The following is a 72,089-nucleotide window of genomic DNA, read 5'->3' as shown; positions in this document are numbered from 1 at the left end:
TTCTTCATCCGGGAAGTAAGTGTTCAAAGGTTGGTATTCATCATCAACCTGGTTTTCTGCCAAATGATCTGCCAACGCCTGGGCTTTCATTACCGTGCGGGTGACATATACTATGTCAAATTCCGTGAGTAGGATCTGCCACTTTGCTAATCTTCCCGTGGGCATTGGTTTCTGGAATATGTATTTCAAAGGATCCAACCTGGTTATAAGGTAAGTGGTGTAGGCTTGCAGATAATGTCTCAGCTTCTGAGCGACCCAAGTTAAGGCACAACAGGTTCTTTCCAACAGAGTATACTTAGCTTCATAGCTGGTGAACTTCTTGCTCAGATAGTATATCGCCTGTTGTTTCTTCCCGGTTACATCATGTTGCCCGAGGACGCAGCCGAAAGAATTTTCCAAGACTGTCAGGTACAAGAACAGAGGCCTCCCTGGCTCTGGTGGGACCAAGACTGGCGAATTTGATAGATATTCCTTGATCTTGTCAAAAGCTTCTTGACATTCATCCGCCCACTTGATTGCTGCATCTTTCTTCAGCAATTTGAATATGGGCTCACATGTGGATGTTAACTAAGCAATGAACCGGCTGATATAGTTTAATCTGCCCAACAAGCTCATCACATCTTTCTTGGTTCTCGGAGGAGGCAAATCCCGGATAGATTTTATCTTTGTTGGATCTAACTCAATACCTCTCCGGCTGACTATAAAGCCCAAAAGTTTGCCCGGTGGGACTCCAAACACACATTTAGCTGGGTTCAGCTTCAAATCATATTTGCGCAACCGCTCAAAGAATTTTCTCAGATCTCGAACATGGTCATCCTAGGTTTTGGACTTGAGAATTACGTCGTCCACATACACCTCTATCTCTTGATGCATCATATCATGGAAAATGGCGGTCATGGCCCTCATGTAGGTTGCCCCAGCATTCTTCAGACCAAAAGGCATGACTTTGTAATAGTATGTACCCCAAGGTATGGTAAAGGCTGTTTTCTCGGCGTCTTCTTCATCCATCAACACCTGGTGATATCCTGCGTAACAATCCACGAAGGACTGTATCTCATGCTTGGCGCAGTTATCAACAAGGATGTGGATGTTTGGCAAAGGGAAGTTGTCTTTGGGACTTGCCTTGTTTAAATCTCTGTAATCCACACACACCCGGGTCTTTCCATCTTTCTTTGGAACTGGGACTACATTAGCCAGCCATGTGGTGTACCTAACCACTCGGATCACCCATGCTTTCAACTGTTTCGTGACCTCTTCTTTGATCTTGTCACTGATATCAGTTTTGAACTTTCTTTGCTTTTGCTGGACCGGGGGGCAATCGGGGTAAGTTGGCAACTTATGAACCACCAGATCAACACTGAGCCCTGGCATGTCGTCATACGACCAAGCAAACACATCTTTAAACTCAAATAGGAGTTGGATTATTGCATCCCGGGTTTTCTCATCCGTGTGAATGCTTATCTTGGTTTCCTTGATTTCTTCAGAACTTTCCAAGTTAACCGGCTCGGTATTATTTAAGTTTGGCTTAGGTTTATTCTCAAGTTGTTCCAATTCTCGATTTATTTCCCTAAAAGCCTCTTCTTCATAGTATTCCGGTTCTTTGTTCATTATTTCACAATTAGACAGCGTGTTTGGATCTGGGCATGAAGTCCGCAAGCATGTCATATTATTTAAAGCCGCATTATTAGAACTGAAAGAAGAGAAAAATAGCAAAAATCAGAAAGAATAAAGAAAGATGAACGATGAAATATTGATTTCATTTCTTGGAATTTGAAGATAACAGGATTTACATTTGGATATTAAAAGACAAGATACTAAAGAAAACATCCGAGTTACACCCTGGAATAACTCGCGATGCAGAAAAAGTGGCAGGACAGGTCTACCGGGACACCCGCCTGATTGGGAATGGCGTAGCCTTCCAATTCTGCAGCTTGGCGTTTGGTCCCATATACAGCACCTCAATTGTGCTTGAGCCCTCTCCTGGCTGAACCATGTGGGTTTCGTATAGTATCTTTCTCATTGCCCTACATATCTCTTCAATCTCTTCGACCGTAAAGGCCTCATCCTCCTCCTCTTCATTGTATTTTGGCTTGACAAAGGTCTCGTACAGATGTGTCAGTGGCTGAGGTAGAACCCATCCATCATTCTTTCTCTCGTCTGCCCACTTTATATCATCTGGGGTAGGGTGGAAACCTATCCCGAAGAACTTCTCAGTGGTAGGCAGGGTAACCGGTTCAGCTATTCCTTGCAGGGATTTTCCAAGTCCCTTCCCTGGTTTGAAGCCATGTCGGATCATTTCTTTGGCCACCATAATCGAGGCATTGGAAAGGAAGGGTTGGGGGCAAGGGTTTCCTTCTTCATACTGGTCTGACACCACAACTTCAAAGGCCTGATAAACTATGTGCTCACTGCCTTCTCTCGCTTCAAGGCAGGGGACTGATGGGTCCCGATAAATTGATTGTTCATCCTCCCCATGGACCACGATCTCTTGGTCCTCATGCTCGAACTTTACCATCTGATGAAGAGTAGATGGCACGGCCCCCGCTGCATGGATCCATGGCTTCCCCAAAAGAAGGTTATAGGAGGTGTCCATGTCTAGAACCTGGAAGGTTACTTCAAAGTCTACTGGGCCGATGGTCAGAATTAGATCGATCTCTCCAATCATGTCCCTTTTTATACCATAGAAGGATCGTACACAGACATTGTTGGGTTAGATTCTTTCAGTCCCAATTTCCATGCGCTATAAAGTTGAGAGTGGGCAGATGTCTACCCCAGAACCTCCATCCACCATAACCCTCTTCACGTAGTACCCTTCGCATTTGATTGTTAGGTGCAGGGCTTTGTTATGTGCGGCCCCTTCTGGGGGTAAGTCATTTTTGCTGAAGGAAATCTGGTTAATTGCAAAAAATCTTTCTACCATTCTCTCCAACTGCTCTACAGAAGTCTCGACAGGAAAATATGCCTCATTAAGGGTTTTGATCAATACCTTCTGATGTTCGGTGGAGCTCATCAACAGAGATTATAAGGAGACTTGTTCAGGAGATTTTCGGAGTTGGTCGATCACCTCATAATCCGCCATTTTCATCTTTTGAAAGAAGGCTTTCGCTTCTTCAGCACTCACGGGCTTTTTAGAGGGGAAGCACTTTCTAGTGGCGTTGTTCACCTCTTCCAAATTGGAGTACTTCTCAACAGGGTAATTTTCTTGAACTTCTCCTGAGATTTCCTTGCCCTTATACGTCACCACTATTTTATGGTAGTTCCAAGGCACCGCGGTAGGATCAGTCATGGGCCTCTGTGGCGCGCGGCCAATAACCACGGGCTCACTCAGTCTTGGTGGATTAGTTGGCCCCCGCACCACATAAGCTCCCTTGGGCACGTACATTTGGGTCGCCTTGTTCAGTTCATATCTCCTGGGAGGACTCAAAGCCATCTGCTTTTCCTTGTGGCCTCGAGAGACATAGAGAACAACATCTTTGGGAGGCATTGCGCCAGTTTCAACTTCAATCTTCTTCTCTGACTTTGGAGGGGTGGTTTTGTTGTTTTTCTCCCCTTTGTCTTGTTTCGGGGCAGCTTTTGGTTTCCTCTCTACATCAGCAATGGCGATTATGGCCTTCAATGCTGGGTCAAATTCCTTATCCTCACAAATTATTCCGATTACCGATCCGTTGTTGTGGGCTGGCAGTGGGTTATTAGTCACATTGGGGACATCCTCATCCCATAGCACTATCTTCCCCCGTTCTATCAAGTTCTCCACTGCTCTCTTCAAGGTCCATCAATCGTCCGTGTCGTGCCCTTCCGCCCCTGAGTGATAGGCACATCTGGCACCAGCTCTGTAAGCGGGTGATGCCGGGTTTTGCCTTGTTTGAGGAACCGGCTGTAGCAGACCCATTTGGACAAGCTTTGGAAATAGGCTGGAGTAGGATTCGCCGATTGGTGTACAATTTGGCCTCCTGGGTGGTTCACAAGGGGGAAAGTTGTTTTGTGGAGGACGGGGATTGTAGTGGTTTTGGTGAGGAGGCTAGTTTCTTGGAAATGGAGCTTGGTTTCTGTTGGATTGTTGCTGAGGCCGGACAAAAGGTTGAGCATTCATGACCGCGTACGGCGGAGGAGCATAGGCCATGTCCTGGTGGGGGTAATAATGCTGAGGGGTTCTTTCCGGAAACATGGATCTAGGAGCACGGTGTCTTCTTGTACCCGATGCTGCCATGGATGTTTCTTCTTTCTTCTTACCCTTTGCCACTCCTCCATACCCGCCTTGAATGGCTTGGGAGGTTTCTCTAACAGCGGATTGGCTCAGAATTCTGCCTGTTTTCAATCCATTTTCCACCATTTCACCGATTCTGATAGCTTCCGCGAACGGTTTACCCATAGCTGACATCATATTTTGGAAATAATCAGCTTCCTGAGCTTGAAGGAACACTGTGACCATTTCGACCTCGTCCATTGGAGGCTTTACTCTAGATGCTTGCTCACGCCATTTGATTGCGTACTCCCTAAAGCTCTCCGAAGACTTCTTTTTCAAGTTTGCCAATGAGTTTCTGTCTGGAGCGATGCCTATATTTTACTGGAATTATCTGACGAAGTCTCTAGCGAGGTCGTCCCAGATGTGCCAGCGAGAGATATCCTGATCCATGTACCACTCGGAGGCGATACCCACCAGACTTTCTCCAAAATAGGCCATGAGTAACTCTTCTCTCCCTCCAGCTCCTCGTAACTGATTGCAATATTTCTTGAGATGAGCAATAGGATCACCATGCCCATCGTATTTTTCGAACTTTGGAGTTTTGAACCCCAGAGACAAGTGCACATGAGGGAACACGCATAGATCAGTATATGACATACTTTTCTACCCACTTAGACCCTGCATGTTCTTGAGGTTCTGCTCCAGGCTCCTCATCCTCTTTGCAATTTCTTCCTGTTCGGGAGTTTTGGGAGTCTTTTCCTGTCCCGTTGTGAACTCGAGTGGAGGTGGCTGAGGATAAGTATAAGTGGGGAACTGAGAAGGCTTCATTTGGACAGTAGGTGTTTGAAGTGTAAAGGCTGAAGGATCAAAAGTGGGCCTAGGCAGTGCAGGCTGTGTTGTGGTTGAGCATGGGGGAGCGGTAAAGATATTTGGAGGCCGCACCGGACATGAACACCTGGGGGAGAACCTCAGAAGGTGTTCCCACGAAATGAGCTGATATGGTGGGCTGTCCCAGTGGAGTGTTTGGATGATTGATTGGAACATTAGAAGTACCCCCTGATCTAGGAAACAGTTCGGGGAATCCCGGGATAGCTCTCGGAGGCTCTCTTCCATTCGCCCAAGCATCCCACATTTCCATGACTCGAAGACGTAAGACCCTGTTCTCTTCAGCCGTTGCAGATTCAGAGGTCGGGATGCCCGAGATTGGGCTATCATCTGCGATGGGAACTGTTGGCAAGGTCATTTCTGAAGACATACCGATACTCCCCTTTGATCTAGTAAAGTATGGGTGTGAAGCCAGGTTACCACGAAAAACCAACCACCGTTTCTATAAAACCTGGACTGGAGGTTACAGCAGCAAACGATTAGTTTGAGACAAATAACAGATAGGTAATTGCACGTTGGGGTGTGATGCACCTATACAGTTAAATGGGATTCTACATGTTTTGCAACGGTTGCATGCTTCATCCCGGCTTTACTTATTTTATCCATTTTTCTTCCTTCCACTTTCACTCTTCCCTTTTCATCTCTCTTTTTGTTTTTCCTTTCTTTTCTTCTCTTGCCCTTTCTCTCATTTTTCACTGCCTCTCTTTTTTTTTTTACTTTTTTTTTCTTTGCTTTCTTTGGTTATGGTCGAATCCTATGGAGATCGCCTATGTATCATGACCGCGTATGAATCAGACCTTGCGTAGTTCGGGAAGAATAAATGCGAAAAGTAAGGAAACATTTTTGGGAATTTTCAATTTTTTCATTAATAAAACTTCTATTACAAAAGATGTTGAACTACTCATTTTCTTGGAAAGAAAAACTACAAACAGACTCAAAGCAAACCAAAATACAGACTCGATGCTTGAAAAATCAGGAATACATTAAAGCTTCAACTACTGGGGCCCGCGGGGCATCATTCGGCCTCGCCGCGGGCCTATGTGCGAGACCCCCTTGTAGTCGCTCCGAATCACTCATAACTTGGCAGACGAAAGTCATCACTGCAGCAAAAAAGGTGGTATGAGTCATGTCCTCGCACGCTTGGCACTTCATGGTAATGTAGTCAGCGATGGTTCTGATCCTTTCTCTAATTCTGCCTTTTTCCTGAAGCAACCGCCCTATCTGCTGGTTCCGGGCTTCTAACACTTGAGAGTCATGAAGGTGCTGATTTTGCAATTTCTGTATTTCTTCCTCCATTTGAGCCATCAGAGCATAACAGTGCTCTCTATCAGCTTTGAAATCTTTAGCTTGCTTGGCTGCCTCATCCTCAAGAGTAGTTACCTTTCTTCTTAGACTAGTGATGGTCCCTTCATAGTTCCTCTTCATTTACTGCACAAATCGTGCCCGTTCTTCTGCTTTCTTTGTCCATTGTGCCCGGATTTTTTGCTAGACTGTCTTCAGACTTTTCCAGGTCTTCTTGGCACTCGAGGACTTTCTTTTTTAGACCACTTATAAGTCTTTCATCAGCCCGACTTCTTTCCAGGTTATTGGCAGCTATTTTTATCTTTCTGATCTGAGCTTGAAGGGCCTCATTTTCCTGGGTCAGTTTCTTCTTTTCTCCCTCGTCTGCGGCGGCTTGAACACCATTTTCAAATTGAAGCTCCATGACTTGCCTCTCCAATTGGCTTATTTTGGCTCTATACTCATTCTCCTTAGTTAACCAATCCCATTGTACCGGGGCCCCATCGGTAAACTGTTGGACATGTGGTCTTTTTGCAGGTCTTTCAAGAATCTGGAATCTTTTGCCGAACCAAACCATGTACTTAGGGTCTACTTCCCCTCTAGCTCGGTCTCGCACTATGGTCTTAGGTTCAAGAAACCTACACTCATTCCATACTTGGCGAATTTGCCCTAACGGAAATGCGGCTTTTGGGCCCAGTTCAATGACATGTTTACTCAGATCTTCATCATTGGGGACGGTTTGAAATCATTCTAATTGGCGCAAAACCTTGTAGGGAGCGTAAGGCTGGATGCTCCGGATGCCCATCAAGAGGATATAAGACACTTCAGCTGACATGTAAACTGCTTCGGTGGCAGGAAGCCATCCAAATGCCCACTCAATCTTATCGTCAGTCAAGGATCTCAGATGTGCAAGCCAAGCTTCAGCACCCTCAAGGAATTCAATACTTGCTACCCCGCTTTCAAATTCTTCAATGAAGCTCAACCCGGTCAAACCATAATTCATGTACCCAACCCGGTGACAGAGGTGTTCTTGCATCCATAACTGTAGTAACAAATTGCAACCCTGGAAGAACTTTTCCCCTTCCCGACAAATAGTCAAGGCTCTATAGATTTCAGATACGATCAGAGGAACCACAGTGCTGTTGGCTTTCTTGATAGCAACATCGCATTCCCACAAGACCTATCTCTATATTCCCATCTTTTCGTGGACATACCACAACTCCCAAGAAGGCTACCATGAAAGCTAAACCCCGCCTTGCCTCCTATTTGTCTTTGTTTCCGGCATGAGTTAGACCAGTGTTTGGCTCTTCAAAACCTCGGGGGTTGCCATTTCGATGATACAAGAAATTGAGTGTGCAATACGCTTCTGATAAATTTCCGTCCTGAACATCCCGACTAATACTCAGCAAATCCAGAAATCTGTGGGGAGATACCGGTCTTGGTGACAATGGATATCGACTTCTAAGGTTTCTATTAAGACCTGCATAACCCGCCACTTCCTCCAATGTAGGTGTGAGCTCAAAATCTGAGAAACGGAACACATTGCGAGTCGGGTCCCAAAAAGGTATTAAAGCTTCAATTATGTCCAACCTTGGCTTGACGTTCAATAATCTGACGAGGCCTCCCAGAACTTTTACCAGTGTTTCTCTACTACCATTTCCTAGATCATCCCACCACATGTGGAGCTTCAAGGGGATCTCATTAAGGACTGTGAAGGGTTCAATTTCATTCGTGCTCATCCTGCACATTTATTAAGGTGATTTAATAACTCATTTTGTCCTAAAAGAAAAGTAAAACCATTTTTTTTTCAAAATTTTCATTTCAAGAACAAAACCCGGCTTTGCAGATACGACCTTTTAGCTCTTCGTGGAAGAAGATTTTAAGGTTGTGCCCGCTAACCGTTAAAAATGATCCAAGGTGGCTGTTCTTGCAAAAACAGCCTTCCGACGCCCTTTTGGGGACATTCGGCTTATTTTAGACAAGGATGGCATCACTCGACTTATTTGTGACAAAAATTAAAAATTTTGTTTTTTTTGGGCTATTTTTGCCAAAAAAGGGAAGTTGAACACGATGGGAGTTGCCAACGTATCCCACATTCGGTGAGAATCAAACTGGCGTAGTTCGGGCATATTTGACAAAACCAATATTTTTGAAAACAAAACCCTTCTTTTCTTTTATTTTCTAAAAAATCCGGTAGAGTTTCAGTACTATTTGGGTATTGGTTTTTCAAAACAGGTGATTACCCTCACTTAACCCTAACATTGCTATTCTCTTTTTAACTGTCTCCCATTATTTAGAAGCCGGTCAACATGCAAAGCCGAGCAAATAAATGCACAAGTAGCAAGTAAGATGCATCAAGATGGTCTTTTCATTTCAGGTCACCTGTCCTAGACGGACCCAACCCCTGTGTTGAGTCCCTTAAGTCAAATGCATGTGATGCATACAAACGTTCCTACTAGGGATCCGACACGGGGCTTTGTTATACTAGGTTTAAAACCTGGGTTTATTGTTCTAGACCTGGCTTACCCGAGCGGATAATTAGGGGGGGGGGAGTGGCGCGTACCAGGGATACAGAAGCTCCGCCGGCTTAGCAACTTGTCCGAACCTCGTTCTAAATGGGATAAGACTCTAAACAGAAGAGAAGTCAGAGGAAGTGCACCCTTCTCCATGATGTAGAAGACTCAAAAAGAGGAAGGGTTTCGTAGCAGTTTATATATACAATTCAACAAATATCAAAGCGGTAAAGCATTTAGAACCTTGAGCATGAAACATGTAGGAAAATCAGATAATTGATAACCAATCATAACAGCAATTCTAAGCACGAATTCTTAAACCCTGAACCGAAGTTCTGGGTTTGGGTCCCCAGCAGAGTCGCCAGAGCTGTCACACCTCCTTTTTTTACACACCACCCCGAAGGATAGAGTATAAGGGAGTTTTTCCACTTTAAGTGACATTATTCGAAATGGGATTATTTATTTAATCAGAGTCGCCACTTGGGATAGTTTATTTGGTGTCCCAAGTCACCGGTTTATTTTAAATCCCAAGTCGAGGAAGATTTCAACTTTCCTTTTGAAGTTTGCGAATCAGAAATTCTGAATAAGGAATTCAGTTAACCCGAGAGAAGGTGTTAGGCACCCCCGGATTCCGTGGTTCTAGCACGGTCGCTTAACTGCTATAATTGGCCTATTATCTGATTTAAATGCATGCTTTAGCCTATGATACCATTTTAAACTTATTAACCGCTTTTAATTAATTTTAAGGAAGATTGAACGTCGTCCAAAACATGTCTTTGGATTGCGTCACATGAAATGCACCCACAATCCGAAACATATTTTATTCAACGTTTTAGGATTTGGATTTGGGTCACATGAAATGCACACCCGAGTTTAGGAAGGTAATATTATTAAAATAACGCGCCTAAAGCAACTACGCATTTTTAACTTTGCGAGGGCCATGGAAATTTGCTAAATGGCACGCCTCGAATTCTATAGATTTTAAAAGAAAATCATTAAATGAGGGCCACGCATTTGAGATTTTATTTGACGCGGCGCACCTCAATTCCATTTAAAGGGTATTCAAACTAAAAGCTTGGAGGGCCCTACGCTATGTCTTATCTAGTATAGCTCTCCTCCCAATTGTTTAGGGGAATCTAGTTAATTAACTAAAGGCCTAAAGTGATTGAAATTCCATCTATGTAAACTAAATACCTTAACCTCTAAGAATCAGTAAAAGGTGAGATAACATTTTGGTTAACATGAAGTCCAATTGAAAAGCAGGCCCAAATTACACTCGAAGGAGACTGCCAAGCTTGGGCCCGGGAATGAGCGCAACTTCAGATCCTCACCGTGTCTGAGTGAGAGACTCAGTATCGAATCCCTAAGGCCAATGACCAGCGAAATATCAATAAGGAAGGAAAAAAAATCATTCAATGGGACCAAATATGTGCAAACAACTTCTGGACCCATTTTACTTAGCAAGAGGCAATTACATGGCATTTTGACAAACAAAAGCACTGCAGATTAAAAAAAAGCATTGAGAGTTTTACAATTAGCTATAAGCCAAGCTCCAATTTCCAAATCTCAGAAACTAGCTTGAAATACAGACTTGATGACTTAAATCTCAAATGGATTTCATACGAACAGAATCTCATACAACAAACTGACATCTTATCGATTTTCCACAGCCAACTTAAATACAAATTCTGCATTAGAGACATCAATTGATTCCAGCAAAACCAAACGAAATGCAGGACTCGTAACTTATCAATATGAGACTTGCAACTACAATTATATAATCTTCCTAAGAGAAACCTATTAATTGAGAGTCTACAGTTCACTAGTATTACAAACCAGCCTTGGCACATACATATCAAATAGCAACTGCAATGGAATGGAAGTAAACTAGTTTACAAAATCTGAAGCCTTCCAGGAATAGCAGTGATGACATATTAGCAAAAACAAAGAAGAAGAAAAGAGGATAAAACTAAATTAAAGATCAAAAGAAACTGATGCCAAGCTTCAGAATTCCCATCTCTACTTTTATTTCCCAATCAAACTACATGAGTTTCAGGAATAGGTACCTGGAGAGCAAAGTAAGAGAAAGGAAGAGGATCAGCACAGCAAGAAATAGTATCAGCAAGCCACAGCAACACCAGTTTGACTCGTTTGAGTTTAAAACCCATAAAAAAGGCAACTTCGCTCGAGCAAATACCAAATCAAACCTCAAAATCAAAACCTCAAGCAACCAGTTTCAATCCATCTAAGTTATATTAACCAGAAAACCTTTCAAGTAGTGAGGAACTTAAGAAATCACTAGGATATTTCAATGAAACAGTGGTTTGATTCGATTTTCAGCCGTCTATGCTCTTTTTGGATTTTTTAGCTCTTTCTTCCATCTGAATTCAGCCCCAAGTAACTATGCCTTTATAGAAAAGTTACTAGGGCAGCCTTAGGGGTTTCTTTTTTTCCCTCTAGGCCTTTTTCAATTTTCAAATTTGCTACTTAGCCCCAGATTTTCTGACTTGTTGATCAAGTTAACCTATTTTTAGCTTCCAAGAAGCTTCCTAAAGCTGTTAGCACAAGATTCTCCTAAGTGATTACCCAAAAATGCCCTTGACAGCCCTGTTATTTACCATAGCCTACAAACCCAGCATGGGTCGAGTTGGACCCAATGGCTCAAAACCAAACAAGACTTGGGCTGAACCCTTTCCTTAGGCCTAGGTCATATTGACCCGCAGATACAAACCCAGTTAAACGGGCTACACTTGCAAGGGAATCAACAACAATTAAAAGCCCAAATTAACATTAAAAACCCCTAAATTCTATAAGCCTCCGAAAAACCAATTACTGAAATAATTTTCATAAATAAAAACATAAACTAAATCACTGTTTTAATTAACACAAATAAAAGAAATCAATTAACTAATGAACTAATTAGCCGATGAAAAACAGATTCCTAAATGAACATGCATGAATAAATAAACTCTGGATCAAAAATAAGAAAGAAACAAGAAGAAAAGAAGGCATAGAGAAAAGAAAACTGAGAACAAAACACACATAGAACATAAAAAAATATACCAAAAAAATGGTCAGAAGAAAATTCAACAGACCTCGAAGGACTTCTTCAATTTTTTGACCGGAATAGCCCTTAATCGTGTGTTTTCATGTGAAAACACACGAGTAAAGGCCATTACAGCCTAAAATCTTCAACAGGCCCATTGAATTTGAGTTTGTGGAATTAGGGCTCGATTCTCTGATTCGATATTTGAAGAGTTCCAGGGGGATTTGAAGGAATATAATTAGAGATTGGGGAAGAGGGTACGAAGGAGGTCAAGGGGTGTTATTTTGGGTGTGTTTGGAGGTGGCGCCGCCATGAGGAAGGCTGAGGGATTTGGGGGCGGCGCCCTAGGGTTTGGATATTTGGGGGTTTTCAGTGAGATTCAAGGGCGGCGGGTGGTGGCATGGGTATGAGGGGGAGGAGACGAATCAGTGGTGAAGATTTGGGGTGATTTGGAGACTCGCCGCCGCCGTGAGGCAATTTCCGGCGGCGGCAGGGGGCGGATGTGGTGGAGGAAAATAGGGCGGCTAGGGTTGTCTCTAGGTTTTGAGAGTGTGAGAGAGATGAGAGACTAGGGGGTAGGGGGTGTTAGGACACTAATATATTAACGGATCCTAGCTTCTGAGCCGTTAGATTAACTAACCTCGATGGCTAGGATCAATTCAAGGTTAAACGGGGTCATTTTGGTGTCACGGGGGAGCCTGGACCGGGTCAAGACGCGGGTCTGGGCTGGGATTTGAAGGGTTTTGGACGGGTATTTGGTGGGTCTTGGTTTGGGCTTTTGGGAAATTTGAAGACCTGGCCCAAATTTAAACTTCTTTCAATTCTTTCCCTTTTTTTTAAATCTTTTTTTTTCAAATTAAAACAAAACTAAACTTAAACCTTAAAACTAAATTAGTTAACAATATAAACTAATTAAACCTCATAATATTTACAAATATTAGTTAAGTCCCATATTGAAAGCAAAAAATGTAATGAATTCGAAAAATTAAAATTAAAAATGCAAAGAGAGCTATTTTTGTTATTTTCTTTCATTTTCTGTAATATTAAATAACTAATTATCCTAAAAAGTAGAAAATTAGGTCCTAAATGCAAATGCACTATTTTTTTGTATTTTTTAGGAATTATATAAATTGAATATGCACACAAAAATGCAAACAAACACGAAAATTATGCAATTAATCCTAAAAATCAAATAATTAAAAAACAGATCTTAAATCTAAGAATTCTGTAGGAGTAATTCACGCGAGGCAAAAATCACGTGCTCACAACCCTGCTCGAAGGTTTTTTTTTGCGAGGACGTATCCATTCATATGAGGTCCACACACTCCTGCGTGTACTTCATTCATGATTCTTTCGGCCTCTTGGGCATCCACACATCTCAAAAGGTTCAGATCTGGAGTCCTTTTGTACAAGACTTCTCCGCTCAAGAGGAAGACACTGACAAGCCTTTTAATGGTTCTCTTTTGGTCTCCACTGGCTTGCTGGGGATATTCCCTTGTTTTTAAAAACCTTTTGATATCATGGTACCAAGGCTGAACATTTGGCTCCACATCAACCGTATTGCAATAACCATGCCTTTCTCAGATTTAGATTCCAATGGATCAATGTGGACATTGCCTGGATACGGCAACATCGAGGCCAAGGTGGCCAGTGCATCGGCTAACTCATTGTGAAACCGAGGAACGTACTTGAATTCGACGGATTTGAACTGTTTGCTAAGATCTTCCATATGCTGCCTGTATAGAATAATCTTGACATCCCGAGTTTCCCATTCTCCCTCAGCTTGTCGGATAATCAAATCTGAATCTCCCATGATTAACAATTCTTCCACATCTTGGTCTAGATCCGTATTCATACCCATAATGCAGGCTTCATACTCGGCAGTGTTGTTTGTGCAGAAAACCGAAGCCGGGTTGTGGCCGGATAATGCTGACCACTGGGTGAAATCAAGATTTCCCCAATCCCGACACCTTTCGCGTTCACCGCTCCATCGAAGAACATTTTCCAAGCATTGGTGTCTTCTGAAATTACCTCAGCTGAATTCCCTTCCTCGTCCAGAAAGTAAGTACTCAAAGGCTGATATTCATTATCGACAGGGTTTTCAGCTAGGTGATCCGCTAGAGCTTGAGCTTTCATTGTCGTGCGGGTGACATAGACTATATCGAACTCGGTGAGCAGGATTCGCCATTTTGCCAACCTTCATATGGGCATCGGCTTCTGGAATATGTACTTTAAAGGATCCAACCTGGTGATGAGATAGGTGGTGTAGGCCAACAGGTAATGCCCAAGCTTTTGAGCGACCCAAGTTAGGGCGCAGCAAGTCCTTTTCAACAGGGTATATTTGGCTTCATAACTAGTGAACTTTTTGCTCAAATAGTATATTGCCTGTTGTTTCTTCCCGGTCACATCATGTTTCCCGAGGACACATCCGAAGGAATTCTCCAAGATTGTTAAATACAAAAACAAAGGCCTCCCAGGTTCAGGTGGGACCAAGACTGGCGGATTCGACAGATATTCTTTGATTTTGTCGAAGGCTTCTTGACACTCATCTGTCCATTTAATTGCTGCGTTTTTGTTCAACAGCTTGAATATAGGCTCACATGTGGAAGTGAACTGAGCAATGAACTGGCTGATGTAATTCAACTTTCCCAATAAACTCATAACCTCTTTCTTGGTTCTTGGAGGAGGCAAATCCCGAATAGACTTTATCTTCGTTGGATCTAGCTCGATGCCCCTCCGACTGACTATAAATCCCATGAGTTTCCCAGACGGAACTCCAAATGCACATTTAGCTAGATTTAGTTTCAAGTTGTACTTACGCAGACGCTTAAAGAACTTTCTCAAATCCCGAACATGGTCATCCTGCGTTCTGGACTTGATGATCACATCGTCCACATACAACTCGATTTCTTGGTGCATCATGTCATGAAAGATGGCAGTCATAGCTCTCATGTACGTTTCCCCGGTGTTCTTCAAACCAAAAGGCATGACCCTGCAACAATAAGTGCCCCAGGGTGTGGTGAAGGCTGTCTTTTCCGCATCTTCTTCATCCATCAAGACCTGATGATATCCAGCATAACAATCCACGAAAGACTGTATCTCATGTTTGGCACAGTTGTCGACGAGGATGTGGATGTTTGGCAAAGGAAAGTTGTCTTTGGGACTTGCTTTGTTCAGATCCTAATAGTAAACACACACACAGGTTTTCCCGTTTTTCTTTGGCACTGGGACCACATTAGACAACCATGTGGTGTATCGGACCACTCGGATCACACCCGCTTTGAATTGTTTGGTGACCTCTTCTTTGATCTTGTCACTGATGTCAGTTTTGAACTTTCTCTATTTTTGCTGGATAGGGGGACAATCGGGGTAAGATGGAAATTTGTGCACTACTAGATCAACACTTAATCCAAGCATATCATTGTTGGACCAAGCAAACACATCTTTGAATTCAAACAAAAGTTGGATCAGTGCATCCCTAGTTTTTTCATCTGCGTGAATGCTTATCATGGTTTCTTGGACCTCTTCCGAACTACCCAAGTTAACTGGCTCAGTTTCATTTAGATTTGGCTTAGGCTTATTCTCAAATTGTTCCAATTCTCAGTTTATTTCCCTAAAAGCCTCATCTTCATCGTATTCAGGTTCTTGATTTATTATTTCGCAATTAGACAACGTGTTTGGATCTGGGCATGAAGTCCGCAAGCATGTCATGTTATTTAAAGCCGCATTATTAGAAATGAAAGAAGAAATAAGAAAAAGTAACAAAAATCAGAAATAATAAAGATAGAGATTCATGGACGATGAAATATTGATTTCATTTCATTGAATTTGAAGATAGCAGGGTTTACATTGGAATTTTAAATACAATAAACTAAAAGAAACATCCGAGTTACACCCTGGAATAACTCGAGATGTAGAAAAGGTGGCAAGACTGGACTACCGGGATTCCCGCCTGACTGGGAATGGAGTACCCTTCCAGTTTTGCAGCTTGGCATTGGGCCCCATATATTGCACCTCAGTGGTGCTCGAGCCTTCTCCTGGCTGAACCATGTGAGTTTCATACAACGTCTGCCTTATGTCTCCACATATGTCTTCAATTTCCTCGGCCGTGAAGGCCTCATCTTCCTCCTCTATGTATTTGGGCTTGACGAATGTTTTGAAAAGATGCGGGATTGGCTGAGGAAAGACCCAACCATTGCTCCTTCTCTCATTTGCCCATGTCACATAAGCTGGTGTGGCATGAAAATCCACACCGAAGAACTTCTCGCTAGCATCTAGAATGATAGGTTCTATGATACCTTGTAATGATGTCCCAAGCCCCTTCCCGGGCTTATAACCATGCCTGATCATTTCATTAGCGACCATAATTGACGCATTTGAGAGAAACGGTTGAGGAAACGAGCTTCCTTTTTCACATTTATCTGCAACTACAACCTCGAAAGCTTGATAGACTATATGCTCACTACCTTCCCTAACTTCAAGACATGGGACTGATGGGTCCCTATAAATTGATTGCTCGTCCTTTCTATGGACCACGATCTCCTGATCTTCGTATTCAAATTTCACCATTTGGTGGAGAGTAGAAGGTACGACCCCTGCCGCATGAATCCAAGGCCTTCCCAAAAGGAAATTATAAGAGGTGTCCATGTCTAGGACCTGAAATGTCACCTCGAAATCCACAGGACCGATAGTCAAAATCAAATTGATCACGCTTATTGCGTCTCTCTTGATGCCATCAAAGGCACGCACACAAACATTGTTAGTCCTGATTCTCTCAATCCCAATCTCCATTCTTTGCAAAGTTGAGAGAGGGCAGATATCAACTCCAGATCCGCCATCCAGCATGACTCTTTTCACATAGTACCCCTCACACTTAACAGTCAAATGAAGGGCTTTGTTGTGGGCGGCCCCTTCCGTGGGCAAATCATTCTTGCTAAACAAAATTTGATTGACTTCGAAGAATCTTTCCACGCTGTGGTTTCAATCGGAACATAAGCTTCATTGAGGGTCTTTATCAACACTTTCTGATGCTCAGTCGAGCTTACCAGTAGAGACAAGAGCGAGACTTGAGAGGGAGACTTCCGGAGTTGGACAATAACCTCGTAGTCTGCAGTTTTCATTTTCCGGAAGAATTCCTCGGCCTCTTCAGCACTGACAAGCTTCATGAGTGGGAAACGCTTCTTTTTGGCTTTGTTCAAGTCCTACAAGTTGAGGTATTTCTCATCTGGATTGGTTTCATTTGCTTCCCCTATGACCTCTTTTCCCTTGTATGTCACTACCGCTTTGTTGTAATTCCATGGGATGACAATGGGGTCTGTTATGGGCTTCTATGGTGCGCGACCGATAACCACGGGCTCATTCAGCCTTGGTGAGATTACTGGCCCCCGTGCCACATAAGTCCCTTTGGGCCCATACACTTAGGTCCCTTGTTCAGCTCGAACCTTTTTGGAGGACCCGACGTCATTTGTTCTTTCCTGTTACCCTGGGAACATAAAGAATTGCATTTTTTGGGGGGTAGTGCCCCTATTTTGGTTTCCATTGTCTTTTCTACACTTTGAGGGGTGGATTTACTCTTCTTCTCCCCCTTGTCTTACTTTGCAGCAGCCTTTGGCTTCTTTTCAACATCAGCGATGGCAATGATGTCTTTCAGCGCGGGGTCAAACTCCTTATCTTCGCAAATCATCCCAATAACTGGACCATTGTTGTTAGCCGACAATAGGTTATTGGTCACATTAGGGAATTCTTCATCTTTCAGCACTATCCATTTTTGCTCTATTAGACTTTCAACCGCCCTTTTGAGAGTCCAATAGTCTTCAGTGTCATGCCCTTCCGCTCCTGAATGGTAAGCATATCGAGCCCCTTGGCGGTAGAAGGGTGACTCCGGGTTTTTCTTGGTTTGGGGTACGGGTCGTAATAAACCCATTTGAACCAGTTTAGGGAAAAGGCTAGAGTATGACTCACCAATAGGCATGAAATTGTTTCTTCTGGGTGGCTCCTGGGCCCGGGCATTGTATGGGAAATTATTTCGTGGGGGTCGGGGATTATATGGAGCTTGGTGAGGAGGGTTTTTTCTAGGAAGTGGAGCTTAGTTTTGGTTAAACTGTTGTTGTGGCCGAGCGTATGGCTGGGCGTTCATCACTGGGTAAGGCTGATGAGCCATAGCATATGCCACATCCTAGTGAGGAAAATAATGTTGTGGGGTGCTTGGAGGGAAATAATTTCTGGGTGGACGGGGATTTCTCATACTTGAAGCCGCAATCGCCACCTCTACTTTCTTCTTTCTATTTGCTACGCCTCCTGACCGCTTTGGATTGCTTGGGACACAGCTCTTATGGTAGATTGGCTCAATATGCGACCTGTTTTCAGATCGTTCTTGATCATCTCTAAAATCTTGATAGCCTCAGCAAACGGCTTTTCCATTGCAGACATCATATTCTGAAAGTAGTCAGCCTCTTGGGCTTGTAGAAAAACACTGACCATTTCGGTCTCATCCATCGGGGGCTTGACCCTGGCCGCTTGTTCACGCCATTTAACAGCATATTCTCGGAAACTTTCCGATGACTTCTTTTTGAGATTCGACAGGAATTCCTGTCGGGAGCTATGTCTATGTTGTACTAAAACTTCCTGACAAAATCTCGAGCCAAATCATCCCATATGTGCCAACGAGATATGTCTTGATCCATGTACTACTCGGATGCAATTCCCACTAGACTCTCTCTGAAATAATCCATTAGAAGATCTTCTTTTCTGCCTGCCCCTCTCAGTTGATTGCAGTACCTCTTGAGGTGGACTATGGGGTCCCCGTGCCCGTCATACTTTTCGAACTTGGGGGTCTGAAAACTAAGGGCAGGTGAACATGTGGGAACATACACAAATCAGCGTAGGATACGCTCTTCTAGCCACATAAGTCTTGTATATTCTTGAGGCTTTGCTCCATGCTCCTCATTTCCTGAGTGATTTCCTCCTGCTCGGGGTTCTTTGTAGTTTTCTCTTGTCTCGCGACAAATTCATACCGGGGTTGTTGAGGGTAAGAATTGGTAATGAAATGGGCCGTGTCTGGTGGAAAGGATGGTACTTGGAAGGTAAAGGATGATGGATCAAAGCTTGGCCAGGGCAAAGTGGGTTGTGTCATGGACGAGGATGGTGGTGCAGTGAATATGTTGGAGGCCACACCCGAAATTTATTCCTGGGGGCGAACCTCAGAAGGTGATCGCTGCCGACTCAACACTACTCTAAAGTAGGAAGAGCGGGCGCAACAACTTTTACCCGAATAGTGGTTCGGGATCGAATTTCCACAGGGAGCTAGTAGTGGAGTTGTAATGTCTGTTTAGTCTAGAATTGCGGTTGTGCTTCTAATATCACTTCAAACATCTTTGGTTTTGATTTCTATATCTACCTTTATAAAGCTAATGATTGAAACTAAATTATGCTACTGGAATATTGCTAAGTTGTAATTAATATAGAGAAAGGCACTAGGGTCGTGGCATTGCCTAGGTGGCTAATTAACGGGTAGATACTACTAAGGATAGATTGACATATTTGGGGCTTATGCTATAACCGTTGCACAATTGTACCCACTCTCACACCTCTCGGTAGAGAGAGTGATTTTGCCCAATTGACTCTCTCGAGACCAATTGGGTAGGCCAATTAGACCAAGCAACTAGGGTTCAAGTAGGGTGATTACTCTCTCGAGATTTAACCCGTTAATTGGGAATACCATTTCTCATGGGTCCATCCCAATTCCTTGTTGGGTCAATTTTGGGGTCATGGACTCTCTTTCTCAAGAAGAGTTAAACCCACAAAGCTAGAATCAGTGTTTGCAACCACCAATCCTTAATTAAAACCTAAAATTAACCCAAATAGCAAACACCCAATATCACCCTAACCTTAGATGGAAACACCCATCAATTACCCACACTAGGGTTGAGCCACAACCCTAGCTAGTGAGTTTAGCTACTCATGCTGGATGCAAAAATTAAAGAAATAGATGAAAAAGTAAGCATATTAATTAATTGCTAGGAAGAAAATACAATATTAAAGAGCAAAAGTGCCAAAAATGGCTAAACTATTCGGTCTCACGAGCTCAGCTGCGTTCAGAAAATAAAACTTAACCTAAAAATGGAAAAAGGTCCTATTTATACCGGGCTGGAAAAATTGGACAAAAATACCCCTGCGGGGTAGCGCGGACCGCGCAAACATGACCGCGGCCGCACTGGCTGTTGAACTCCTGGTTTCTGCTTCTCTGAAGTTGAGGACCGCGGACCGCGTGAAAATGTAGCGTGGCCGCGGTGGAAGTTGGCGCGGCCGCACAGAAATGAACGCGGGCCGCTTTGCTTGGAATTGGCCAAATTTTGGCTCTCTGAATCTCTGCTCCGCGGACCGCGTAAAAGTGTTTAGCGCGGCCTGCGGAGCCTGACCACGGACCCGTGGTAATGACCCGCGGCCACTAGCCCTTCCCTTTGAATAAGCCATTCTCTGAACCTCCTAGTGCGGCCGCGATCACAGGTTGCGCGGTCCGCACTAGGCCTCTTTACCTCAACTTCCTTGATCTTTGACACTTGAGCACGGTTTCACTCCTTTCTGAGCCGATATTTGACTTTCGTCGCTTTGTCGATCAAACTTGCAATCAAGTAAAACTTGTGAGCATTTTGGGACTATTTTGTAGCAATTTATAACCAAAGCGTTAGGCAAGTAGGGGTATAAAACAATTAAAATCTAACGTATCAACTCCCCCCAAACTTAAAGCTTGCTTGTCCTCAAGCAAACAAAATTAAGACCCACCCCTTAAAGGAAAATCCTATGTAATTCTAGCTGCCCTAATGCAACCTCAACAAGCATCAATTGGGCCTAAACAATTGCCCTCAATACGAATGCGATCATTAACACCCTTTATCTTTTGAAAAACCATGGATCAAGTGTGACACAAGAAAGCATTAAAGAGTTGACACATTTTCACAAAGAGATATATCAATTACTTGTCGGTCATTGTGGAACCCAAACTCACACATCCTCAATTCTCCCCTAAGCGAACCTCACCTTTTAGAGTATTAACACCCAAATCGAGGTTTGATGGAGTTTCACTCATCTCTTTCTCAAGAAAAAGGTCACAAAGTCCGGCTTTAGGTACCGTATGCTTGCCCTTATGTAAATATCCACTAATGTAGGTTTCCTTCAACTCAAGATCCTATAGGATTTTGCTGGAGTCATTATGAAGGCTTTTTGGGTAAGGGTAGGACATGTTTTTTGTTCTAGTGGGCTCAATCTTTCCCTTAAACACTTCTTTGATTCATTAATGGCACAACTCTCTTGACTCTTTGAGTATTTCACTTCTGTACAAGGGTTAGAGAGACCACATTGTCACTCTTTCTCATGCAATTCAATACATTTTCTCCTTTTCTACTTTTCAACACCTTTTTCACTTTTGTTTCCTTTGAATCCCTTTTTATTCTTGTTCACTTTGGACATTCTTTTTGTCTTTTTCTTTTCTTGCTTTTTTCATTGCCTTCCTTTTTCTTTTGCTTTCGTACCTTACTACCACTTTGATTCCTTTCTTTGTCTCTCCCCCAAACTTAGACATTTACCATTACCCAGGGAAGATTTGGGTGCAAGAGAGGTAATCATTTAGAACGGGTATTAGGCATTGTAGCATTGGTTCTTCAAAAGAAAAGGCTTAAGGCTCAAAAGGGTTAACTAGGGATCATCATCTTTTTGGTAGGCTACAGAATTGTTCAACTGAACATTCGGATCAAGGAGAGCCTATAATCACTTCTCAAGTCAAATTTCACCTAGGATTTCGCCTCAACAAACATTCAGGGCAAGTTCTAGACCATTGGCTCGGGACTTGGACTCACAATTCAATTCCTCACCACACACGCTAGGGGATTGCTAAAGACATCGAGTCGAGGGCCCACAACAACCTTAGTTACGATTTAAGCACACAATGGTCCAAAAAGACCACATGATGATTGATTGGTCAACGCAAGAGTCTCAAGGCCACGACTTTCACCATCCTAAACACAACATTATGTCTTTGACCATGGGATCAAAGGCAAATGTGCTAGGCCCAAGTGAAGCTTTGCTTAAGGTGCCCTTAACTACAACTATCAAAAAAAAAAAGAAAAATCAAAGAAACGGACTCAAACCCTTAAGAAGGTTGTCACTCCATCCATCATCGGGAAGAGCCACCAGGTTCACACAATATTCCACCCTTGGAAAGAACCGTGGCCTTAAGAAAACCAAGGGCTTATTGGAAGCATCAAAAACAAAACAAAAGACTATGAGCCTAACTATAAAGCTATTTTTTTTTTTGCAAAAATAGAAAATAGAATGAATATTTACAATAGGGAATTAGAATATACAAACGGGGACGAATATATACAAAATGTAACTTAACTTTATATACAGACAAAAATAGAAGATAAAAAGTACTGAATGTAAAGTTATATACATACCAAATAGAAAATCAACCAAAAGGAATAAAAACTGAGTCAAATATGTATAGTCATCCAAATAGTGAAAAAAAAAAGTAGGGCGCACCCCCACGAATAAGAGCTGGCATTGTCCCCAATGCCAACTACCAAAATAAGCATAAAAAAAAGTCATAGCAAAGGATATAGGGGCTCCCTAAGCCTGGTCCGTCTGCATGGGGTCATCCGTGGTCCCCAAGTCCTCCGTATGTGCGGGAGCCTCAGACTGGCTCCCGGCCTCCTGCTGCTCAACTGCTGGGACTGGAACCTGTTCCTGGACCGGCTGTATGACAGGTGCATCCTGAGGCAAAGTGGAGGAGGCCTCCTGTGGGACTGCCACCTCAATAACTGCATCCGTTGTGCTGGGGAGCTTCCTCTTCTTCCTAGGTTGCCTGGGTACCTGCTCCTGCTCTGGCTGTGGCACTGGTGCTACTGCTGGAGGGGCTGGATCCCCAAATAACAAGTCTAAAGGCATCTGATCTGCCAATAGCTTGTCCACATCTTTCCGCAGCTCCTTCACAGACTCTTTGGAAGCCCGTGACCTCCGCATCTTCCTGTGCTCCTTGGCAAGCTCCTTCAGAGCCTTGCCATGTGACTCCACTGCTGCAGATAAGGTAGCCTGAGTCTTCAGAATCTTTTCCTGGTTCTCCAGGAGCTTCTTCAAAGTGTCCTCAATAGACTGAGGAATCTGAGCTGGCTGAGGTGCTGCCTGGGTCTGAATAGTGGAAGACAAGGTGGACAACTTGGATGTCGCAGCTGACATCCAGTTGTTCAGGCTAGCCAAAGTCTGACTCAGCTGATGGGCAGTGAATGGATGAGTCCTGGAGGATGGCACTCTCGGGCCAGCTGAAGTACTGGGACCAGCAGAAGAAGAAGGTCCTGGAGGCAAGTCCTCAACTGTAGTGGCAGCAGGTATGGCAGAAGGCTCGGTAGAAGGCTCTACCGCAACTGGCTCCTCAGACTGGCCAGTTGGGGCAGAGGAAGGTGGCTTGTAGTTCTTGGATTTAGGGTTGTCCGGACCCTGCATACTGTACCAAGAATAAGGGGCCACAGGCTTGGTCTTGACATCATATCTCCTCTTCTCCACCTCCAGATCCCGGAAATACATTGATAGGGTGTTGGGAAAAGGATAATTCTTGTCATGCTCTTGCCCTACCGCAGAAATCACACGGGACATCACATTGCCCACGTTGATCGGGTACCCAGCCATAATAGATGCAACCAGAACTACTCGGGTAAGTGGATTCTTCTGGTCATGAGTAGAAGGGTCAAGCCAATTGCATACAAAGGTCAACCACCCTCGAGCCTCAAAACTGAATGTCTTCCTGAATATCTTCTTTCCTGCTTGTAACCACTCTGGCACAGTACCTGGGATTGCCAAGTACTGGGCCAACCACGGGCGGACTTCCTCTCCCATTGCCAACTTTGCCAAATAAAGGGACTCGTCTTCATCACGGAACCCCAAATACTCATTTAACGATGTCCCATCAAACAACACTGTTTTGTCACGAACTTTGGTCACCTTGGTATCCTTGACTATGTGAGCCACATTGGAGTAGAACTCCCAGACCATGTGCTCATTCGCATCAATGCACTTCTCCATGAAGAACTCCCAGCCCCATCTAGTTCTGAATTCCCTCTGCACGTTCGGGTTGTGGGGTAAAAGATCAGTGTCAATAAAACATCTCTCCGGTATCAACTTCCTCAACGGCCACCATTCCCTAAACTTATGAAAGGCCACTTGACTGACAAACTGATCCTCCCAGACTTCAGGCTTCCTAGTTCTCTCAATCCCCCCAACCTGAGGTTCACCTCCCTCATCTTGACCTGCACTCTCCCCAGATAATGAAGATGTGGGGGAGGTGGAGTATTGCTCACTAGCAGCTGCGGACTCGTCAGAAGAATCTGAGACTACAGTCACTGGTCTTTTGGAGGTGGGCGATGATGGAGGGGTATCAACTAGGTGGAGGGGGTCGGTTACATGAGTTGGGACTGTATCTAAGGAGATGTCCTTGGAAGGCACATACTCACTCCCCGACGAATGCGAAGCATCCCTATCAGCAGCTTTGATCAATTTTCGAGTTCTTTTTATGTTTTCCCTAGCCTGGGGAGTGAGCTTTGCTATTTTTTTCCTTTACCCCCTCGGGAGGAACCACCTCTCCCGGGTTATTGCGACTGTTTGGCTCCCCTTTGTTTAACCATTGTCTGCAAAGATAAGCATCTAAAATTGTTAGTTTAAGCTCATGCAGTGAAACAAGTGAATCAGGATAGATTGCAGAGACAATATCAGTACATAGCAGCAGAAAAGTTTGCAGAACACAGCACCGCGGACCGCACAAACATGGCCGTGGTCTGCGTTGGGCAAAGGCCCAAAATTCATCCTCTCTGAATCTCCCACTGCGGTCAGCATAAAAATGTAGCGCGGCCGCGGTGGGCCAGCGCGGACTGCACAAACATGAATGCGGCCGCGCTGGAGACTATTACCTTTCAATCACAAAAGCACCGCGGTCCGCACAAAATTGTAACGCGAACCGCGCCAGGGCAGCGCGGTCGCGCAAAAATGACCGCGGACCGCACTGAGCTAGGGTTTCGGGTACTAAGTTAGGGGTGCATATTTTGTCATTCTTGTTCAAGTTATTACACCTACTTTGTCCCTCCTCGGTTCACCCATTAATCAAGCATATTTGGTGCATTACCCTAGTTTTAAACTAACCAAAACTAACAGTTAAATAAAAAGAAGAAGCTAAACTACTGAACAAGCTATATATAATAAAAAAGGAAAATAAGAAATTAAATTAATCACAAGTGCATGAAATGTTACCGAGTTTATGAGGATTGAGTGCAAATAGTCCAAGAAGTCAGAAAAGTAGTGTTAGAAGGGGATGAACAGTGTCCTATAGCTCTGAGTGTTCAAAGTGCGAAAAGGGAAAAATGAAGCCCTAGGGCCCTATTTATAGAAAAACTGGGGGCCCCACACTCGCCCACCAGCGCGGCCGCGCACAAGTGACCACAGACCGCACTGGGTTTCAAAATCCGAAGTTTAAGAAGGCAACCTTGCGCGGCCGCATTGGAGTGCACCGCGGACGCGAAGGTCCACCGCGGACCGCACAAATTTGACCGCGGCCGCGGTGGAAAACTTCAGAGAGCATGCATTTTTAATCATGCCAGCGTGGACCGCACAAACGTGCACCGCGGTCCGTACTGGCAACTTCAGAGACTACCAGTGTTTCTCCTTTGTTTTGCACGGCTTTAACACAATCCCTGCAACATCTCACAAACAATTAGCTCAAAAATCCTAAGCTACAAAGAAAATCAACGATAAATAAAAAGACATGGGTTGCCTCCCAAGAAGCGCCTGATTTAACGTCGCGGCACGACGCATGTTACCATCACATCACTTCAAATCTGTCATCAAACCTCCCCAAATAGTGCTTGATACGATGCCCAATGACCCAAAAAACTTCACCATTCTTGTTCTTGAGATCAAGAGCACCAAACGGAGTCACATATACAACTTCAAATGTCCCACTCCACTTTGACTTGAGCTTTCCCGAAAATAACCTCAACCGGGAGTTGAAAAGAAGAACCATATCACCAACCTTGAATTCCTTCCCCCGAGCATATTTGTCATGAAGATACTTCATCTTATCCTTATACAAGGACGAGCTGGAATACGCATGAAATCTAAACTCATCAAGCTCATTAAGATGCTCAACACGGAGATTCGCTGCAACATCCCATTCCAAGTTCAACTTTCTCAAGGCCCACACAGCTTTATGCTCCAATTCCACCAGAAGATGGCAAGCTTTCCCAAACACCAACCGGTACGGGGACATACCAATTGGGGTCTTGTAAGCCGTCCGGTAAGCCCATAAAGCTTCATCCAACTTTTTCGACCAATCGGTCCTATTAGCATTTACCGTCTTGGATAAGATACTCTTTATTTCTCGGTTGGACACTTCCACTTGACCACTAGCTTGAGGATGATAGGGGGTGGTCACTTTGTGATTTACTCCATATTTAGCAAGCAATGAGTCGAAAGCCTTGTTGCAAAAGTGAGACCCCCCATCACTAATGATAGCACGAGGGGTACCAAACCTTGTGAAGATACTCTTTTTCAAGAATGCCACAACACTACGGGCTTCATTGTTGGGTAAAGCCACGGCTCCCACCCACTTTGAGACATAGTCCACCGCCACGAGAATATAAGTGTTCCCACAAGAGCTCACGAACGGACCCATGAAATCGATGCCCCAAACATCAAAAATATCCACCTCGAGAATAGTATTAAGAGGCATCTCATCTTTTTTTGAAATTCTGCCGGCCCTTTGGCATGCATCACATCTTACCAAGTCACTAGCATCTTTAAACAAAGTCGGCCAATAGAAACCGCAACTCAAAATCTTTGAAGCCGTCCTCACCCCTCCATGATGGCCACCATAGAGGGAGGAGTGACAAGCCTCCAATATGCTCAATTGTTCACCTTCCGGGACACATCTTCTAATCACACCATCCGTGCAAATTTTAAACAAGTACGGATCATCCCAATAATAATCCAAACTATCCCGTTTGAGTTTCTTCTTTTGGTTGGAAGAGAGATCACACGGGACATTTCTAGTCACAATGAAGTTGGCGATGTCCGCGAACCATGGCATGTCACACATTGACACAGAAAGAAGTTGCTCGTCGGGGAATGCATCATTTATCTCAAGACCGTCACCTAGCCTCCCTTCTTCCTCTAGCCGGGACAAATGGTCCACAACCTGGTTCTCACTTCCCTTCCGGTCCACTATTTCTAAGTCAAATTCTTGAAGAAGTAACACCCATCTCATCAGTCTTGCTTTGGAATCCTTTTTTGTTATTAAATATCTAAGGGCGGCATGGTCCGTGTGCACAATCACCTTGGCCCCCATAAGATAGGGCCGAAATTTCTCCATGGCAAATACAAGGGCCAATAACTCCTTCTCCGTCACCGTGTAATTCCGTTGAGCTTCATTCATAGTCTTACTTGCATAATACACGGGGTGGAACATTTTGTTAACCCGTTGACCCAACACCGCCCCCACAGCAACATCACTAGCATCACACATTAGTTCAAAGGGCAAACTCCAATTAGGTGCGGTTATGATAGAGGTAGTGGTCAACTTGTGTTTTAAGAGTTCAAAGGCCTCCATGCATTTTTCATCAAAAACGAACTTGGCATCTTTCTCTAGTAGCTTGCACAGTGGATTCACAACCTTCGAGAAGTCTTTGATAAACCGCCGGTAGAACCTGGCATGCCCAAGAAAACTCGTCACCCCTTTGACAGAAGTAGGGGGAGGGAGCCTTGAAATCACCTCAATTTTTGCCTTATCTACCTCAATCCCATGTTTTGAAATCTTGTTTTTTCGCCCAACACTATACCTTCTTCAACCATAAAATGGCATTTTTCCCAATTGAGAACGAGGTTAGTTTCTTCACAACATGCCAAGACTCTATCCAAATTCACCAAGCATTCATCAAAAGAGTCACCAACCACACTAAGTCGTCCATAAAGACCTCCAATATGTCCTCCACCATATTGGTGAAAATAGCCATCATGCAACGTTGGAAGGTCGCCGGAGCATTGCACAATCCGAATGGCATCCGGGAGAAAGCAAAGGTACCATAGGGGCATGTAATAGTAGTCTTCTCTTGGTACTCCGGGGTAATTAAAATTTGATTGTAGCCCGAGTACCCATCCAAGAAACAATACAATGCTCTCCCCGCAAGACGATCAAGCATTTGGTCGAGGAATGGCAAGGGAAAATGATCCTTTCGGGTCACCTTGTTGAGTTTCCGGTAGTCCATGCAAACTCTCCACCCGGTAATGGTTCGAGTGGGAATAAGCTCATTGCTGTCATTGGGCACCACCGTCATCCCTCCTTTCTTTGGCACACATTGGACTGGAGAAGTCCACGAACTGTCAGAGATTGGATAAACCACACCGGCGTCATGCCACTTGATAACCTCTTTCTTTACCACTTCTTGCGTCGCCTCATTGAGTCTTCTTTGATGTTCAAGGGAAGGCCTTGCATCCTCCTCCAAAATGATCTTATGCATGCAAAATGCGGGGCTTATTCCCCTAATGTTCGCCAGAGTCCATCCTATTGCCCTTTTTCGCCTTTGAAGCACCTCCAAAGTGGCCTCCACCTGCAAGTTAGTAAGGCAAGAAGAAGAATAACTGGAAGAGTTGAATTAGAGCCTAAAAATTCATACCTGAGGCGTGGAGGATGTGGCTTCAACTCCAACACCGGTGGCTCCTCAATGGATGGCTTAGTTGGTGGAGTTTTGCGATTTTCAAGATCCAAAGATAACTTCCTAGGCTTATATGAATATGAACCCATACCATGCAATGCATTCACGCACTCCACTCTGCTAGCATCATCATCGACATCCATGCCAAGAAGTACGGCCTCAAGAGGATCTTCAACATTTATCATGGAACTTGTGTCATCCACTATCACAGATGTGACAATGTCCACAAGTGAACACACTTCTGTGCTATTGGGTTGTCTCATTTTTGCAAACATGGAATACCACCTTCTCATCTCCCACTCGAAATGTCAACTCACCTGCCTCAACATCAACCAAAGCCTTCCCCGTAGCTAGGAATGGTCTCCCAAGAATAATCGGCACTTCAAAATCCACTTCACAATCCAATATGACAAAGTCGGCCGGCAATATGAATTTGTCCACCCGGACAAGAACGTCGTCAATTATACCCAAAGGCCACTTCATCGACCGGTCCGCCATTTGAAGTCTCATCGAGGTTGGCCTAGGTTGCCCAATTCCCAAAGTCTTGAAGACTGAATACGGCATCAAATTAATGCTAGCCCCCAAGTCACAAAGGGCCTTAGCAAACTCCGCACTCCCGATAGTGCAAGAAATAGTAAAAGCTCCAGGGCCTTCAAGTTTCGGGGCCATAGAATGCACTATCGCACTAACTTGGTGCGTCATCTTTATTGATTCACAATCCATGGAACACTTCTTTGTGATCAAATCCTTCATGAACTTCGCATAGCCCGGCATTTGTTCAAGTGCCTCCACCAAAGGCACATTGATTGTAAGGCTTTACATCATATCTATGAATTTTTTGAACTGATTCTCACTCTTTTGCTTTGCTAACCGCTGAGGATAAAGTGGAGGTGGTCTAGGCAAAGGTGCCTTGGCTTTTGGCACCACCGGCTCCGGTATGTCGATTATGTGTTCCCTAGACGGGTTCACAGCTTCTTGAGTTTCCACCTCGGCCTCATCAATATCTATCCTCACCTCATTGTTCACATTTGTCTCAACCACATCTTCAACAATCAAAGGACCCATATCTTCTTGGACGCAACATCATCATCTAAAACCCGATCTTCATTCGAGGCATGTACATCACCGCCTCTTTCGCTTCTCATTGTGACTGCCATCACATGATTGTTACCTCCCTTCGGGTTCACTACCGTATCACTTGGTAGCGCACCCTTAGGTCGGGTATTCAAAGCTTGAGAAATTTGGCATATTTGTACTTCTAGGTTCCGGATAGATGTGTTATGCGAAGCAAATTGTGCATCAGAGTCTTGGTTCTTTTTCATCATCTGCTCGAACATCATCTCTATCCGCCCCATATCACTTCCGGAAGAACTAGACCCTTGGGATTGAAAGGGGGGTGGATTTTTTGGTTGTTGGAACATGGGGGGCCTTTGAAAGCCTTGCCCCCTACCACCATTATTCCACCCTCCTTGATTGTTATTGTTGTTGCTCCAATTATTGTTGTTCCCGTTCCAATTGCCTTGATTGTTACCTTGATTATCCCAATTGTTGTTGTTCCAATTGCCTTGTTGTTTGTTATTGTTATTCCAGTTACCGCCGCCTTGTTGATTGCCCCAATTGCTTTGGGGACGCCATTGTTGATTCCCTTAATTTCCTCTATTTCCTTGGTAGTTATTGACATATTGACATTCCTCACTTTGATCATCATAGCACTCATTCGAATAACCACCACCATCATTGTTGTTGTAAAATTGATCACCATTACCTTGAGGTTGTTGTTGCCCTCTTTACCTCCTTTTTAACATAGAGACACTCTCCATTGCATTGACTTGGCGCGGGTTTTGGACTTGTTGCAATTGCGCCTTCGCCAATTGATTCATAGTTGTTGTAAGCTCGACAATAGCTTGGCCATGATCGTTCTATTCCTTGTGCAAATGGATGACCGTGGGGTCACCTTGGGACACATTCGCTCGGCTTTGCCATGCCGAAGAGGTGTCGGCCATTTCATCAAGTACATCACATGCCTCTTGGTAAGAAAGTTTCATAAAGTTCCCTCCGGCCCATTGGTTCACAATGCACTGATTCGTGGTGTTGATGCCCCGATAAAAGGTTTGTTGTATCATCGCCTCGGTCATGTCGTTATTAGGGCACTCCTTCACCATTGTTCTATATCTTTCCCAAATTTCGTGCAAAGGTTCCGTTGGCATTTGGAAGCCTTTCTAACCAATCCAACGCTTTACCCCGAAGAGAAAACGGTAAAAGCCTCAATCTCAACGCATCCTCTGACACGTTTGTTTGTTTGCTGCCCCAGCATGTATCTACGAACCCCTTCAAGTGCTTTTATGCATTTTGATCGGAGGCGCCCGTAAAATACCCTCTTTGCTCGAGCAAGGTCAACATAACATTTGTGATTTGAAAGTTCCCCGCCCGGATTCGGGGGGAACAATGGCACTCGTATACCCTTGATTTGGGAGAACCCTTGGGACTGCTCTTGGCGGTGGCGGAGGAGGGTCTGGAATAGGATTGTTGTCATTTGTATTGGTCTGACGGCCTCTACGTGGAACTTGAGGTGCTTGAACCTCTTCGGGCTCAAGATCATCTACCTCCTCCCCCGCATATACATTGCCAAGAGGGTCGTTTGCATTGAGAGCCATAGTACCTGAATGACCGACACAAACAAAATTAGTAAACAAGAAGGAAAGAGAAGCAAAACATAAAACGAGCTAAACAGATAGTCAACACCGTAAGCTCCCCGGCAACGGCGCCAAAAAGTTGATCGTTGTCGACTCAACACTACTCTAAAGTAGGAAGAGCGGGTCGCAACAGCTTTTACCCGAATAGTGGTTCAGGATCGAATTTCCACAGGGAGCTAGTAGTGGAGTTGTAATGTCTGTTTAGTCTAGAATTGCGGTTCTGCTTCTAATATCACTTCAAACATCTTTGGTTTTGATTTCTATATCTACCTTTATAAAGCTAATGATTGAAACTAAATTATGCTACTAGAATATTGCTAAGTTATAATTAATATAGAGAAAGGCACTAGGGTCGTGGCATTGCCTAGGTGGCTAATTAACGGGTAGATACTACTAAGGATAGATTGACATATTTGGGGCTTATGCTATAACCGTTGCACAATTGTACCCACTCTCACACCTCTCGGTAGAGAGAGTGATTTTGCCCAATTGACTCTCGAGACCAATTGGGTAGGCTAGTTAGACCAAGCAACTAGGGTTCAAGTAGGGTGATTACTCTCTCGAGATTTAACCCGTTAATTGGGACTACCATTTCTCATAGGTCCATCCCAATTCCTTGTTGGGTCAATTTTGGGGTCATGGACTCTCTTTCTCAAGAAGAGTTATACCCACAAAGCTAGAATCAGTGTTTGCAACCACCAATCCTTAATTAAAACCTAAAATTAACCCAAATAGCAAACACTCAATATCATCCTAACCTTAGATGGCAACACCCATCAATTACCCACACTAGGGTTGAGCCACAACCCTAGATAGTGAGTTTAGCTACTCATGCTAGATGCAAAAATTAAAGAAATAGATGAAGAAGTAAGCATATTAATTAATTGCTAGGAAGAAAATACAATATTAAAGAGCAAAAGTGCCAAAAATGGCTAAACTATTCGGTCTCACGAGCTCAGCTGCTTCAGAAAAATAAAACTTGACCTTAAAAATGGAAAAAGGTCCTATTTATACTGGGCTGGAAAAACTGGACAAAAATACCCCTACGGGGTCAGCGCGAACCGCGCAAACATGACCGCGGCCGCGTTGGCTCTTAAACTATTGGTTTCTGCTTCTCTGAAGTTGAGGACCGCGGACCGCATGAAAATGTAGCGCGGCCGCGGTGGAAGTTGGCGTGGCCTCACAGAAATGAGTGCGGGCCGCTTTGCTTGGAAGGGGTCAAATTTTGGCTCTCTGAATCTCTGCTCCACGGACCGCGTAAAAGAGTAGCGCGGCCGCGGAGCCTGACTGTAGACCGCGTGGTAATGACCGCGGCCGCGTAGCCTTCCCTTTGAATAAGCCATTCTCTGAACCTCCTAGTGCGGCCGCGGTCACAGTTGCGCGGTCCGCACTAGGGCCTCTTTTCCTCAACTTCCTTGATCTTTGACACTTGAGCAGGTTTCACTCCTTTCTGAGCCGATATTGACTTTCGTCGCTTTGTCAATCAAACCTGCAATCAAGTACAACTTGTGAGCATTTTGGGACTATTTTGTAGCAATTTATAACCAAAGCGTAGGCAAGTAGGGGTATAAAACACATTAAAATCCTAACTTATCAGATGCCTTAGAAAAGGTGAAGCTGATTCAAGAGAGGCTTCGTACAGCGCAGTCGCGTCAGAAGAGTTATGCAGACCGGAAGGTTCGGGACGTGTCTTATATGGTTGGTGAGAAGGTCTTGCTGAAGGTTTCGCCCATGAAGGGTGTTATGAGGTTTGGAAAGAAAGGGAAGTTGAGTCCGCGGTTCATTGGGCCTTTTGAGGTACTTCGGAGGATTGGGGAGGTGGCTTATGAGCTTGCCTTGCCACCCAGCTTGTCAAGCGTGCACCCGGTATTTCATGTTTCTATGCTCCGGAAGTATGTTGGGGACCCGTCCCATGTTTTGGATTTCAGCACGGTTCAGTTGGATGATGATTTGACCTATGATGTGGAGCCAGTGGCTATTTTGGGTCGTCAGGTTCGAAAGTTGAGATCAAAGGATATAGCTTCAGTGAAAGTGTAGTGGAGAGGCCGGCCCGTGGAGGAGGCTACCTGGGAGACCGAGCGGGAGATGCGGAGCTGATATCCTCATCTATTTGAGGCTTCGGGTTTGTTTCTTGACCCGCTCGAGGACGAGCGTTTGTTTTAGTTGGGGAGGATGTGACGACCCGACCCGTCGTCTCAGGGTTACCGCTCCGTTTTCCAAATTTTCTGCTTCTTTATGCCTTATTATCAGTGTCTTGAGTGATCGAGTTGGTTTGGATTGATTTTAGAAGGAAATGAGACACTTAGTCTCTTTAAGGAAGGTTTAGTTTGGAAAAGTCAACCGGTTGTTGACTTATGTGTTAGAGGGCTCGGATATGACTTCCGATGATTCGATTAGCTTTGGGGGATGAATTGTGACTTAGTAGTGTGATCGGAAGTGATTTTGGAGTCCGGTGTAGAATTAGGCTTGAATTGGCGAAGTTAGTATTTTGGCGATTTCCGGTTGATAGGTGAGATTTTGATCCGAGGGTCGGAATGAAATTCCGAGAGCTGCTGTAGCTTCGTTAGGTGATTTGGGATGTGTGCATAAAATTTCAGGTCGTTCGGAGGTGATCTGGTTGGGTTTTTGATCTAATGCGTGTTTCGAAAGTTTAGAAGAACTTTGGCTTGAATTCAATGTAATTTGTTGGTTTTGGTGTTGTTTGAGGTGTTTTGATGATTGGAACAAGTTTGGATAATGTTTTAGGATGTGTTGGTGCGTTTGGTTGAGGTCCCGGGGGCCTCGGGGTGATTTCGGATGGCTAACGGGGAGTTTTGGACTTGGGCAAATCTCAGATTTTTGCTGTTACTAGTATTTCTGCACCTGCGGAAAGGGGATCGCAGGTGCGGTCTTGCAGGTGCGAAGGGAGCCCGCAGGTGCGAGTTTTGGCTTGGGGAGCTGATTCCGCAGATGCGGACGAGCAGCCGCATCTGCGACGCCGCAGATGCGGAAATCTGGTCGCAGATGCGGGTTAGGGGAAATGAGCTGGAAGCGCAGATGCAGATAGGGAGCCGCACTTGCGGAGCCGCAGATGCGGTCAAGCTGGACTTAAGAAATTTCCGCAGATGCGGAGGTAGGACCGCAGAAGCGGTTATGACTGGGCAGAAATATTTAAGTCTTCTTCGCGAATTTTGAAGGGTTTTTCATTTCTAACTTCGGACTTGGAGAATTGTGGGCGATTTGGAAGAGGGATTTCTAGGAGCTTCGATAAGGTAAGGATTTTTGGACCCAAAACACGATTCTATGGTGTTATTTCATGAATTAGGACTGAAAATTTAAGGAATTAATGGACAAAAATGGTGGTTTAGGGCTTGAACTTAAGAGAGCATACATTGAGGATTTGAAGGGTCTATTGAACTCCGATTCTTGTGTATTTGATATGTATAAACTCGTGGGGAGATAAGGAGTCTAATGATGTGAAAAATTCTGAGTTTGGAGAAGTGGGCCCGGGGCTGGAGTTTTGCTAATTTTGGGATTTTTGATGTTTTTCGATTATTTTCGATTGAGTTTTGTTCCCTTAGCCTATTATGAAGTATTCGTTGTGGTTTTGGCTAGATTCGACGCGCGAGGAGGCCGATTTAAGAGGCAAGGGCATAACGAGCTAGAGTTTTGGCCGGCTTGAGGTGAGTAGTGATTTAAATGATGTCCTGAGGGTTTGAAACCCCGGATTTGCACAACGTAGTGCTATATTAAGGTGAAACACACGCTTAATTTCGAGCGCGGGGTTGTTTACTATTGGGGATTGTGACTTGGTCCGTCCCGATTGATGTTTATACCGCGTATTTGACTAAGACTTGTTCTTTAACATCATGATTTGGGCTTATGTCCATATTTGGGCTTCATGCCGACTACTTGAATCCTTCGTGGACTTTTGTCACTGTTTCCTCACTATTTTGACATATTACTTGAACTCAGTCCTATTGATTAATACTGCTTTACAAACTCAGCCACTTTTACCTGAATTTTTAGACTTAAATGATATTTCCAATGTTGTTTGGGCTGAGCACTACTGTTTTACTGATTTCCCAGGGGCTTGTGATGATTTCTGGACTAAGTGAGGCCGAGGGCCATATGTGAGGATATGCTGAGTGATATGAGATACTTTATATGCCACGAGGTGGCTTGAGTGATGGGAGGCCGAGTGATGTGAGGCCGAGTGCCGAGTGATGATGCCACGAGGTGGCTTGATATAGCGCTTGGGCCGTATGGGGCCCCTCCGGAGTCTACACACCCATAGTGAGCGCGGGTACCCATATGATCTAAGAGTGAGCCCGAGGGGCTGATACTATGCTGAGTGGCTGATACTGAGCCCGAGGGGCTGATACTATTCTGAGCGATTGATACTGGGCCCGAGGGGCAGGATTCTACTTACTATTTACCTGCTGTTTTACCTGCTGTTATTAAAAGGAGTTTTCATTTGATTCTTCACGGTTTTACTGCCTTAAGTGATTTACTGCCTGATATAGAATTGCTTTGTGCCTTCATGTGTTTTCATTCTTTCAGCAATTATTTATAATTACTACTCACTAGGTTGGAGTACTCACATTACTCCCTGCACCGTGTGTGCAGATTCAGGCATTGCAGAGTCCGCTCCTGAGTGCTGATCCTTCCAGACCAGGCAGTTATTTGGAGTTACGAGGTAGGTGTTGACGTCCGCAGCCCGTGTCTCCCCTATCCTTAATCATTTATGTTTTCCTCAGACTATTGTGTCGGACTTCATATTTGTAGACTCATAGCAGATTCTGTAGTAGCTCATGACTTGTGACACCCCAGTTTGGGCTGTGTCGGGATGGTTTTCCTTGTTATTAGCGTTGTTTCCGCAATTATGGCTATCTTAAACATGTTTTAGATTTGCTTATGTTAATTAATTGTTTAAAAGAGGTGTTTCGTTTGTTCTGGCTGGCCTTGTCTTCATGAGAGGTGCCATCACGACCGGGTTCGGGAATTGGGTCGTGACAATAAGTTTCTTTTTTTTAGTTGGATTAAATCAATTCAAATGGTAAAATTGATAAATCAGAAAAAAAACTTTAATAAATTTACTTAAATAATAAAGAATGAAAATAATTACAGTGAATCAAGTTATATATTTTGACAGTGTAAATTTTTCTGGCATCTTACAGTTTTATTTGTTATAACATGTTACTCATTATTTTTAAGGTTTTTAAATCTGGTTGCTAGAAATATATTATTGCAGGTAATTTGACCTATCCATCTTGCAAGTGATCAACACAGAGATTTTTTTATTTTCATCTAATAAATAATTTCATGAAAAAATACACATGAATATCCACCTTATATATCTTGTTCTGTAAAGGCGCTTTTAATATGGACAATTATAGTCTTAAATATTAGTATTCAAGATATAGTAATTTTTTGTAAAACTCAAAGTGCTAAATATTGTTGAAGTTCCAACTGATTAGAGTGTAATAAGCATTAATTAAATTGAGCTCGATATTAATGTTAAGTTGAAATAACCAATTGGTGAAGAAAAGGAATCAATATCTTAAAAATATTTTTGACAGATATTTAAATTTGAATTGCATATCCATAAAGCTAGAATAATTGAGTTCACTTATATATATATTGGGTGTAGCAGATCCCTAAACTTATTTGTATGCTGTGACAACTTTCTTGAATTCAATCATATGTCTGTACAGAAGACTCAAAGTTATAAAACCTTTTAGTCGACGTTTTTGTCATCGAGATAAACTTATTTGAAGATGTATGTAGGCATACAAATTTGATTAAAATTAAATCCATAAAATAATTTGGACTGTATTTTAAATTCAAGATATATTGGTTCAAATAAATATTATGGTATAATATTACTGGATTAATAACAAAAGTTAAATAAATCCAAATTTATTGGGATAGCCCGCTTAATTGGGCTACAAATAATAAGCCCATTTCATTAGGCCCAAGATATCATCTTCACAAGACCCAGTTTGGTGCCACGCGTGAAGTGACGTGGCATGCCAAGTCCAATGAAAGAGCCAATAGGATCATGCCACATGTCTAAATGACAAGGCATTCCTAGTCACATTAGAAGGCCAATGAAACCGTGCCACGTGTGCAAGTGAGATGTTCTGGCCAATCAAATGCGGTCATATCACACTTCAATTTGATTGGTCGGAAAGAGTTTGTTCTTATCACAACTCTTCCCTTCCACAACTATGAATAGGGGCCTTCATAACCCATAAAAGGTACCAGAAGTTATAGCAAGAAGCAAGAGAGAGCTCGCAGATCAAATGCTGCGAATGCCTCCACAAGTTTCAAGCTTCAAGCAACCAAGTTCAAGTTCAAGCAATCAAGTTCAAGCTCAAGAACGAAGAACAAATCAAGTTCAAGCTCAAGAACGAAGAACAAATCAAGTTCAAGCTCAAGAATGAAGAACAAATCAAGGTCAAGTTCAAGCAATTAAGCTCAAGTTCAAGAACAAGATCATCGTTCCTGGCAACAACTACATATTCAAGATCATGCTCAAAGGCCATTTAATATTGAAAAGTAGAATAAGAGGACTCATAGAGATTGTACACTCAAATATGTGAAATAAAATACTACGATTCTTGCGATATTTTTCGGTCTTGATTTTATTTTCTCGACGTAATTTATTGTCTACAAATTCTGGCACACCCAGTGGGACCAAATCTGCACTTCATCTCTTCTCTCACGGTGAAAAGAATATGGTGTCTTCTTTACTGGTACTTCAAGCCTCGTCTACGACGATCTTGTAAATCTATGCCCCAACAAGCCTTGAAGTAGGGGGCATTTATAGACATCAAAATTTTATCGGATCAAATCCATATGAAATTTGGGTTTGATCCTAATTTTAAGATACTAGAGTAGAGTCCATCAACCTTTATTGGAGGCTACTCTATCTGAAACCCTAACTTGGAGGCTACTTTACCTGAAACCCTAGTTTGGAGGGTACTCTACCCAAAACCCTAGCTACACCTATAAAAGGGGGCCAATAATTTCCTTTGAGAGCATCTCGAAATTCCATAAAAACTCATGGAATATTCATAAAGAGATCAAAGACATCAAATATTGTATTTCTCAAAGCCACCGAAGTGATCAACAGATGTTCTTCCTTTTCCTGGAGATCAAATATATTCTAAGGAAGTTCGCATCATCCTACGTTCGAGAAATACGCTGGTTAAGCCCTGGAATCAAGGAGAAAGATCTAGAGAGAAGAATCAAGGGAACAAACAGAATTGTACATGCATTATTTTATCAATAAAATTATGTTTCTTCATATTTATATTGTGGTAGCAAGTTATTTTTGTATCACAAATAAATTTGTTGCAAACGAATTGGCACGATGATCCATGCATGATGAATACAATCTTAGGGTAAGAGGGGATGGGTACTCATCCCTGCCCGAATATCGAAGAGATTACTCACATGGCCCGACTACCGGAGAGATTACTCTCAGTGTGGCCCAACTACCGGAGAGATTACTCTCGAAATGACCTAACTATCGGAGAGATTACTCTCAATGTGGCCCAACTACCGGAGAGATTACTCTTAATGTGGCCCGACTACCGAAGAGATTACTCTCAATGCCCAAGCCTTGAAATGACTTCTGGTGTCTTTTCTGGGTTATGAAGAACATATCCTCCTCTTCCTACTGTAAATCGAAAACTTCAAGTTTCAAAAGTCGCGTACTTCAAGTATTGTCTTCAAGGTTGGGCAAGACTACACCCCAACAAACCTTGAAGTAGGAGGCATTTGTAGACATCAAAATTTTAGCGGATCAAGCTTAATCCTAAATTCAAGATACTACAAGACTCTTTAAGTCCTAGGAGTCAATCAGGATTTCTTAGAGGCTACTCTACCCTAAACCCTAACTCTCACCTATATAAAGAGGTACATATTCCCTTGAAGAGGTGTCTCAAAAACCCATAAACTCTTGGGATGTTCACAAAGAGATCAAAATATGGCTGGATACTTCTTGACAATCAAATAGTTCAAGAAGCTGGAGATCAAATATATCCCCAAGAGGTTTGCATCATCCTACATTTTGAGAAATACGCGGCTTCAGCCCTCGAATCACGGAGATAATCAGGAGAGAAGAATCAAGGGAGAAACATAACTGTACTCATAATTGATTAGTAAAAATATTTTTCTCTTTTTTTATTGCAGTTTTTTATCATATGTTGAAAATTAGTTACAAACAAATTGGCACGCCCAGTGGGGCCACATCCGCCCTTCATCTCTTCTCTCACGGTGAAAAGAATGTGGTGTCTTCTGTACTGATACTTCAAGCCTCGTCTATGACGATCTTGTAAATCTATACCGCGACAAGCCTTGAAGTAGGGAGCATTTGTAGACATAAAATTTTTATCGGATCAAATCCATATGAAATTTGGGTTTGATCCTAAATTTAAGATACTACAGTAGAGACCATCGAGCTTTCTTGGAGGCTACTCTATCTGAAACCCTAACTTGGAGGCTACTTCACCTGAAACCCTAGCTCGGAGGGTACTCTACCCCAAAACCCTAGCTACACGTATAAATGGGGGCCACAAATTTCCTTTGAGAGCATCTCGAAATTCCATAATAATTCATGGAATATTCATAAAGAGATCAAAGACATCAAATATTGTTTTTCTCAAAGCTACCGAAGTGATCAATGAATGCTATTCCTTTTCCTGGAGATTAAATATATCTTAAGGAAGTTCACATCATCCTACGTTCGATAAATACGCTGATTAAGCCCTCGAATCATGGAGAAAGATCTAGAGAGAAGAATCAAGGACAAACAGAATTGTACCCGCATCATTTCATAAAATTATGTTTCTCTATATTTATATTTGGTTGAAATTTATTTTTGTATCACAAGTAAATTTGTTGCAAACACACCTATTCATTTATCCATGGATATATTACAATTCGGTTGCAACAATGATAGGGACCGAATTTGGAGTCCATATTTATTTATACCTCCATATTTATTTCAGTATGTTCTTTTTACCAGTATAACCAATATTGTAACGACCCGACTGGTCGTTTTGCTTCTTGGAACTCCGTTCTCCTAAATAAGACTTCCCGTAGTTGCTTTTACTGATTTATAACTTGCGGGAATTATTGGTTCGGGATTAGGAAGAATTTTGATTGAAATCAGAACACTTGGTTCCTTAGGGTTGGCTTAAAAGGCCAAGTTTGACTTGGGTCAACGTTTTGAGTACCTCGGAATCTGGATTTGAAGGTTCCAACAGGTTCGTATGATGATTTCGTACTTGGGCATATGTCCGGCTCGGGTTTTGGATGATCCGTGAGTATTTTGGAGTCTAATAGTGAAGTTGATTCCTTAAGGATTTTGAAGTACTTAAATATTTGGTTTGGAGCGGGTTATTGTGTTATCGAGTTCCGAACGGAATTCTGGGACTTGGAGTAGTTCCGTATTATCATCTAAGACTTGCATGCAAAATTTGGTGTCAATCCTAGTAGTAGAAGGGTGTTTCGTTGCATTGGATGAAAATTGAAGAACTTGAAATTAATAAGTTTGATTCAATTGGTTTTAGGGGCGATTCTTAGATTTAGCATTGTTTCGGGCACTCCGAAGGTGCGAGCAAGTCCGTTTTGTGAATTCAAACTTATCGGTATGTTCGGGCGGGCCCGGGGGGCCGCGAGCATCATTCGGACGGGGCTCGAGTTGAGTTGGAAAATTTTGGAAGGAGATGAAGCTCTGGTTATCTGTCATAACTGCACCTACGGTTGGTCAGTCGCAGGTGCGAGACCGCAGAAACGGTCGAGCCTTCGCAGGTGCGGCCAAGGGGGAGGAGCTCAGGAACCCAGATGCGGCTCCTCTTCCGCAGAAGCGAAACCGCAAGAGCGACCCCCAGACCGCAAAAGCGGTACTAGCCAGCCCAGCCCAGCCCAACTCCGCAGATGCGGAGCTTCCCTTGCAGGAGCGAAACCACAGGTGCGGTCCCCTAAACTGCAGATGCGAAAATCGCTGAAGGCAGTGCCTTCATTTAATACGGGATTTTTGACACATTTCCTTCAATGTTTGGGCGATTTGGGAGCTTCCAAAGAAGGATTCCAACCTAGCATCTGTAAGGTAAGTTACTTCTACTTAATGTGAGTTCAATACTTTGTTTATGGGTAGATTACCACACAAAAATTGGTGAAAAACATGGGATTAGAGTAAAACCTAGGGGTTTGATAAAAAAAGGATTATACCACGAAATTTTATGGAATGAAGTAAAAATCATATATTCTTGATCCTTAGGTTATGGATAACAACTTCCCTCAAGAATTTCCGGAATGTGGGCACGTGGGCCCGAGGATGAATTTTATGAAACTTGTATTTAGGGTTGGGAAATTACATTAATAATTAGAATATGAACTTTTGAGCTTGTATTGACTGGTTCTTATCCCGTTTAATTAGTTTTGGATCGTTCGGCTCAATATTGAGGGTTTGAGCGCGTTTTTGATATCGAAAGTAAGCTTTGGAGCAAGGCGAGTCTCCTTTATAAGCTCGTAAGAGGGAAATGAACCCCTAAGTAAATTAAACAAATGTATGTGATTGTCTGTGGCGGGCTATGTACGTACGTGGTGACAAGAGTCCGTGCGTAGCTACTATTATGCTAATTGTCCAGGTAGTTTAAGACCCGTATCATGCCATACTTGAAATGCTTATGTTCTTACTTGCTAATGAGGTCACTTAGGACATGTTAGGGATTTGAAAATAAATATAAACGAATGTAAGCACTTACTTGAGAACTTGTATGAAGTCATTTGACTATAAATGCGCCTTTATGTGCCTTCTCGATAAAAACTGCTATTTGTGGATAGGGCCGATCGCCTCGGTAGAAATAGATGCATCGATGGTTCGCTCCATTCGACCCTCTGACAGTGCACAATTATTATTATGTTGGACCGGGCCGTACGACTCGGCATATTGTGCGCATGAAATTTATGTGGAAATAAATCCATGATTACTCTATTTAAACGCTTTGAGGTGAAAATTATTATATGACGTGACTGGAATCGATGTATCGTTTTCTCCTAAATTCTAAGCTTGTTATTATATTCATGCTAGTCATGCTTAGTGTAAGCCTTATATATTACTATTGATATTGACCTTAGTAAGTGTCAAGTCGACCCCTCATCACTACTTCTTCGAGGTTAGACTGGATACTTGTTGGGTACATGTTGTTTATGTACTCATACTATGCTTTTGTACTTAACTGTACAGGATCTGAGCCAGGTGCATATAGTTACCCCTCAGGCGCATGTTCCTGACTCCTGATCGAGATCTCACGCTGAGCTGCACCTCCTGAGTCGTTCAGCAACATTTCAGAGTTCTCTTCTTTTGTTGTTATTATGTACTGTATATTCTGTTTCATGCAGTAGGATAGTGATATTTTGTATATTCTACTAGTTTCCCTAGCACTTGTGACACTAGTTCCTGGCACACATTGTAGACTATCATTTTTGGGTTGCATTACTATTGCTAAGAATTTGTTGATTTCGATCTATTTAAAATATAAGTTAAGTGAATGTTGGAAATGTTTAAATAAAATAACTGAGAACTCATTAGTTAATTAGGGTTGGTTTGCCTGACAATGGTGTTGGACACCATCACGACCTATAATGAAATTTGGGTCATGACAACATGGTATAAGAGCACTAGGTTTACGTAGGTCTCACGAGTCATGGGAAAACCTAATAGAGTCTTGCGGATCGGTACAGAGACATTTGTACTTATCTTCTAGAGGCTATAGGCTATTAGGAAACTACTCTTTATTCATCCTCTTTCATGCAGTTTATGGTATACTAAATTTCCTTCTTCTATTCTCTCATAGATGGTGAGGACGCGCACAGCAGACGTTCCAGACCCGGGAGGAGCTTCTCCCCCCATTGCTAGAGGCTAAGGCAGAGGCCGGGGGAGGGCACCGGCCCGAGGTAAGGGATGAGGGCGTCCCAAACATTTCGGTTGCACACCGACAGATCATGCGGGGGATCCTATCATTGAGGATCAGGGAGATGTGCCCGCGGCTGATCCTACCCCGGCGCACTTTATGACAGCACCAGGTTTCGAGGAGGGCATGGGCCGTATGTTGCGGTTCATGGACACCATGACTTAGGCTGGTTTATTTCCAATTGAGCCAGCTACATCTCAAGCGGGAGGGGAAGCATAGACCCCTACTGCTCAGGCTCCGGGTCATGTAGCTGCTGTGTATCAGACTCCGGGTGCACTACACATGGATGGGGCTCAGTCGGTTGCCGCAGTGGTACCTGAGCCTAGATTAGTTGCGGATGGCGATCCGCAGAAGTTACTGGACAGACGGACTAGGCTACACCCTCCTATCTTCGGGGGCGAGCGTCATGAGGATGCCCAAGATTTCATTGATAGGTACAGGGGCAGAGAGCATAACATGAGGATATTGGAGCCTCATGGGGTTGACTTCACTACTTTTTAGCTGGAGGGCAGGGCCCGTAGATGGTGGCAGTCTTATGTTCTCGGCAGGCAGCGGGTTCTCCTCCCATCACTTGGGGTTAGTTCACACAGCATTCCTAGACAGGTATTCCATGCTCTGAGAGGGAAGATCTGCGGTATCAGTTTGAGCAGCTTGAGCAGGGTCAGATGTCGGTGACCAACTATGAGGTGAGGTTTTCTGAGTTATCCTGCCATGCACTGATGATATTTCCTACTGACGCAGAGAGGGTGGGGAGGTTCATTGCAGGGTTGCATTTTGGCATTAGGGCCAACATGGTCCAAGAGGTGGAGATGGGGACTCCTTATCAGCTAGTGGTGGAGATAGCTCGGAGGATTGAGGGCTACCGTCTGAGAGTTATGGAGCAGATGCAGCAGGACAAGAGGGGTAGATTCTCTGGAGAGCTCAGAGGTGCCCCGGCTAGGGGCAGAGGTCAATTTGGGAAGGGTCAGCTTAGGAGGCCCCCGCATTCAGCACCACCACCTCCTCGAGGTGCTCTAACGTGCCCTTTATTTCAGCGCCATACCAGAGAGTTCTTATCGCCTGCTAGCAATTCGGGGTTCCTTCAGTGGATATTCAGGTCCCCAAGGTTCTTCTGATTCCTATTTTATTGCTATGCCGGAGAGTTCATACAGTCCACCAGCTATTCAGGCTTCTTCCAGTGGGTCTACAGGCCATCAGGGTCAGACATCAGGGCAGCAAGTCGCCATACCGTGGAGTTGTTTTGAGTGCGGAGACCTTGGTCGTATATGGAGATACTTCCCTAGGCTTCGGGGCAAGGCGGTACAACAGAGTCAACAACCCATGATTACAGCACCAGTTGCCTAGCCGCCCAGATGTGGAGGACAGACTGGTAGGGGTCGTCCTAGAGGTGGAGGCCAGGTAGAGAGAGGTCAGCTAGCTACTACTTAGTCAGGTGGAGGACAGCCAGCTGGAGCTCCAGCCAGATTCTATGATTTTCTGTCCAGACCTGATGCATTGGCCTTAGATGTTGTTATCACAGGTATTATTTTCGTCTGTGGTAGGGATGCTTCAGTGCTATTTGATCCAGGGTCTACTTATTCATATGTGTCATCTCTGTTTGCTCATTTCCTGGATATCCCTCGTGAGTCCTTGGGTACTCCCGTTCATGTGTCCACTCCTGTAGGTGATACTATGGTTTTGGATCGGATCTACCGGTCTTGTGTGGTCACTTTCTGTGGTTTCGAGACTAGAGAAGATCTCCTGTTGCTTAATATGACCAACTTTGAGGTCATCCTGGGCATGGATTGGTTATCCCCATACCACGCTGTCCTTGATTGCCATGCCAAGACCATTATGCCAGAGTTGCCAAAGTTTGAGTGGAAGGGTTCCTCAATTAGTACTTCTAGTCTGGTATCTCTTTTCTGAAGGCCCGACATATGGTCGAGAAAGGTTTTTTGGATTATCTAGCCTATGTTCGGGATACCACAGCAAAGTCTCCGACGATTTATTTAGTGCCAGTAGTCCGGGAGTGCGCCGATGTGTTTCCTTCTGACCTTCCTGGCATGCCACTAGATCATGATATTGATTTGGCTCCAGGTACCCAGCCTATATTATTCCACCACACCATATGGCTCCGAAAGAGTTGAAGGAGAAGCTTGAGGAGTTGTTAGCAAAGGGGTTTGTTAGACCAAGTATATCACCTTAGGGTGCACCGGTGTTGTTTGTAAAGAAGAAAGATGGGACCATATGGATGTGCATTTATTACCACCAGTTGAACAAGGCTACCATCAAGAACAAGTACCCGTTGCCGCGCATTGATGATTTGTTCGACCAGTTGCAGGGTGCTAGGATGTTCTATAAGATCGACTTGAGATCCGGGTACCATCAGTTGAAGATTTGGGACTCAGATGTTTCGAAGACTGCTTTCCGTACTAGATATGGCCATTATGAGTTTCTGGTGATGTCCTTTGGCTTGACTAATGCCCCAACGGCGTTTATGGACTTGATGAACAGAGTGTTCAGGACTTATATTGATTCCTTTGTTATCGTCTTCATTGACAACATCTTGATATACTCACGTAACTTGGGAGAGCATAAGCAGCATTGAGAGTAATGCTTCAGACCTTGCGAGAGCAGAAGCTATATGCTAAGTTCTCCAAGTGTGAGTTTTGGCTAGAGTCAGTGGCATTCTTGGGGCATATTGTGTCAGGAGAGGGTATTAAGGTGGATCCCAAGAAGATTGAAGCAGTTCAGAGTTGGCCACGTCCTACTTCAGTGACCGAGATCAGGAGTTTCCTAGGGTTAGCAGGTTATTACCGTCGATTCGTGCAGGGCTTTCATCTATTGCATCACCTCTGAGTAGATTGACCCAAAACGGTGCTCCTTTCCATTGGTTCGATGATTGTGAGTCGAGCTTTCAGAAGCTCAAGACAGCTTTGACTACAATACTGGTTCTTGTGTTGCCTTCCGGTTCGGGGATGTATACGGTATATTGTGATGCTTCACACGTCGGCTTGGGATGTGTGTTGATGCAGGATGGGCGAGTTATTGCATATGCTTCACGTCAGTTAAAGATTCATGAGAAGAATTACCATGTGCACGACCTAGAGTTAGAAGCGATTGTTTATGCCCTTAAGATATGGAGGCATTATCTGTATGGAGCGTCATGTGAGGTTTACACTGATCATCGCAGCTTGCAACATTTGTTCAAGCAGAGGGACCTTAATTTGAGACATCGTAGATGGCTAGAGTTACTAAAGGATTATGACATCACCATTCTTTATCATCCGGGCAAGGAAAATGTGGTCGCGGATGCCTTGAGTAGGAAAGCAGAGAGTATGGGTAGCTTGGCATTCATTTTAGCGAAGGAGAGGCCACTAGCTTTGGACATTCAGTGCTTGGCTAATAGACTTGTGAGGTTGGACATCTCATATCCCAGCTGAGTGCTTGCGTGTGTTGTTGCTCAGTCTTCACTTTTGGGGTAGATTAAAGCTCGGTAGTTCGATGATCTGCATTTGGCAGTTCTCAGAGAGACGGTGCTACAGGGTAGTTGCCAAGGACGTTTCTATTGGCGAGTATGGTGTTCTGCGACTCTAGGGTCGCCTATGTGTTCCTAATGTTGATAGCTTGAGGGAGAGGATTCTAGAAGAGGCGCAAAGTTCACGGTATTCCATTTATCTAGGTGTTACGAAGATGTACAGATAACTGAGATAACATTATTGGTGGCGGCAGATGAAGAAAGACATAGTTGACTATGTGGCTAGGTGTTTGAATTGCTAGCAGGTTAACTATGAGCACCAAAGGCCAGGTGGCCTAATTCAGCAGATGCCTATACCTGAGTGGAAGTGGGAGCGCATTACTATGGACTTCATAGTCGGGTTACCGCAAACATTGTGGAAGTTTGATGTAGTTTGGGTCATTATCGACAGGTTGACCAAGTTGGTACACTTTATTCCAGTGGTGACTACTTATACTTCAGAGAGGTTGGCACAAATCTACATTCCCGAGATAGTTCGGTTGCATGGTGTGCCCGTTTCCATCATATCAGATAGAGGCCCTCAGTTCACCTCACATTTCTGGAGAGCTATTTAGAGTGAGTTGGAGACCCGTGTGGAGCTCAGCACAACATTCCATCCTCAGACCGACGGGCAGTCGGAGCGTACAGTTCAGATTTTGGAGGACATGCTTAGAGCATGTGTGATTGACTTTGGAGGGAAGTGGGATCAAGTCTTGCCCTTGGCCGAGTTTGCTTACAACAACAGTTATCAGTCCAGCATCGAGATGGCTCCATTTGAGGCTTTATATGTCCGGCGATGGCATTCTCCTGTTGGGTAGTTTGAGCCCAGTGAGGCTAAGTTGTATGGTACAGATTTGGTGAAAGATGCCTTAGAAAAGGTCAAGTTCATTCAGGAAAGGCTCCGCACAGCTCATGTAACGACCCGACCGGTCATTTTTAGAATTTGCGCCCTGATCCTCTATTTACTACTTTCCCCGTGTTTATTTCTGATATTTTTAATTGCCAGGATGTTCAGTTTTGAATTTCGGAAAGTTTTGGGACACTTAGTCCCTATATGAGAGCTTAAGTCTTGGAAAATTTTACCATAGTCGGAACAGTGTGAAGACAGACTCGGAATGGAAATCTGATGGTTCCGTTAGCTCCGTTGGGTTATTTTGGGCTTAGGGGCATGTTCGGATTGTGTTTTGGAAGTCCGTAGCTAATTTAGGCTTGAAATGCCGAAAGATGAATTTTGAAGTTTCCGGTTCGATAGTGAGATTTTGATCCGAGGGTCGGAATGGAATTCCGGAAGTTGGAGTAGCTCCGCAGTGTTGAATCTGACATGTGTGCAAAATTTCAGGTCATTCGGACAAGATTTGATAGACTTTTGATCTAAGCGTATTTTGAGAAATTTGGAGGTTGAATCCATGGTTAATTTGAGGTTTCGATGTTGTTTTAGGTGTTTTAAGGATTGGCACAAGTTTGGACAGTGGTATTAGACTTGTTGGTACCTTTGGTTGAGGTCTCGGGGGGCCTCGGGATGATTTCGGGTGGTTGACGGAGGAAATTTGGAGTTAAAGTTGTAGCTTCAGCTGTTGGTTCTGTCATAACCGCACCTGCGGTTCGGGTTCCGCAGGTGCAGCGCCGCAGAAGCGGCTAAGTGGCCGCAGAAGCGAGTTTGGGCCAAGATCCAGGATTTCGTAGGTGTGGCTAGGTTTTCGCACATGCGATGCCGCAGATGTGGCCAAGAGACCACAGATGTGGATGTCACGACCCATTTCCATGATAGGTCATGAAGGCGCCCGACACCGTTGCCAGGCAAGCCAACGCGGAAACATTACTAACTTCTTAGGTTAATTTTATCAAAATTTAAGTGAAATAAATACTCCAATTTGGATTCAAACCAAAAGTGATGGATAAAGTAAGGAACATAATTATACACCCCAAAACGTAAGTCTACCAATGTGTGTGCGCCAAGACCTGGTGTCACAAGTATGGGCATCTAGTAGAATATACAAAAGAATATCTCTATTCTACTATCTGAGATAAAGAAAGATAGCAAAAGTAAAGGAAGACTCCATCCGGCTGCTAAGCGGCATAGGAAGGAAGCAGCTCACCGTGGAAGTCTCTGCCACAAGCTCAAGGGCGCGCACCAGACCGATAACCAGATGTATCTGCCTCAGATCCTGTACAATTAAGTACAGAAGTGTAATATGAGTACATAAATAATATGTACCCAGTAAGTATCCCGTCTAATCTCGAAGAAGTAGAGACGAGAGGTCGACTTGGTACTTACTAGGGTCAAGATAATATAATAATAATGTGCTATACTAAGCATGAAAGTTTCCCATAATTAGGTTATAATGAAAAGCAATAATCATGTTCTTGACCATATTTCAGCTGCCATTTACATTTTCCAATACTTAGCAAGAAAACATGTCATGTCTAAGCTTCAGCATATAAATATATCATGTGCAATCATGCCGAGGTCGACGGTCCGCTCCAACAGAAAATAAACTGTGCACTGCCGAGGGTCGAATGGCACGAACCATAGATGCATCTATTTACACCGAGGTGGTCCGTCCGATCCATAAATATCAAGATCAGGAATACACACAAAGGCTCATTTATATACAAATAACTCTTACAAAGGTTTAACTAAGTTCTACATGTTCACCGTTTTTATCTCCCAAGTCTCTAACATATCATAAATGATCACATTAGCAAGTAAACAGAAAGATATTCACAAATTAGGCATGATGTGGGTCCTAAACTACCCAACAAGTAATATCATAGTAGCTACGCACGGACTCTCATCACCTAGTACGTACGTAGCCCCCCCCATTTAGTGGCAAATTCTCAATTATTATACCTATGGGGACATTTCCCTATTACAAGGTTAGAAAAGAGACTCACCTCTCTCCAAAGCGCACTTCCAAATATCAAGAACAAGCCCAAGCCCTCAATTTGGAGCCGAACGATCACAACTAGTTAAAGGAGGTAAGAACTAGTCAATATAGGCTTACAAGATCGAATTCTAACTATTTAAGCATTTTCCCAACCTTTTTCACAAGTTTCCTAAATTCCGACCCCGGGCCCACGTGCCCGGATTCCGAGATTGTTCGAAGGAAGTTGTTCTCTACAACCTAAGGATCAATAATATATGATTTCTAGTTCGTTTCATAACAATTTTCATGGTTAAATCTAAGTTTTACTAAAATCCTAGGTCTTGCTCTAACCCTTTGATTTCCACTAATTTTAGTGTGTTAATCTACCCAAAACCCAAGTATTAAACTCACATTAGGTAGAATTTACTTACCTCACAATGCTATGTTGAATTCCCCTCTTTGAAAGCTCCAAAATCGCCCAAGTGTAGAGTTAAAATGAAATAAATTCCCTAAGTCTTGTTTTTAAAAGCTATGCCCAGCCCTCTGATGTCGCAATTGCGACACCAGGCTCGCAAATGCGAGGTCGCAATTGCGACAATGCGTTCGTAAATGCGAACTGGCCCCTTTCCTGCCTTGATCGCAAATGCGATGGAGGGGTCGCAAATGCTAGGTTCGCAAATGCGAAGAAAAAGGTCGCAAATGCGACCACTGCCCCAGCCGGCCTAATTCGCAAATGCGATGCCAACCTCGCAATTGCGAGTTCGCAATTGCGATGACCATCTCGCAATTGCGAGATCTGCAGCAGCAGCAAAAATACCAGAAAAACTGGTGTGTTTTTCTACCTCCAACCATGCCCGAATCTCACCCGAGCCCTCGGGGCTCCACTCCGAACACTCACATAAGTCCTACCACATTGCACAAACTTGCTCAAGCAATCAAATCGCCGAAATAACATGTAAAACCACGGATTCAACACCAAAACACATGAGATCCTTAAGAACATCCAAATTCCTATCTTTTCAACCGGACGTCCGAATCACGTCAAATCAATCCCGTTTCTCACCAAATTTCACAGACAAGACAAAAATATTATACCGAACCTGTACCAGGCTCCGGAACCAACATACGGGCCCGATACCAATATGATCAAGCATTTTTCCTCTTTATTAAACTCTTAGGATTTCAATTTTACAATTTTCAATAAAAATTCATTACTAGGTCTAGGGACCTCAGAAATCGATTCCGGGCATACGCCCAGGTCCCATATTTTCCCATGGAACCTTCGGGATCGTCAAATCACGAGTTCGGGTCTGTTTTCCCAATAAGTTCACCGAGGTCAAACTTGGTCTTTTATGAGAATCCTAAAGAAACAATTGGACATATTTCACTCAATACTCTTCCAACTCCCGAACTAACCGTCCCCACAAGTCGTAAATTAGCTAAAGCAAGCACGAGAAGTTTTATTTAAGGGAACGGGGTTCTAAAAGGCAAAACGACCAGTCAGGTCGTTACATTCTCCACCTCTTAAACAAACGTTCGTCCTGGAACGGACATAGAAATGTACCTGAACTACTGAATAAGTGGGGATATCTTCTCCGCATGTCCTCCTCGGACTCCCAGGTCGCCTCCTCGACCGGTTGGCCCCTCCACTGGACTCTCACCGCAGAAATCCTCTTGGACCTCAACTGGCAATCCTGTCTATCAATAATGCGACTGGCTCCTCCTCATAGCCCAAACTCTCTTCTAACTGGATAGTACTGAAGTCCAACACATGGGATAGGTCGGCATGATACTTCCGAAGAATCGAAACATGAAAAACTGGATGAACTCCTGATAAACTGGGGGGTAAAGCAAGCTCATAGGCAACCTCCCCAACTCATCTCAACACCTCAAAGGGGCCAATAAACCTTGGGCTCAACTTGCCCTTCTTCCCGAACCTCATAATGCCCTTCATGGGCGAGACTTTCAAGAGAGCCTTCTCGCCAACCATAAATGATACATCACGCACCTTCTGATCCACGTAACTCTTCTGTCTGGACTGAGCTGTGCGAAGCCTCTCCTGAATCAACTTCACCTTATCCAAGGCATCCTGTACCAAATCTGTACCAAGTAACTTAGCCTTATCGGGATCAAACCACCCGATAGGAGAACGACAACGTCAACCATATAAAGCCTCGTACGAAGCCATCTCTATGTTGGACTGATAGCTGTTATTGTACGCAAACTCTGCTAAAGGCAAGAACTGATCCCACTGCCCTCCAAAGTCAATCACACATGCTGTAAGCATATCCTCTAAAATCTGAACTGTCCGCTCCGACTGCACGTCGGTCTGAGGATGGAATGCTGTGCTAAGCTCTACACGGATCGCCAACTCACTCTGAACGGCTCTCCAGAAGTGGGAAGTGAGCCGAGGGCCCCTGTCGGATATGATGGAAACTGGCATACCATGCAGTCGGACTATCTCCCGAATATACATCTGAGCATACCTCTCTGCTGAATAAGTAGTCGCCACTGGAATGAAGTGAGCCGACTTGGTCAACCTATCCACAATGACCTGAATTAACCTTCCGCAAAGTCCGCGGCAACCGAACTACGAAATCCATGGTGATGCGCTCCCACTTCCACTCCGGAATAGGCATCTGCTGAAGTAGGCCACCCGGCCTCTGGTGCTCATACTTGACCTGCTGGCAATTTAAACATCTAGCTACACACTCCACGATATCTCTCTTTATTCTCCGCCACCAATAATGCTACCTCAAGTCATAATACATCATCGTGGCACCCGGATGAATGGAATACCTCGAACTGTAGGCCTCTTCTAGAATCCTCTCCCTCAAACCATCAACATTAGGAACACATAGACGGCCCTGAAGCCGCAACACACCATCCTCGCCAATAGAGGCCTCCTTGGCACCTCCCTGCAGCACCATCTCTCTGAGAACTGCCAGATGTGGATCATCAAACTACTGAGCCTTGATCTGCCCCAATAATGAAGACTGAGCAACCACACATGCTAGAACTTGGCTGGGCTCTGAAATATCCAACCTCACAAGTCTGTTAGCCAAGGACAGAATGTCCAAAGCTAGCGGCCTCTCCTCTGCTGGAATGAATGCCAAACTACCCATACTCTCCGCCTTTCTGCTCAAGGCATCCACGACCACATTTGCCTTGCCCGGATGATAAAGAATGGTAATGTCATAATCCTTTAGTAACTCAAGCCACCTACGCTGCCTCAAATTAAGGTTCCTCTGCTTGAACAGATGCTGCAAGCTGGGATGATCGGTGTAGACCTCACATGACACCCCATACAAATAATGCCTCCATATCTTAAGAGCATGAACGATTGCTGCCAACTCTAGATCTTGAACATGGTAGTTCTTTTCATGAACCTTCAACTGACGTGAAGCATATGCAATAACTCGCCCCTCCTACATCAATACACATCCCAAGCCAACGCGTGAAGCGTCGCAATATACCTTATACATCCCCGAACCAGAAGGCAACACAAGAACTGCTGCTGTAGTCAAAGCTGTCTTGAGCCTCTAGAAGCTCTCCTCACAACCATCGGACCAACGGAAAGGAGCACCCTTCTGGGTCAATCTGGTCAAAGGTGATGCAATAGATGAAAAGCCCTGCACAAATCGCCGGTAATAACCTGCTAACCCCAGGAAACTCCTGATCTTGGTCTCTGAAGTAGGACGTGGCCAACTTTGAACTGCCTTAATCTTCTTGGGATCTACCTTAATACCCTCTCCTGACACAACACGCCCCAAGAATGCCACTGACTCTAGCCAAAACTCACACTTGGAGAACTTAGCATACAGCTTCTGCTCTCGCAAGGTCTGAAGCACTACTCTCAAATGCTGCTCGTGCTCCCCCAGGCTACGTGAGTATATCAAGATGTCGTCAATGAATACAATAACAAAGGAGTCAATATAAGGCCTGAATACCCTGTTCATCAAATCCATAAATGACGTTGGGGCATTAGTCAGGCCAAAGGACATCACCAGAAACTCATAATGGCCATATCTAGTCCGGAATGCAGTCTTCGGAACATCTGAGTCCCGAATCTTCAGCTGATGATACCCTGACCTCAAGTCAATCTTAGTGAACACCCTAGCACCCTGCAACTGGTCAAACAAATCATCAATACGAGGCAACTACTTGTTCTTGATGGTGACTTTGTTCAACTGGCGGTAATCAATGCACATCCGCATAGTCCCATCCTTCTTCTTCACAAATAACACTGGTGCACCCCAAGGCGATACACTAGGCCTAACAAAGCCCTTTGCCAATAACTCCTCAAGCTGCTCCTTCAACTCCTTAGGAGCCATACGGTACGGTGGAATAGACATAGGCTGAGTGCCTGGATCCAAATCAATACAGAAATCAATATCCCGATCCGGAGGCATGCCAGGAAGATCAGAAGGAAAAACATCGGCGAACTCTCGAACTACTGGGACTGAATCAATCGTCGGAGACTCTGTAGTGGTGTCTCGAACATAAGCTAAATAAGCCAAACACCCTTTCTCGACCATGTGCTGAGCCTTTAGGAAGGAGATAACCCTACTAGGCGTATCAACTGTGGAACCCTTCCACTTCAACCTTGGCAACCCTGGCATCGCTAGTGAAACAGTCTTGGCATGGCAATCTAGGACGGCGTGATATGGAGATAACCAATCCATGCCCAGGATGACCTCAAAATCGATCATATCAAGCAACAGGAGATCTGCTCTAGTCTCGAAACCACAGAAAGTGACCACACAGGACCGGTAAATCCGATTCCACAACCACAGAATCACCCATAGAAGTGGACACATGAACAGGAGGGCCCAAAGGCTCAGGAGAAATAACCAGGAAACGAGCAAACAGAGATGATACATATGAATAAGTAGACCCTGGATCAAATAATATCGAAGCATCCCTACCACCGACGGAAATAATACCTGTGATGACGGCATCTGAGGCCAATGCATCTGGCCTGGCCGGAAGGGCATAGAATCTAGCTGGAGCACCGGCTGACTGGCCTCCACCTGACTGAGCAGCAGCTGGCTGACCTTTCCCTGCCTGACCTCCACCTCTGGGACGGCCTCTACTGGCCTGCCCTCCACCTCTAGGTGGCTGGGCAGCTGGTGCTGGAGTCAGGGGCTACTGACCCTGTTGCACCGCCTTGCCCCGAAGTCTGGGGCAATATCTCCTCATGTGACCAAGGTCTCCGCACTCAAAACAACTCAGCGGTACGGCAACCTGCTGCCCAGAGGGCTGACTCTGAAAACCCAAAGAATCACTGGAAGAAGCCTGAATAGCCGATGGGCGGTATGAACTCTCCGGCATAGCACTGGAATAAGAACTCGAAGAATCCGGAGGACCTGAATACCCACTGGAGGAACCCTGAATAGCTGGCGAGCGATAAAAACTCTCTGGCATGGCGCTGAAATAGGAGCGCGCTGGAGCACCCCGAGCAGGTGGTGGTGCTGAAACTGGGGGCCTGCTGGGCTGACCCCTCCCAAACTGACCTCTACCCCTAGCTGGGGCGCTTCTGAACTCTCGGAGAATCTAGCCCTCTTATCCTGCTGCATCTGCTCTTTACCCCTCAGACGATAACCCTCAATCCTGCGAGCAATCTCAATCACTAGCTGATACCCTGTACCCATCGCTACCTCTCGGGCCATACCAGATCGGATGATGGGGGGTAACCCCGCAACAAACCTCCATACTCTCTCTGCCTCAAGTATCATGAGTGCATGGCGAGACAACTCAGAGAACCTCGCCTGATAGTTGGTCACTGACATCTGACCCTGCTCTAGATGCTCAAACTGATACCGCAGTTCTTCCTTCTCAAAGGGTGGGATGTATCGATCTAGGAATAACTGTATGAACTGACCCCAAGTGAGGGGAGGAGAACCTGCTGGCCTGCCAAGTGCATAGGACTGCCACCATCTACGGGCCCTGCCCTCCAGATGAAAAGTGGTGAAGTCAACTCCATGTGACTCCAATATCCTCATGTTGTGTAGTCTGTCCCTACACCTGTCAATGATGTCCTGGTCATCCTCATGACGCTCACCCCCGAAGACTGGAGGGTGAATCCTGGTCCATCGGTCCAATAACTTCTGCGGATCGCCATCCACAGCTGGCCTGGGCTGGGGTGCCATTGTAGCAACTGGCTGAGCCCCATCTGCGGGTAGTGCACCCGGAGTCTGATATACTACAGCTGCATGACCTGGAGCCTGAGCAGTAGGGGTCTGGGCTCCCCCTCCTGCCTGTGAGGTGGCTGGGTCTGCTGGAAATAAGCCAGCCTGAGTCATAGAATCCACAAACCGTAGCATGCGGCCCATGACCTCCTGAAATCCCGGTGCTATCATGAAATCTGCCGGGGTAGGCTCAGATGCGGCCACCTCGCCCTGCTCCTCAATAATTGGATCCCTTGCAGGATCTGCTGGTGGTGCAACTGGAATGGCTCTGGGACGCCCTCGCCCCCTACCACGGGCCGGAGCCCTCCCCCGGCCTCTGCCTCGGCTCTAGCAACGGGGGAAGCAGCTTCTCTCGAGTGCGGAACGTCAGCGGTGCGAGTTCTCACCATCCGTGAGATAATAGAAGAGGGAAATTTAGTATACCAACCACTGCACGATAGGAAGTGAATAAAGAGTAGTCTTTCCTAATACTCTATAGCCTCTCAAAGATAAATACAGACGTCTCCGTACCGATCAACAAGTCTTTATTAGGACTTGTGAGACCTACGTGAACCTAGCGCTCTGATACCATGTTGTCACGACCCATTTCCATGATAGGTCATGAAGGCGCCCGACACCGTTGCCAGGCAAGCCAACGCGGAAACATTACTAACTTCTTAGGTTAATTTATCAGAATTTAAGTGAAATAAATACTCCAATTTGGATTCAAACCAAAAGTAATAGATAAAGTAAGTAACATAATTATACACCCCAAAACGTAAGTCTACCAATGTGTGTGTGCCAAGACCTGGTGTGACAAGTATGGGCATCTAGTAGAATATACAAAAGAATATCTCTATCCTACTGTCTGAGATAAAGAAAGACAGCAAATGTAAAGGAAGACTCCATCCGGCTGCTGAGCGGCATAGGAAAGAAGCAGCTCACCGTGGAAGTCTCTGCCACAAGCTCAAGGGCGCGTACCGGACCGATAACCAGATGCTTCTGCCTCAGATCCTGTACAATTAAGTACAGAAGTGTAGTATGAGTACATAAATAATATGTACCCAGTAAGTATCCCGTCTAATCTCGAAGAAGTAGAGACGAGAGGTCGACTTGATACTTACTAGGGTCAAGATTATATAATAATAATGTGCTATACTAAGCATGAAAGTTTTCCATAATTAACAGGTTATAATGAAAAGCAATAATCATGTTCTTGACCATATTTCAGCTGCCATTTACATTTTCCAATACTTAGCAAGAAAACATGTCATGTCTAAGCTTCAACGTATAAATATATCATGCGCAATCATGCCAAGGTCGACGGCCCGCTCCAACAAAAAATAAACCGTGCACTGCCGAGGGTCGAACGACACGAACCATAGATGCATCTATTTACACCGAGGCGGTCGGTCCGATCCTTAAATATCAAGAAAACATCAGGAATACACACAAAGTCTCATTTATATACAAATAACTCTTACAAAGGTTTAACAAGTTCACATGTTCACCTTTTTATCTCCCAAGTCTCTAACATATCATAAATGATCACATTAGCAAGTAAACAGAAAGATATTCACAAATTAGACATGATGTGGGTCCTAAAGTACCCAACAAGTAATATCATAGTAGCTACGCACGGACTCTCGTCACCTAGTACGTACGTAGCCCCCGCATTTATGTGGCAAATTCTCAATTATTATACCTATAGGGACAATTTCCTCTTACAAGGTTAGAAAGGAGACTCACCTCGCTCCAAAGCGCACTTCCAATATCAAAAACAAGCCCAAGCCCTCAATTCGGAGTCGAACGATCACAAGCTAGTTAAAGGAAGTGAGAACTAGTCAATATAGGCTTACAAGATCGAATTCAACCTATTTAAGCAATTTCCCAACCTTTTTCACAAGTTTCCTAAATTCCGACCCCGGGCCCACGTGCCCGGATTCCGAGATTTTTCGAAGGAAGTTGTTCTCTACAACCTAAGGATCGATAATATATGATTTCTAGTTCATTTCATAGTAATTTTCGTGGTTAAATCTAAGTTCTATTAAAACCCTAGGTCTTGCTCTAACCCCTTCATTTTCTCTAATTTTAGTGTGTTAGTCTACCCAAAACCCAAGTATTAAACTCACATTACGTAGAATTTACTTACCTCAAAATGCTATGTTGAATTCCCCTCTTTGAAAGCTCCAAAATCGCCCAAGTGTAGAGTTAAAATGAAATAAATGCCCTAAGTCCCGTTTTTAAAAGCTATGCCCAGGCCTCTGATGTCGCATTTGCGACACCAGGCTCGCAAATGCGAAGTCGCAATTGCGACAATACGTTCGCAAATGCGAACTGGGCCCTTTTTTGCCTTGATCGCAAATGCGATGGAGGGGTCACAAATGCGGACCCTGCTGGGTTTGCAAATGCGAAGCAAAAAGTCGCAAATGCGACCACTGCCCCAGCCGACCTAATTCGCAAATGCGATGCCAACCTCGCAATTGCGATGACCATCTCGCAATTGCGAGATCTGCAGCAGCAGAAAAAATACCAGAAAAACTGGTATGTTTTTCTACCTCCAACCATGCCCGAATCTCACCTGAGCCCTCGGGGCTCCACTCCGAACACTCACCTAAGTCCTACAACATTGCACAAACTTGCTCAAGCAATCAAATCGCTGAAATAACACCGAAAACCACGGATTCAACACCAAAACACATAAGATCCTTAAGAACATCCAAATTCCTATCTTTTCAACTGGACGTCCGAGTCAAGTCAAATCAGTCCCGTTTCTCACCAAATTTCACAAACAAGACAAAAATATTATACCGAACCTGTATCGGGCTCCGGAACCATCATACGGGCCCGATACCAATATGATCAAGCATTTTTCCTCTTTATTAAACTCTTAGGATTTCAATTTAACAATTTTCAATAAAAATTCATTATTCGGGCAAGGGACCTCGGAATTCGATTCCGGGCATACGCCCAGGTCCCATATTTTCCCACGGACCCTCAGGACCGTCAAATCACGATTCCGGGTCTGTTTTCCCAATAAGTTGACCGAGGTCAAACTTGGTCATTTAAGAGAATCCTAAAGAAACAATTGGACATATTTCACTCAAAACTCTTCCAACTCCCGAACTAACCATCCTCGCAAGTCGTAAATTAGCTAAAGCAAGCACGGGAAGTTTTATTTAAGGGAACGGGGTTCTAAAAGGCAAAACGACCAGTCGGGTCGTTATAGCGGACCCAGTCCGTTAAGTGACTTTTCGCACCTGCGATTAATTCTTCTGCAGGTGCGGGACCGCAAATGCGCTCCATTTACCGCAGATGCGGAAACAGCTGGGCAGATTGTTTTAAAAAGGGGTTCCGCGACTTTGCAGTTTATTTCCACCATTTCTAATTATTTTTGGAGCTCTTTGAAGGGGATTGAAGAGGGATTCGAGGGGAATCACTCGGAGGTAAGATTCATGGTCTTAGAAGTCGTTTCAAATGTGAAATCTACCTAGTAAATCATGGAATCTGGGCCTAAAATTGAAGAATTAGGGCTTTGAGTTAAGAGACTTTAAATGAGAAATTGAGGGGACATTTGGTCTCCGATTTTAATATTCTTGGTATGTATGAACTCGTGAGAGTGGGAGGATCCTGGAAATCTAAATTTCACCCGATTCCGAGACGTGGGCCCGAGGGGCATTTTGGTCATCTTACCTAATTTCGCATATTATCTTAGAACTTAATTGTAGAATCAGTTACTTGAAGTGTTATTTACATTATGAAATTTAATTGAATAGATTTGGGCCATTTGGAGTCGGATACTCGTGGCAAGAACGTGGTTTCAGGTTGATAATTGAGCCGGTTTGAGATAAGTGGCTTGTCTAACCTTGTGTGGGGGACTCTCCCCTTAGGATTGATATCGTGATACTTGAAATGCCTTGTACGTGAGGCGACAAGTGCGTACTTGTGCTAATTGTTGGAAATCCAGTTTTTCATTAAAAATAACCTTAAATTATGTTCTTCCGTTTCTTGCTTACATTATTTGGAAACTTATTTTGTTGTTAGTCTAGAGAAGCATGTCTATTTGACTAAATTGCTCCGTTTATTTTAACTGCCTTATTTGTATTACGTGAAGCATGCTAGGTTAGAATTACCTATTTTGCCTTGGTATGAAGTTGAGCTTAATTGAGTATATTCTTTTTCTGCTATTGTTATGCATTTCATTTTGGGGCTACGGGAAGGCATCCCGGGAGATCCCCTGTACGTATTTAGGATTGAGCTGAGGTGCGGATACTGAGAGATCCCTGGCACATATATTGAGGATACTAAGAGATCCTCGGGATACCAAGAGATCCCTGATATATATATTGAGGATACCAAGAGATCCTCGGGATACCAAGAGATCTCTAGCATATATTGAGGATACCAAGAGATCCCCGGATATATATATTGAGGATACTAAGAGATCCTCGGGATACTGAGAGGTCCCCAGTTATTATCCTTGTGATTGTTTGCCTCTGTATCAGTTATTGTTGTCTTATATCCTGCGATATTTATACTGTTGCACTTATTTATATTGCTTTTATCTGCACTGTCGAACTTTATATTATTATTTAATCTCAGTAGGGCCCTGACATTCCTCGTCACTACCCAACCGAGGTTAGGCTTGGCACTTACTGAGTACCGCTGTGGTGTACTCATGCCCTTCCTGCGCATGTTTTTCATGTGCAGATCCAGGTACTTCGACTCAGTCATATTACCCCTAAGGCAAGGCGACTACTATAGCGACTTCGAGGTATATCTGCCGCGTCCGCAGACCGAAGAGTCTCTTTCTATTCTTGCTGTTTAGCATTAGCCCTTCTGTATTTCCGTTCTTGTTAGACATTCTGGAGTTAGAGCCATGTAGTATTTCTTAGCTTGTGATTCATGGGTCTCCGGGTCTTGGATATATGTGTTGGTTTTGAGAGTTAGATATTGTGTATGCCGAGCGGCACATTTAAATGATGTTTATTTCTTTATTCCTGTTTTAAATTGTTCTACTTCCGCAAATTTGATTTCCTTCCGCAATATAGGCTTACCTAGTCGTAGAGACTAGGTGCCATCATGACGGTTCACGGAGGGTGAACCAGGGTCGTGAAAAGTTGGTATCAGAGCACTAGGTTCATAGGAGTCATGAATCACAAGTCGGTTTATTAGAGTCTTGCTGATCGGTACGGAGATGTCTGTACTTATCTACGAGAGGCTACGTAACTGTTAGGAAAATTCCGCTTTGTTTGATTTCCTTGTCGTGCGATATTTTTGATATCACAGTTCTAAACTTATGTCTTCTATTCTGTCACAGATGGTGAGGACACGTGCTACTTGAGATGACCAGGCATACACGCCCCCTACTGGAGCCGTCAGAGGCAGGGGCCAGGGTAGAGGCCGAAGACGCGCTCGTGGTGCGGCCAAAGCACTCGCGCGAGCTGCCGCCGAGGTACCACCAGTAGTACCAGCTAGAGTCTAGACACCTGATGCGTCTGTTCTACTAATCCAGCACTCCAGGAGACTTTGGCACAGTTTATGACTATGTACACCACTCTAGCTCAGGCAGGGTTGCTTCCCCTTGCTGCGCTATATCCCAGGTCGGGGGAGGAGCCCAGGCTCCCACCGCCCGCACTCCTGAGCAGCGAGTGCATATGATCAGGTTCTAGAGGCTATTCCTATACAACCGGTAGCCCTAGCTCAGCCCGAGGAGAGGGCAGTAGCTTCAGAGGAGGATCAGAAGAGGCTTGAGAGGTTCAAGAAGTATCAGCCTTCGACTTTTAATAGACTGGCCTCAGAGGATGCCCTTGGATTTCTTGAGGATTGCTACCGTATCCTCCGTACTATGGGCATATCAGGATTGAGCGGGATTTCCTTCACTACCTTCCAGCTTCGAGGAGCCGCCTATTAGTGGTGGCGTGCTTATGAGTTAGACAGTCCGGACGAGGCAGCTTCCCTGACTTGGGCTCAGTTTTCAGATATGTTCACGAGGGAGTATGCCCCCCAGAGTCTTAGTACGCCTGGCGCGCAGAGTTTGGACATTTGCGCCAGGGTACTGTGACTATTTCGGAGAATGTTGTCCGTTACATCGACTTGGCTAGACAAGCACCAGCTTTGGTTTCTACGGTTCGCAAGAAGGTTCACCGATTTATTGAGGGGCTTTTTCCCAACATCAGATCTAGCATGGCTCGTGAGTTAGAGATGGATCTATCTTATTAGCAGGTGGTGAGAATTGCTAGGAGGATTGAGGGTATGCATGCTAGGGACAGAGAGGAGAGGGAGGCCAAGAGGTATCGAGAGTCGAGCTATTATTCTGGTGCCCATGCCCTAGTTGTAGGTCGTCATGATAGGGGTCATATGAGTCGCCCCGTTCATTTAGCTCTTCCAGCTGTCAGTGGTGTTCCAGCCCCACCTAGGCCTCAGGAGCCTTATTATGCACCTCCAGTGTCTAGTGCGCCTCCTGCCCGTGGTACTTCTAGTGGTCAGTCCAGCAGACCTGGCCCAAGCCAGTCATAGCTGCCACGTCCTCCCAGAGCATTTTTTGAGTGTGGTGACACCCGTCATATGGTGAATGATTGCCCTAGACTTGGGAGGGCTGCACCTCTCTAGACTTCTCAGCCATAGCGCGCCCTGCAGAGTTCTCAGGCTATGATCCCAGCCCCAGTTGCCACCCCACCAGCCCGGCCAGCTAGAGGTGGAGGTCGAGGTGGTAGAGGTCGCCCTCAAGGGGGAGTCCAGGCCAGATACTATTCTCTTCCTTCCCGTACTGAGGCTGTCGGCTCTGATTCTGTCATCACAGGTACTATCTTGGTCTGTCACAGGGATGCATCGGTTCTATTCAATCCAAGCTCTGCTTATTCTTATGTGTATTCTTATTTTGCTCCGCATTTGGGTGTATCTCGGGATTCTTTGAGTTCCCCAGTTTATCTTTCTACTCTTGTGGGAGATTCTCTTGTTGTGGACCGCATTTATCGGTCATGTTGGTTGTTCTTAGTGGTTTTGAGACAAGAGCTGATTTATTATTGCTCAGCATGGTTAATTTTGATATTATCTTGGGCATGGACTGGTTGTTTCCCCATTATGCTATTCGTGATTGTCATGCCAAAACCGTGACACTGGCCATGCCAGGTGTACCGCGTGTTGAGTGGAAGGATGCTTTAGGTCACACTCCCAATAGAGTTATTTCTTTCCTTAAGGCTCAGTGTATGGTTGAGAAAGGTTGTGATGCGTATCTAGCTTATGTAAGAGATGTTAGCATGGATACTCCTTCTGTTGATTCAGTCCCAGTAGTACGGGATTTCCCTGATGTGTTTCCAGCTGATTTTCTGGGTATACCGCCCGATAGAGACATTGATTTTGGCATTGATCTGTTGCCGGGCACTCAGCCCATTTCTATCCCTCCGTACCGTATGGCTCCTCCTGAGTTGACGGAGTTGAAGGAGCAGTTGTAGGAATTACTTTATAAGGGTTTCATTCGGCCCAGTGTATCACCTTGGGATGCTCTTGTCTTATTTGTGAAGAAGAAGGATGGTTCTATACGTATGTGTATTGATTATCGCCAGTTGAACAAGGTCACAGTGAAGAACCATTATCCTTTGCCTCGTATTGATGACCTGTTTGATCAGTTATAGGGTGTTGTGTGTTTTCTAAGATTGACTTGCTTTCAGGCTATCATCAGTTGAAGATTCAGGAGCCAGATATCCCAAAGACTGCCTTCAGGACTCGGTATGGTCATTACGAGTTCCTCGTTATGTCATTTGGGCTGACTAACGCCCCAGCAACCTTCATGCACCTGATGCACAGTGTTTTCCGGCCATATCTTGATTCATTTGTGATTGTTTTTATTGATGACACCCTGGTATACTCCCGGAGTCGGGAGGATCATGAGCAGCACCTGAGGACAGTGCTCCAAAACCTTGAGAGAAAAGAAGTTGTATGCTAAGTTCTCGAAATGTGAGTTTTGGTTGGATTATGTGGCATTCTTCGGTCACATGGTCTCGAGAGAGGGTATTCAGGTGGATCCGAAGAAAGTAGAGGTCGTGCAGAGTTGGCCCAGACCATTCTTAGCTACAGAGATCCGCAGTTTTCTTGGCTTGGCGGGTTATTACCGTCGATTTGTTCAGGGGTTTTCATCTATTGCAACACCTATGACCAGACTGACCCAGAAGGGTGCTTTGTTCCAGTGGACGGAAGAGTGCGAAGAGAGCTTTCAGAAGCTCAAGACAGCTTTGATTATAGCCCCGGTTTTGATATTACCTACCGGTTCGGGGTCTTACACTGTCTATTGTGATGCCTCGAGAGTTGTCCTTGGAGTAGTATTGATGCAGAACGGTAGGGTGATTGCCTATGCGTCCAGACAGTTGAAGATCATGAGAAGAATTATCCTGTCCATGATCTTGAGTTAGCTGCCATTGTTCACGCCTTGAAGATCTGGCGCCATTATCTTTACGGTGTGCCTTGTGAGATATATACTGATCACCGGAGTTTGCAGCATCTATTCAAGCAAAAGGACCTTAATTTGCGTCAGAGGAGATGGCTAGAGTTGCTGAAGGATTATGACATCCCTATCTTGTACCACCCGGGCAAGGCCATTATGGTGGCTGATGCTTTGAGCCGCCGGGCAGAGAGTTTGGGGAGTTTGGCTTATTTACCACCAGCAGAGAGGCCTATGGCGATGGATGTTCAGGCCTTAGCCAGCCAGTTTGTGAGATTGGATCTTTCGGAGCCCAGTCGGGTTATAGCTTGCGTAGTCTCTCGGTCTTCCTTGTTTGATCGTATCCGGGAGCGTCAGTTTGATGACCCTCACTTGCTTGTCCTCAAGGACAAAGTGTTGCATGGCGATGCTCGAGATGTGACTATTGGTGATGATGGAGTATTGGGGATGCAGGGTCGAGTTTGTGTACCCAATATTGATGGGCTTTGGGAGTTTATTCTAGAGGAGGCCCATAGTTCGCGGTATTCCATTCATCCAGGTGCCGCGAAGATGTATCGGGATTTAAGGCAGCACTGCTGGTTGAGGCGAATGAAGAAAGATATAGTTGGTTTTGTAGCTTGGTGCCTTAATTGCTAGCAGGTGAAGTATGAGCACCAGAGACCGGGTGGATTGCTTTAGCACATAGAGATTCCGGAGTGGAAGTGGGAGCAGATCACCATGGACTTCGTATCTGGGCTCCCACGGACTTTGAAGAAGTTCGATGCCAATTGGGTTATTGTGGATCGGCTGACCAAGTCCGCGCATTTCATCCCTGTGTTTACTACTTATTCTTTAGAGCGGTTGGCGGAGATTTATATCCAGGATATTGTCCGTCTGTATGGTATTCCAGTTTCCATCATTTCATACAGAGGTACTCAATTCACATCGCGATTCTGGAGAGCCGTACATGAGGAGTTGGGTACTCGGGTGGAGTTGAGCATAACATTTCACCCTCAAACGGACGGACAGTCCAAGCGCACTATTCAGATTCTTGAGGATATACTCCGGGTGTGTGTGATTGAGTTTGGGGGTTCTTGGGATCAGTTCTTGCCATTGGCGGAGTTTGCCTACAACAACAGCTATCAGTCCAGCATTCAGATGGCACCGTACGAGGCTTTATATGGTAGGCGATGTAGATCTCCGATGGGTTGGTTCGAGCCGGGTGAGGCTAGATTATTAGGCACAGACTTGGTTCAGGATGCTTTGGAGAGAGTCAATGTGATTCAGGATAGACTCCGTACAGCCCAGTCCAGACAGAAAAGTTATGCAGATCGGAAGGTTCGTGATGTTTCCTACATGGTTGGAGAGTGGGTTCTGCTTCGGGTTTCGCCTATGAAGGGTGTTATGAGATTTGGGAAGAAGGGGAAGTTGAATCTGAGCTTTATTGTCCCTATTGAGATATTGAGGTGTGTTGGGGAGGTTGCTTACGAGCTTGCCTTACTTCCCAGCCTGGCAGGAGTTCATCCAGTATATCATGTTTCGATGCTCCGGAGGTATCACGGTGATCCGTCGCATGTGTTGGGTTTCAGCTCAGTCCAGTTGGATTTCAGGTTAGGAAGCTGAGGTCAAAGAACATTGTATCAGTGAAGGCTCAATGGTGGGGTCAGCCGATCGAGGAGGCGACCCGGGAGACCGAGCAGGATATGCGCAGCCGTTACCCTCATCTTTTAACTACTTTAGGTATGTCCTATGCTCGTTCGAGGACGAACGAATGTTTAAGTGTGGGAGGATGTAACGACCCGGCCGGTCGTTTTTAGAACTTACACCCCGATCCCCTATTTACTGCTTTCCCCGTGTTTATTTGTGATATTTTGAATTGCCGGGATGTTCGGTTTTGATGTTTGGAGAGTTTTGGGACACTTAGTCCCTAAATAAGAGCTTAAGTCTTGGAAAATTTGACCATAGTTGGAACAATATGAAGACAACCTCGGAATGGAAATCTAATGGTTCCGTTAGCTCCATTGGGTGATTTCGGGCTTAGGGGCATGTTCGGATTGTGTTTTGGAAGTCCGTAGCTAATTTAGGCTTGAAATGCCGAAAGATGAATTTTGAAGTTTCCGGTTCGACAGTGAGATTTTGATCCGAGGGTCGGAATGGAATTCCGGAAGTTGGAGTAGCTCTATAGTGTTGAATATAACGTGTGTGCGAAATTTCAGGTCATTCGGACAAGGTTTGATAGACTTTTTGATCGAAAGCGTATTTTGAGAAATTTGGAGTTCTTAGCCTTGAATCCATGGTTAATTTGAGGTTTCGACGTTGTTTTAGGTTTTTTAAAGATTGGTACAAGTTTGGACAGTGGTATTAGATTTGTTGGTGCCTTTGGTTGAGGTCCCGGGGGGCCTCGGGATGATTCCGGGTGGTTGAAGGAGGAAATTTTGAGTTAAAGTTGTAGCTTCAGCTGCTGGTTCTGTCATAACTGCACCTACGGTTTGGGTTCCGCAGGTTCGGCGCCGCAGAAGCGGCTAAGTGGCCGCAGAAATGAGTTTGGGCCAAGCTCTAGGATTTCGTAGGTGCGGCTAGGTTTTCGCACATGCGGTGCCGCAGATGCGGCCAAGAGACCGCAAATGCGGACCCAGCCCGTTAAGTGACTTTTCGCACCTGTGATTTATTCTTCCGCAGGTGCGGGACTGCAGCTGCGCTCCCTTTACCGCAGATGCGGAAACAGCATGGCAGATTGTTTTAAAAAGGGGTTCCGCAACTTTGGAGTTTATTTCCACCATTTCTAATCGTTTTTGGAGCTATTTGAAGGGGATTGAAGAGGGATTCGAGGGGAATCACTTGGAGGTAAGATTCTTGGTCTTAAAACTCGTTTCTAATGTGAAATCTACCTCGTAAATCATGGAATCTAGGCCTAAAACTGAAGAATTAGGGCACTTGGGATTAAGGGACTTTAAATGAGAATTTGAGGGGTCATTTGGACTCTGATTTCAGTATTCTTGGTATGTATGAGGATTCTGGAAATAAAAATTTCACCCGATTCTGAGATGTAGGCCCGAGGGCATTTTGGTCATTTTACCTAATTTCGCGTATTAGCTTAGAATTTAATTGTAGAATCAATTACTTGAACTGTTATTTACATTATGAAATTTAATTGAATAGATTTGGGCCATTTGGATTCGGATACTCGTGGCAAGAACGTGGTTTTGGGTTGATAATTGAGCCGGTTCGAGGTAAGTGGCTTGTCTAACCTTATGTGGGGGACTCTCCCCTTAGGATTGATATCGTGATACTTGAAATACCTTGTACATGAGGTGAAGAGTGCGTACTTGTGCTAATTGTTGGAAATCCAGTTTTTCATTAAAAATAGCCTTAAATTATGTTCTTCCGTTTCTTGCTTACACTATTTGGAACTTAGTTTGTTGTTAGTCTAGAGAAGCATGTCTATTTGACTAAATTTCTCCATTTGTTTTAACTGCCTTATTTATATTACCTGAAACATGCTAGGTTAGAATTACCTGTTTTGCCTTGGTATGAAGGTGAGCTTAATTGAGTATATTCTTTTTCTGCTATTATTGTGCATTTCATTTTAGGGCTATGGGAAGGCATCCCGGGAGATCCCCTGTACGTATTTAGGATCGAGCTGAGGTGCGGGATACTGAAAGATCCCTGCACATATATTGAGGATACTAAGAGATCCTCGGGATACCAAGAGATCCCTGATACATATATTGAGAATACCAAGAGATCCTCGGGATACCAAGAGATCCCTAGAATATATTGAGGATACCTAGAGATCCTCGGGCTACCAAGAGATCCTCGGATATATATATTGAGGATACTAAGAGATCCTCAGGATACTGAGAGGTCCCCGGTTATTATCTTTGTGATTGTTTGCCTCTGTATCAGTAATAGTTGTCTTATATCCTGCGATATTTATACTGTTGCACTTATTTATACTGCTCTTATCTGCACTGTCGAACATCATATAATTATTTAATCTCAGTATGGCCCTGACCTTCCTCGTCACTACCCAACCGAGGTTAGGCTTGGCACTTACTGAGTACCGTTGTGGTGTACTCATGCCCTTCCTGCGCATGTTTTTCATGTGCAAATCCAGGTATTTCGACTCAGTCCTATCACCCGTGAGGCGATGCGACTGCTATAGCGACTTTGAGGTATATCTGCCGCGTCCGCAGACCGAGGAGTCTCTTTCTATTCTTGTTGTTTAGTATTTGCTCTTCTGTATTTTCGTTCTTGTTAGACATTCTGGAGTTAGAGCTATGTAGTATTTCTTAGCTTGTGATTCATGGGTTTCCGGGTCATGGATTTATGTGTTGGTTTTGAGAGGTAAATATTGTGTATGCCGAGCGGCACATTTAAACGTTGTTTATTTCTTTATTCCTATTTTAAATTGTTTCACTTCCGTTAATTTGATTTCCTTCCGCAATTTAGGCTTACCTAGTCGTAGAGACTAGGTGCTGTCATGATGGTTCACGGAGGGCGAACCAGGATCGTGACAGCTCAGTCCAGACAGAAGAGTTACGCGGATCAGAAGACGCGCGATGCGTCATTCATGGTCGGCGAGAAGGTCCTCTTGAAACTCTCGCCGATGAAGGGTAGCATGAGATTTGGGAAGAAGGGCAAGTTGAGCCCAAGGTTTATTGGCCCACTTGAGGTGTTGAGGAGAGTTGGGGAGATTGCTTATGAGCTTGTTTTACCTCCCAGGTTATCGGGAGTTCATCTGGTTTTTCACGTATCCATGCTTCGGAGGTATCACGCTGACTTGTCCCATGTGTTAGACTTCAGTACTATTCAGCTGGATGAGAGTTTGGGTTATGAGGAGGATCCAGCTGCCATTATTGATGGACAGGATCGTCAGTTGAAATCCAAGAGGATTTTTGCGGTAAAGGTCCGGTGGAGGGGCCAACCAGTCGAGGAGGCGACCTGGGAGTTTGAGGAGGACATGCGGAGCAGATATCCATGCTTATTCGGCTCTTCAGGTATGAATTAAACTCGTTTAAGGACGAACATTTGTTTAAGAGGTGGAGAATGTAACGACCCGACTGGTAGTTTTGCTTTTTAGAACCCCGTTCCCCTAAATAAGACTTCAAGCACTTGCTTTTACTGATTCATAACTTGCGGGAATGGTTGGATCAGGATTTGGAAGAGTTTGGGTTGAAATTGGAACACTTGGTTCCTTCAGGTTGGCTTAAAAGGCTAAGTTTGACTTCGGTCAACATTTTGAGGAAACGACCTCGGAATCCGGATTTGAAGGTTCCAACATGTTCGTATCATGGTTTCGGACTTGGGCGTATGTTCCGCTCGGGTTTTGGATGACCCGGGAGTATTTTGGAGTCTAATAGTGAAAGTTGATTCCTTAAGGATTTTGAAGTCCTTAAATATTTGGTTTGGAGTGAGTTTTTGAATTATCGAGGCCCGAACAGAATTTCGGAACATGGAATAGTTCCGTATTATCATTTAAGACTTGCACGTAAAATTTGGTGTCAATCCGAGTAGTATAAGGGTGTTTCGTCGCATTGGATGTAATTAAAGAACTTGAAGTTCATAAGTTTGATTCAATTGGTTTTAGGGGGTGATTCTTAGATTTAGAATTGTTTCGATGTTCCGAGGGTGCGAGCAAGTCTATTTCGCGATTTCAAACTTGTCGGTATGTTTGGGCGGGGTCCGGGGGCCCCGAGCGTCAATCGGACGAGGCTCGAGTTGAGTTGGAAAATTTTGGAAGGAGCTGAAGCTCCAGTTATCTGTCATAACCGCACCTACGGTTGGCCAGCCGCAGGTGAGAGACCGCAGAAACGGTCGAGCCTTCGCAGGTGCGGCCAAGGGGGAGAAGCTTAGAAACCGTAGAGGCAGCTCCTCTTCCACAGAAGCGGAACCGCAAGAGCGGCCTCCAGACTGCAAAAGTGGTCCCACCCAGCCCAACTCTGCAGATGCGGAGCTTCCCTCGCAGGAGCGAGACCGCAGGTTCGGTCCCTTAACTGTAGGTGCGGAAATCGCTGAAGGCATTGCCTTCATTTAATGCGGGAATGTGTCATTTTTGACACATTTTCTTCATTGTTTGGGCGATTCGTGAGCTTCCTAAGAGGGATTTCAACCTAGCATCTGTAAGCTAAGTTACTTCTACCTAATTTGAGTTCAATACTTGGTTTATACCACGAATATGGGATTAGAATAAAACCTAGGGTTTTGATAATAACAAGATTATACCACGAAATTTGTTATGGAATGAAGTAAAAATCATATATTTTTCATCCTTAGGTTATGGGTAAGAACTTCCCTCAAGAATTTCTGGAATCCGGGCACGTGGGCCCGGGGATGAATTTTAAGAAACTTATATTTAGGGTTGGGAAATTACTTTAATAGTTATAATATGAACTCTTGAGCTTGTATTGACTAGTTCTTACCCCGTTTAATTAGTTTTGGATTGTTGGCTCCAAATTGAGGGTTTGAGCGCGTTCTTGATATCGGAAGTAAGCTTTGGAGCAAGGTGAGTCTCCTTTCTAACCTCGTATGAGGGAAATGAACCCCTAAGTGAATTAATCAAATGTATGTGATTGTCTATGGGGGGCTACGTACGTACGTGGTGACGAGAGTCCATGCGTAGCTACTGTTATGATAATTGTCCGGGTAGTTTAGGACTCGTATCATGCCATACTTGCAAATGCTTATGTTCTTACTTGCTAATGAAGTCACTTAGGACATGTTAGGGATTTGAAAATAAATATAAACGAATGTACTCACTTACTTGAGAACTTGTATGAATTCAATTGACTATAAATGCGCCTTTATGTGCCTTCTTGATAAAAATTGCCATTTGTGGATCGGGCCGATCGCCTCGGTGGAAATAGATGCATCTATGCTTCGCGCCATTCGACCCTCTGACAGTGCACAGTTATTATTAGGTTGGGCCGGGCCGTACGACTCAGCATAATGTGCGCGTGATATTTATGTGGAAATAAATCCATGATTACTCTGTTTAAATGCTTTGAGGTGCAAATTATTATATGACATGGCTGAAATCGATGTATCATTTTCTCGTAAATGTCACGACCCCAGTCCACCCTCCGTGAACTTGTCGTGACGGCACCTAGTCCTATGGCTAGGTAAGCCTAACAATGCGGAAGATAAACCAAAATTGCCGAAGAAAATAAATAAAACTGAACTGGTAAAATAAAATGGTGTTTAAGGTGCGGCTCGGCACATACCACAGCAATTCTCGAAGCAAACAATACTCCCAAAACCCGGAAACTCACAAATCACAAGCTAAGGGATACATAAGAGGCTCTGACTCAAGAATATCTATACAAAGGAAAAATACTGATAGAACAATACTCATTACAGAAGATAGAAAGTGACTCTTCGGTCTGCGGACGTAGCAGATATACCTCGAAGTCTCTATAGAAACGCCTCATTCACAGGCTGACAGAACTGAACGGGAGTACCTGTATCTGCACAACAAAAATGTGCAGAAGAGTAGTATGAGCACACCACGGCGGTGCCCAGTAAGTACCAAGACTAACCTCGGTAGAGTAGTGACGAGGAACAGTCAAGGCACCTACCGGTCAAATAAACAGAATAATCATAGGAATAATGGAACCGACATATAAACATGTAAGGTCTGCATGAATGACAAAAGAAAGGCTACAATTCACAATAAGGAAAAAAGGGCAACAAGTAACAACGAGAATATAGTAAATGATGATACGAAATGACGACAGAATCACAATCCAAGTCCTAAGGTCACAACACAGCAAGGGGAAAACAAGTCAATAATTCATATCCTACAATGATGTCCACATAAGGTCTT

The sequence above is a fragment of the Nicotiana attenuata genome, unplaced genomic scaffold (genome assembly GCF_001879085.1).
Source record: "Nicotiana attenuata strain UT unplaced genomic scaffold, NIATTr2, whole genome shotgun sequence".
Taxonomy (NCBI): Eukaryota; Viridiplantae; Streptophyta; class Magnoliopsida; order Solanales; family Solanaceae; genus Nicotiana; species Nicotiana attenuata.
The sequence above is the reverse complement of the archived record's forward strand: the minus strand, read 5'-3'. Positions refer to the sequence as shown.